This window comes from Cavia porcellus, unplaced genomic scaffold (assembly GCF_034190915.1).
Source record: "Cavia porcellus strain 051 isolate PalLab524CR breed Dunkin Hartley unplaced genomic scaffold, mCavPor4.1 scaffold_16, whole genome shotgun sequence".
Lineage (NCBI taxonomy): Eukaryota > Metazoa > Chordata > Mammalia > Rodentia > Caviidae > Cavia > Cavia porcellus.
In genome coordinates this window covers 15,512,022-15,584,110 of record NW_026947499.1, presented here as the reverse complement: position 1 = coordinate 15,584,110, position 72,089 = coordinate 15,512,022, and the positions used below count along the sequence as shown (strand labels likewise).

The 72,089-nt window shown below is 40.8% G+C and overlaps 1 long non-coding RNA gene across 1 annotated transcript; it reads right to left on the bottom strand.

The window, feature by feature from the left end:
* Window positions 1-33,952: 33,952 nt before the first annotated feature.
* LOC134470791 (uncharacterized) lies at window positions 33,953-61,190 on the bottom strand. The gene is made up of 3 exons (XR_010039955.1): window positions 61,031-61,190; window positions 39,537-39,670; window positions 33,953-39,060 (listed from the first exon to the last, which is right to left on the bottom strand). It is a non-coding gene; the product is annotated as an uncharacterized LOC134470791 (long non-coding RNA).
* Between the last annotated feature and the right edge of the window lie 10,899 nt (window positions 61,191-72,089).

Below are 72,089 nucleotides of genomic sequence, written 5' to 3'. Positions count from 1 at the left end.
AATGCAGAAGACTGGACTAAATTCTCAAGCAGTTATGACCTCAGGTTCCTTAGTGTTTAATTTTGTACATTTTATCAAAGCTGCCCGAGAGACTATGCAGTTCAGAATATGCTATAGGAGGAATGTGTAGGATCCCACATCCAAATACTTGAATTTAGTCCATTTGGAAATAATGCAACAGAATCTGCCTTGTATAACTACACAGATGTTTTATTCATACAACTAATTTATTCAAGGCATATTAATGCTGGGAATGCTCAGTTAACTGGTAAGAATGGCCCCCCACACCTTTTACCTCCAGAGGAGCATAAAGGATTATTGAAACTGTGAATGGTCAGGAAAATCTCAAGCAGCAGAGCCTTCTTGTTTGAGACAGACAAGGAGAGGAAAAAAGAACACAAGTCAGCACATTTGCTCTATTTTGTCATGTGACACCTCCACTGTGTCATGGCCCAGCAGGAAGGCTCCACCAGATGCCAAGCAGGGTCAGCACTATGCTCTTGAGCTTTCAAGCCTCCAAAAACACTTGCCAATAAAATTCCTTTTGTTTATAATTGCTCAAACTTTAGTATTCAGCTATATCTGCAAAAAGCAAAATAAGATACCTTTGCAAATTCATGTGTTGAAGCCCTTATTTCTTACCTAGAATATGTCGCTTTGGAGATAGGGCTTTCAAAAAGGCAGTTGAGTTTAAAATAGTCATCGGGGTGTGTCCTAACCTAATACGATTGGTGCACTTAGAAGAAGGAAATATTAGGACACAGAAAGAGAATAGAGACACAAGCATGTGCAGAGAGGTGATCAGGTGAGCATATACCATGAGACAGTGTCATCTGCCAGCCACAAAGAAAGACTTCAGAAAAAACCAAACCAGTCATTACCTTGATGTTGGACTTCAGCCTTTAGAACCATAAGAAAATAAATTTCTGCTATTTAAACCACTGTGTCTCTGGTATTTTCTGTGGTAGCCTATGTTTATATCAGTTTATTAAAGGCACCATCAGAGAAACAGGTGTTCAAAATTCAGAGGCAAAGAAAAACAATTAAATAAGCAATCATAATACAAATATAGTTTGTTGCTTTGCCTGAAAGTCCACCTAGAGAGATATATCTATTTAAATTAGTTGTTACCCTTTTGTTCATCCAATAATATTTATTGAACACCTGCTATATTTCTGGTGCTACTCTGAGCTCCAGGACTAAAATGGTAGGTAATATAGATATATTGCTTTTATAAGTTCATGGGCTTCTAGAGTCCTAACTAATGGTTTAACATTTCTTTGTATACAGGCTTAAATAAAGAAGGTACAGTGTGGTATGGTAGATATAATCATAGATTTTATTATTTTTATTAACATATAATTTTATATAGTAATGAAGTACAGTATGATATTTCAATATATTCATATAGCAATCTCTGATCAAATCAGGTATTTAGCATTTTCCTCCCCTTACATTTTCTTTGTGTCGGGAAGCAGACAGATCTCTGTGGGTTCGAATTCTACACTAATGTGCTGTTTGACTGGGGCCAAGCTATTTAACCAGTCTGAACTTCTCTTTGTCTCTAAAATGACAATAACGATCTCTAAGCAACATGTTTATAAGAACTAAAGCTGATCATGGACATAAATCAATACAAATCCTCAGTAGATGTTCACAATGGTTATCCTCACACCCTCTAAAGCAGAGTCAATCCCATAAACTTAATAAATATTATCACTACTATGGAGCACTTTTTCATTACTATAGATCTCCAAGCAATTTGCATATATAATCCTTTTGATGCCTAGGAAGCTTCTTTCCTATCTCTCTAGCTTTTCCTAGTTTAATTTGCTGATTACTCTTTTGCTTAGCTTTTTTTTAAATATCATTCCCAGGAAAGTACTTAAGACCCCGACAGCCTGAGGAAGGGCTGTAATCCTGCCAGGAAACATCCTATGTCTCTCTCTCACCTCTACTTTCACATCTACTGTCTCTCTTTTGACCTCTCTGTGTCCTGCATAAGTCTGGCAGAGGTGTCAGAAGCAAAGCGAGCCATAAAGCTCTCCACTATCACTGCCGCCACCAACACCATGTTTGATTACAGGTCCCCATCAAGGTGGTGTGGTTGTCTACAGGTATGCCATTCCTGTCCAGCTTTTGTAGTTAAATTTCCTCCACACCATTGGGCGGCAAGATCTACTTCGATGCGGAGAGGCTGGAGACAGGAGACAGCGAGGAGCTGTTATCATGGAAACCACGTCTCCCTAGGCCCCAAGGGGCACTTCTGGAAATGGTTCGGAATCTGATCACAGTCTTCAAGCATAAGAGCCGTGGTTAAAAGCTGTTATTTCCTTGCGTCTGATAAACGGTTGTTGAGAAGCTGCCAGCTCTGATTTGGCTGGGGGAGATTGGATTGGGAACAGTAAATAGGGTGGATGTCCCAGAGCTTCAGAACTGCACAGCACCCCAAAGTGTATTAACGGTTAGATGGTCCTGTCCAGATCCTTGTCAAGAGAAAGTCAAAGGGACCTTGAGGTAGGTGTGGGTGTTGTAAGTGATCCACTCTCCCAGGATGAAAAAGAGACTCAGCTTTCAAGAATTGAAAAACCTGGATGAGAATAGTCAATTCAAAGGATCTTGTAAAAGAATTCCAGACACAGAACTTGAAAACTCGAACACTTACCTGCAAAAGAAGGAAACAGTTATTAAGTAATGTTGAAATAAGCTTGGTGAGGTTTTGGGGGTGGGGTGGAGGGAGGGACAGGAGAGCACATGTTTTATCTAATGGGGTGACAGCCACCAGCTTCAGCTGACAGCTTGCTGCCAGGTGGGTCTGTCACTCCAGGACTGACCAATTACCCAGATTTCCAGGAAAGCCCAAACATGGAATTGTAATCAAAACCTCCCGACGTTTAAATGTAAGCTTTGAATTCAAACATATTTAATCACATTATAAGCCAAACACAACATGCGTGAAGGTCAAATCCAGTCTATAATTTTCTAGTTTCAATCTATACTATGAGCATTGAAAACAAAAGCTCAGTAACCACAACCACAGCACAAAATACAATAAAAACTGTTTATGATTTATTCAGTATTTACTATATGCTTAGCAATTCACTTGTACTCCTTAATTCATCAAGTACTCCTTAAATCCTTAGAGGCACAGAAAATTGCACCCCGACATACAGATGAGGAAACCGATGTTCACAGAAGTGAAGTGCCTTGTCCAAGGTCACCCTGCGCTGCACTGGAATAGTCATTTTCCCTGTATCTGAAGCACAGATGGCATTGGACATCTCCAAAAGGTTCTTCTCTCCCCTCCAAAAAAAATTCACCTCTCTGTATGTTAGGCTTGTTCTGATATAACGGCTCCTAACCAAGGAGGGGGAAGTTTCAACCCCTCAACAGGACATTTGGCAATGTTTGAAGATATTTTGGGGTGTCACACGGGGCAGAGGTAGGGGTTCTGCTCAGCCTCCTATAATACAAGGCCAGTCCCTCACAGCAGAGAACTGTGGCCCAAAACGTCAGTAGTGTCTCATTGGAAAGAACATGGGGGGCAGCTAAGAGCTGGAGGACGCTAAGACTATGAAAGGCAGAGAGAATACTGGAGATGGTTCTTGGAAATGGACCTGTAAGAAAAGTTGTGGTCCCATGACTTTTCATATTACCATTGTACAGATAAGGAAATTGAGGCCCACAGAAACAGAGATTTTCCTTTCTGATTCATTAATAACTTTCCATAAATATTTATTGAGCACCTGAACTATCAGGTTTCTAAGTAAAGGGTTACTTATGCTAATGCTTATGCAGTGTTTGCTACTCACCAGATCTTAAATGTTTTACAGTCATTATCTAAGTCAATTCTTCTAACAATCCAATGAAATGGATATTCTTATAATCCATTGCATAGCTGGGATATTAGGATAGAGAGAAGGGAAATCACTTAGCGTGAATGACTGGAATTTACCTGGACATTTGTGACTTTGAATCCTATACTCTGAACCAATTCACTGCCCTGAAACCTTCCATGATGCTTATCCAGTCAGGAGGTATTCACTGAGTTCCCCATTTAGAGGAAATTGTGGATATACCTGGGCAACTCTGAAATGCATCCCGATTTCAAGAAGTTTATGTTCACACCGAAAGATCAGGTCTGTTCACCACTAGTTATTACACCAGACAAAAAGTGACAAGGAATTAAAAAAGAATCAGATAAATTGCTCCAAGGCAGGAGTCAGCTAATAATGGCCCAATGGACAAATCCAACATACTGCCAGTTCTCCTAAAAAAAGTTTTATTGACACATGGTCATGCCCATTTGTTTACATGTTATCTGTGGTTGGTTTTGAGTTGGGTAGTTGCTACAGAGACCACCTGTAATCCTATGTAGTTCTCCCAAAAAACCCATCAAGTGGGTTATTAACTCCAGTTATTTATTTTGCAGTATTAGGAACTGAACCTGGGCCTTCATACTGAGCTACATCTCCAGCTCTATTTTAATCTTATTTTTTATTTTAAAACAGAGTTCTTGCTAAGTCACAGAGTTTTCCAGGCTGGATTTGAACTTGCACTCCTGTCTCAGCCTCCTAGAGTACTGAGATGGCAGGTATACACCCCCACACCTGCATTAAGTCCTTTCATACCAAAACAAACATGAGGCTCTAGGAGGTCAAGTGGCAAACCCAAGTTCAATTAGCTAATAAAGGACAGAAGCTGGATTTAAAGATTGATAGCTGTGACCCCCCAAAATTTGGCACAAATCATGGCTCCTGACAAGGCTTTCCTTGGAAAAAATTTTTGCCTTCTGTTCTTTTTTGACTGGGATCCTACTCCTCTACATCAGTAAGAAGCATTTCTTAGTCCCAGAAAGGATTGGAACCTGCTGCTGGAAAAGCCTGTCTCTCTCAGACAGCACCCAGGAAGTCACCAGTTTCAGCAGGTTGCAAATCTGCTAACTCAGCGTCACCTCGGGAAGCTGGTGCCATTTGCAGACTGGCTCCAAAGCCTCCCCACCCCGAGAGGTCCTGCAGTTGATATTTACACAGCACTTTACAATCTCCTTTGGTTAATCTGGCGTGTTCCCTGGTCACTTCTCATTAAGTCGAATGTAGCCTCCTTTTCACTTGCTCTGAATTAAAGTGTCACTTTTCCCAGCAAGAAGATGCAGGTGAAAAGTACAAGCACAAAGCTTAGAAAGAAGGTAGGGGTGACATGGGGACATCCCGAGTCAGCTCCCAGCCTTTACCTGGACCCAAAACCACACTGCCTCTTGTCCTTCCTCCCTTCCTACAAGTTAAACAAAAAAATTATTCCCTGTATCTGGGGGGATTTTTAAAAGCTGAGGCTATCTGGCTCAGCTGGTGCAGGAAAATATTTGACAACCGCAGTTGGACCTATAAATGTCTTTCTTGGTGTTCCCAGGCTAGGCAATTAGCCCAGCTGTGCAGCCAAAGCCCACCTGGAATGTGGTTGAGAGTACTAGCTAGGGAGCGCGCCTCTCTGATTTCAGCTGTCCCCTGTCAAAGAGCCGGGAGCGCCAGCTCTTCCTTCTTCCAGCTTGATCTCAGACCATAAAAGCCAACTGCCTCCCCGAGGCATTTAGTGACTGCCCTAAAAATGGTGGAATGGTATTGGGCCTCCCTTTGGCTGAAAATCCAGGGGCAAGCAGAAAGGAAGCTGCATATTTTCATAGCAAGGATGTGGGTTTAAATGCCCCAGCTCTGTCTCTTCCCAGCTATGTGATACTGCCCCAGTAACTGAGCTGTTCCAATCCTCTGTTTCTTTTCCTGCAAGATGGGTTGTCATCTTTGGCTGTCCTCAAGGTGTAATCCGATAACCCAACAGTGTATTTTTTAAAAATTATGGTACAGATGGCATTAAATTATGGTAAATACAGATAGCATGAAATTCACTGTCTTAACCGTTTTTCAGATGTACAGATCGATCAGCTGTGCAGTCATCAGTGCCATCCATCTCCTGAGCATGTTTTTAAGAGTGAAACCTGATATTTATGAAACACTAATTCTCTATTTTCCTCTCCCAAGACTCTAGCAATTCCTGTTCTACTTCCTGTTTCTCTGAATTTATGGCTCTGGACAACTCATGTTTTGTTTGTTTTTTGCTTTGTGTTTTGTCTATGCTGTGTGACTGGCTTATTCCACTTATAATGTTGTCAAGGTTTGTCCATATGATAGCATGGCAGAATTTCCTTTCTTTTTAAGTCTGAATATATTCTGTTGTACATTGGCACCACATTTTTGTTTACCCACATTTTGTTTTCACTCTTCAGTGAGTGCTTGGGTTACTCTTTCATTGTAGCTATTAGGCATAGTGCTGCTGGGATCATAAAGGTGGGAATACGAAAATATCCCTGAGACCCTTTAGTTATTTTGAACATATACTCATAAGTGCAATTGTAGGATCCTATATAAGGAAATTGTTTTTGATTTTTTTAGAAACCACCATACAGTGTTCCACAGGAGCTATGCCATTCCATCCTTCCACAAACAGAGCAAAGGGCTCCAACTTCTGCAGAATGTTGCCAACGCTTGTCTTCTGTTTGTCTTTATATAGATAGTAGTCATCCTAATGGATGTAAGGTGATACTCCAATGTCGTTTTGATTTGCATATCCTTATTGATTTGTGATTTGAACATTTTTTCATGGACTCATTGACCAAACATGATGCATTTGTTTTTTTAAATGCTTGGAGCAGGTCAGTGTTCAGACCAGACAGTATCACTGATACTGTAAGATCGGAATCACAGCCCCAGCTGGGTTTTTCTTACAGGTCTGAATGCTTGTCTGCTCCAGGGCTCGGAGCTATTTTGAAAGAAGGAGCTGGCACTTACTACAGCTTGTTCTCTTAGACTATGGGAAGTCACTTTCCTTCTCTGGATTTTATCACGACGCTTTGAGGACATATAAAATCAATTCAAAACTACTTTATAGGTGGTGGAAAGAACATTTATTAGGGGTTACCCAGCCCTGGTTTGTGTCCTACTCTGCCATTTATTAGTTGTGTGGTTTTAACCAAGTCATTTACCTCAGATCCTAGTATAAATGAAGCATTCAATGAGGATTATTTAAATGGATAAATAAATGAATAAGTAGGCAGATAAATAAATGAATGCTGTCTTGCTTATCAGTAAAATTATACCTATTTGTGCAGTGGTCTAACAAGTAACAGAAATGTTTGCACAGTGCTTTACAATTTCAAAAATACTTGGATGCAGTAGCGCTGAACGGATCAGAACTGACATTTGCATATTGAGCAAATCTAGGTTTGAATCCCAGCTCTATTAATTCTACCCACTTGATTTTGGAGAAGTTATGTAACCCTTCCTTCTGTAAGCCTCAGTTACTCCACTTTAATATGGGAATAACAGACTGTGCTATCTCACCTGAAAGATGGTCTGACTGATCCTGGTTTTTGATGTTGATGTTACGTTCTTACGAGGTACCCTTTGGCAATGAATGGAACCAACATATACAACCAAGGGGATGTTGCTAAAATGATAAACTTGACACAAGGACACCAAAGCCTTCATTTTGCTGTCTCTTAGGTCACTCAGTCTTGTGGAAAGAGGTCTATACAGCCAGGAACTGAGCGTGCTCACCATGTGCCCAAAACACTCTGGAAATGGAACTTGCTGCCCGGGTCAGAACTCAGATGATTGCAATCTAATGATACAGATTGAACTAGAACCACTCAGCTAAGTCATGCCCAAATTCCTGACCAGCAGAAACTACATATGAGGTAGTAAATATTCGTTGCAATTTTTGAAACACTAAATGTTTTCAACGATTTGTTACTCAGCAATAAATACCTCATAGACTCAGTTCAGATGGCCACTGAAGTTCAAATGCATCTGAATGTTCTGCTTTGCAGAGTGCCCGGCCTATAGTAGCAACTCAGGATCTATCACCTGTCATCACCACACTGCGCCATAAAGAGAGCTTTGGTTGTTTATTTGTTATTTGTTTTTGCTCTGTACTGTGACTCAAAAGTCCCAGGAAAATGTATAGGCAAAAAGTATGCACTGGCAGCGGCATCCCTGAATGAATTATAGTATATTTGATGCAGGCTCCAGGACACAATTTTTCTATTAGCCAAGCTAAATAGAGAGGATATGAGACAAATAAAAGTCTGAACAGCTAAAGATTCCTTCTAGAATTGCAAAGATTTAAGTAAAGCTGACAGCAGGATCTGTGAAGCCACAAGTAAAAATCAAATATGAAACCAGAACATTCAGAGCGCTGTATAAACAGACATACTGTTATGGTTCCCTATATTTCATAGCATATAAATGTGCTAAGAAGTTATTATTTCAACCCTGATAACCCCTGTAGGATGATTAAGTTTGTGCCCATTTTGTAGATGGGCCAACAGAGGCTCAGAGGGTTCTGATAACCTTCCAAGAGCATAGTAATTCAGTGCTGCCTCCAGGTTTCAGAGCCAGGCCTCCAGTCCTCTTAACTGGACTGAGCTTGGAGATTATTTCATGATGCTAGGCTAGCTGGGCGTGATGGTGCACACCTGTAATCCCAGCACTCAGGATGCTAAGACAGGAGGAGCCTCATGAGTTTGAAAGCAACCTGGGCTACATAAGAGAGTTTAAGGCCAGCCTGGGCTACAAAATGAGAGTCTGTCTCAAACAAACAAACAAATAAACAAAAAATCATGATGCCAGGCTTTACTCTCTTCCTTTCTCTGAGTTTCCATTTTATGAAATACAGGGTTTGGAAGATTCTATGGAACATGTTCTCAGCAACTTAATGCACAAGGCAGTTTATTTAAGAGAGGCCAGCCAAATTCAGCTATCTTGGTAAACTTAGGTTTTCCTTTTTGGATTAAGACATGGGTACCGAAATGATTTTTTTCCACCACAAGGAAAATAGTATACCATTTAAGGTGATATATAGCAAATGAGTGTGGGCATCAGAGTCAGAGACGCAATGGGGACTAGTGATGACTGTGACATATTACAGGGTGAACGTCCTTTCCTGCGCTAGAAGCTTCCACTTAGCTCAAGTCAGCTGTTACCATAGAATACAAATCTGCAGGGCTGTCAGATCACCTGTTTTGTCAAAGAGGAGCTCCAACCTGTGTTGTATATCAATTCTTCCCTAGTTGAAAAGCTGGCTTACAGAAAATAATGATAACAACCACAACGAAAACAGTAATGTTTGAATCAAATCACATATCTGCAGGTCAGACTCAGCCATGAGCCGGCATCCAGTGATCCCTGGACTAGCTAATGTACAGAGCTCCTTCCTGCTCGAAGGCTGCTTGTGGCTATCAGTACTCAGCATGCACTGTGTTTGTTTACACGGGATACTGGGCAGCCTTATAAATATTTCACAGTGGCTTTCATGTGTGGATATGTGCTGTGTCCTCAAACAGATTCCAGACTCACTGAGGGCAGGGACCACGTCCCTGGTTTGCAGAGGTCTCTGATTCTGACTCTCCTGGTACGAGGAGTAGTTTCTCAGGGTGGTGGTTCACCATGGCTGGGGCAGACAGCCAGATGGAGGAGTTCTCCCCAGGCAGAGACCAAGGAGAGCTGAGAGTCTCACATTATTTGGAGGCCTGAGCTCTGGGATCTTGGGAGGGCAGCTTCCATCGCTCCTGGTGTTCTGGGGAAGTGAGGCGAGGGAATCAAGGTTAATGACTTCCACTTACATCTTGTCTGCCAGATTTATAAATGAGGTCTCTGTTTCCTTTGGGAATGCTGCCTGATGCTGGGAAGAGATGGCTACCTTTGTAGAGGAAAGGGACTGACTTCCTCCAAATCATCCCAAGTGAACAGGCAGATTTCTCTGGTGTTCTTTTCCTGGAGTCCTCAGCTGATCACAGCTGTGACTTTTTACTGCACAACAGCATGTGTCCGGAGCTGATCTTCTCGGATTCAAATATTAGGTAAACCTGGTATTGCAAGTCCTTCTGTGTTATTATTTAACATGTTTTTCGATCCTCCCTATGCCCAAAATGGTGAACAGAAAATAATATGACAACAACAACAAAACAACATCTGAATCCATGGTAGAAGAGAAGCCTCCTCCTCTGCAGCTCCCGCCCACTTCTCTTAGAGCCCATTCCTTTCTTAGGATGTTCCTGTCTCCATAAATCAGAGAAAAGGTGACCGAAGATAGACCTTCAAGTGGAGGAAAAGAAGGAGCAAAAGTCTGGAGGCAGGAACAGACACGGAGCATGAAAAGAATGAAGTCTCAGTGGTCTGAGATGTGGGAGAAGGATTAATGGGAGACTGAAACTTAATGAGGCCGGGGTTTAATTGTGCAATGATTTAATGCCATGTTCCTGCACAAGGAATACGTCGAGGAGAAGGGATTTGCCACCTTCTGGGCCACGTTTATGTCTGTGTAAACCCAATGAAATGTCTTTGCAAACAGAGAAGCTCTTCACTTGCTGTGCCAATGTATGTTCAATGGACTGCCAAATAAAAATATGAATCAATTTTTGTTTTTGACCATTCTAAGTAACAATCAAATTCTAACATTAGAAATTCGAAAATGTCCTGAAAAATGATACTGTAGAGCCAGTCCAAAAAATGTTTTCTTTATAAGACTTACCCAATATGTATCTCCCCCAAAAGAGTGCAACCTTGGGGAGAAAAATAAGCTAGGAAATTTTGCCACCTTTCGTTCCTTTCATAGAAAATCTCAAGAATGATTAGCATAGTAAAGGCTCTGAGAAGTCCCTTAGGAAAAGCACACATTGAACTTTGTTAAATTCAGTGTTCTCGAACTTTGATCAAAGAAATCCTTTTTTGATTAATTGTATTAATACCCTGCAGTGACTGAGTCAGATATCCCGTCCCTACCTGGGGGGAGTGGAAGCTTTTCATGTCCTACTTTATTTCTGTCACTTAAGCCAGACAAGAAACAAAGACCATTCGTACAGTACCAGAACTGCCTCTTCTGTTGTCATTGTTCATTTGTTTTTAGAGACTGTGTCTTTCCCTGTGGTTCAGGGTGGCCTTGAACTCACTATGTAGCCTAGGCTGGCCTGGCATCTTCCTGCCTCAGTCTTGCTTCTTTAAAAAGAATTTTAAAGTCTTTCTGACATTCTTAAGGTATGCACATGCAAGGCTTCACGTAGAGATTTATATTTGATAATTTGGAGTCAAATATCAAAATAAAGTAGATCACTATCCAGAGAATGAAGGAGAATATTTTCTGATTAATTTTCCAGAAATAGATTCACTTCCTCATTTCTCTGGCATCCAGGATGTGACTGCTAATATTTAGAAAATAGGCCACACAGACTAGGTTCTCTGGGAAACCAGTTTTGAAATGGAATTTAATGTGCAGGTGATTCATCAGAGATCCTCTCCAGGAGGGAGAGAAGAAGGAGATCAAAGTAGAATTGGATAAGGCAACCTCAAAGGCAGACACAGTCAGTCCCATGGGTGATCTAGAGCTAGAATGACCTTCAAAGTTGAATCAACTTGGGTCAAAATGGTCAGACCTTAATACTCCTACGTGGGTAGTGGGCTACTCGTGGAAAATTGTATGTTGGGTCAGGCAGCTCTCTGGAGCTGGGGTAGCCCCAAAAGGGCTAGTCTACAACCAATAACACCCTCATAGTAGCTTAAGGAACCGGTATCATATTAAACAGGGAATTTAGGCATCACAGCAGCAAGCCCACCTCATGGAAATGTGCATTACTCATTATAATCAATATTTATAACTCACTTTTATAAATATCAGTTACTAGGTATGCTTATACATGGTAATAATTATAACAATAACATAAATTTAAAAATGCTTAAAATGTATCATACACTAAGCACATTGTCTTTGCTGTGGTTGTCCCAATAACTCTAAGAGGCAGCTATTGTTACCCGCATTTAATGAATGAAGATGAGGCTCAGAGTTTTAGTAAGGTTGCACAACTGGTACCTAGTGGATTAAGATTCAAATCCTGTTCTGTCTCATGTCACGGTGCAGGCTCCTAGCCAGGAATTACACCTGCTGCATAAGTTATTCAGCTAAAGAGGGAGAGAGAGGTCAGAAGGATCAGCAAAAGGGAAACCACTGCATTTGGGGGATTCTAGATAAAGAATGGTGCATATAATAAACTATAAGACTGCTCAACAATTACCCACAGACATACCTGAGCAATTTACCCTACTGTTTCCTGTAGTTTTCGTTACCTTAATGAACCCGAGCACGTGGAATTTGGGAGATACAAGGTTTGGCTGAAAGGGTAATACACACAGAGGAAAGAAAAATCCTGAGTATAGAACAATTTAGAAAGGGAGCTTTGGAAGACCTCACAAGGTGCCCAAAGTCTAAAAATTCAGTGTGAGCACAGAAGGAAGTTAGAAAAGCTTAAGTCATTTTTTTTTTTAACAAATTGACTGAAGCTGGGCCTCTTGGTATTATAACTTATATAATTCCTAAAAATAAGAGGAGTTATGGAGACTATAGAGCTGACCTTCCCACATTTTATCTAGGGCATTTGGGACCCAGATGTGTCCTGGCTATGGCTTAACAAAGAGTATTTAAAAAAAGAAAGTAGAGACCACACTAAAACCCAGCTGTCCTAATGCAGACTGGCACTGTTTATTAACACACCTGCATTTTGAATGTCAGTGTCCATCTATTTTCTAGAGAGCCAATATTAAGACAAAGCAAATACAAAAGATTCACTGGGGAGTCTACCTATGAAGGAAAATAGAAGTAACCAGTCAGGCAAAGGAGCTGGTAGACGGTAGTCCTGGCCTGGAGAGCTCTCTGCAACCCATGGGGGGCTCTGGAGCAAAGGAGAATTTCCATTAGAAGATTTCACCCTGTTGTAGTCTCTGCTTCTATGAACTTGACTATTTAAAGACCTCATGGTATAGAATCATGTGGTATCTCCTAGGTTGAATTGGAGGGTTGGGGAACAGGAAGATGCTGATCAAAGATGTTGGGAAAGTTTTGTTTAGATTGGATAAAGAAGTATTAATATGCCATTGTACTATGTGGAAACCAAAGTTAATGATAATGTATTCCAAATTTTAAATTACCAATTTTTCATGTTCTTAAAATAACTGATTTCTAATGTTCTTACCACTAAAAATGTTGATGAGGTTATGGATATGTTTATTAGCTTGATTGGATCTTTCTACAGCATATACACAGATCAAGCATCGTACCCTTTAACTATGCAATTATTGTTTGTAAATTAAAGGTAAATAAATCTTTTTTATTTACATACCTATTTTTTAAAGAACAGAATATATTTATTGAGAAAAAGAAATCTTCTGTCTGAGAGAGAGGCAGGAGTCCCAGGTGGGTTGCCCAATAAATCTTTTTAAAAAGCTGAAGGACTTGATACTGGAAACTTACAAGTTGAATGGTGAATTATTTCTTGAAGAGAGAATTCAGCCACAGATTTCAGATTATATCTACAATTCCCAAATGAAAAAAGGTATTTTCTTGTTTCTAACTGTATAAATAATCCATATCCATTATAAAAATTTGAACAACATAAAAAATAAATGGGAAAAGGTAAAAGTCACCTAAAACTGCTAGCATTTTAGAAAACATCTTCTTGTTTATTTTCTATGCATATAGATATATAGAGACACTTTATGTAAATGGTATTTGATATGCAGTTTTTAGAGCTGATTTTAAAAATCTTATCAGTTTTATTTTTTGTAATAATTATTAACATCTCTCCATTTTGACATGGCCTTACCCCAAGTAACCATATCAATAATCTAGTTCAAGACTATCTTATATTTTATAGGCCCATGAGAGTTTAAAAAGTGCTTTTATGTAACAGAATATTTTATTGTTCTCACAACAAACACTTTGTCAAGTACTAAAGGCAAGCTTTACTTTCTCATTTCCACAGGATAAAACTAAAACCTAAGGAGATTAGGTGATTAATCAAGAAAGTGTCTCAACTCATGGGTGACAGAAGCCAGAATGCAAAGTTCTGTATTTCTCACCCTGTACCTTCCCTTTAAATGTTACAGTCCTAAAGCTTACCAGATCTCCTCGCTGTGGCTAGCAGTGATTGGTGATGTCATATAATGACCTTCCCATCCCAAGAGGTAATAAAACTGGCCTCTGATGGCTTTTCATCAGAGTCAAAGCTAAGCAGATTCTGGTATTACAAGAGGAGACTCCTGCTCTAATGCCATACAAGGTAACTCAGTGTTGTTTGCAAACCAGCATCTCTTAACAGACAATAAATCCAGCTGAATCTATTGCTACGTTTGTGCTACCACTCTACCCTCCATGTAGTAGCATTCAGATGATATGAATAAATCAAAATTTCTGTTTTGTAACAGGCCTCCATGGAACTGCAAACATTGCATCTACTAAAAGAAAAAGGAGGCTTATGATAATACAATGGTAGTAACCCATATTTATGAACTATGCAAGCTGCTTTGATCAGAGAAGAGTAGACAAGGTACTTGGTAAATCATGAAGAGTTCCTTTAGGTGGTTTCTTTGGTGGAAACAAAGATGTACTGATTAAGTAACAGCTATTAGATAGTATATTTAGGTGGTATATTTAGTTAGATGATTTATTTTCAGGGTCTCAAATATGAACTCATAATAACAAAGTGCATGGATTGCAATATCATCCATGTGTGAGCTCAAATATTGATCTTGTCACATTTTGGCATCATGATCTTTGCAAATTGTTCAGCTTTGATATTCTGCTTGTTCTACATGTAGAACACAAGCATACCAGCCTTGTAAGTGAGGATGAAATGAGATAATGTATATAAAGTGATTACCGTGGGAGACCCCAGAATCTCAACAAAAGGATTTCTAGATTTCATAACTAAATTCAATTATGTAGCTGGATACAAGGTTAACACTCAAAAATTGGTAGTATTCCTGTACATGAACAACAAACTCCCTGAGAGAAAAGTTAGGGAAACTGTGCCTTTAATAATGCCATCAAAAAACAAAATACTTAAGAATCAATCTAATAAAGAAGCAAAAGAAATTTACACTGAAAACTAAGATACTCTTGATAAATGAAATCAAAGAAGATGCCAGGAAATGGAAAGATATCCCCTGTTCTTGCATAGGAACAACAGTGAGAATGACCATATACCTAAAATCGTTGTAAAGGTCTAACATGATTTCAATCAAATTATCAGTAGCATACTTCACAGAATTAAAGAAAACAATCTTAAATTTATTTGGAACCAGAAGAGACCTAGAATAACAAAACAGTTCTGGAAAACAAAGGTAAGTCAAGCGACATCACAATTCCTAACTTTAAATCATACTACAGAACGACTATGACAAAAACAGCATGGTAGCTGGATGTGGTGGCTCATGCCTGTAATCCCAGCACTCAGAAGGCTGAGGCAAGAGGATCATTGTGAGTTCAAGACCACCCTGAGCTACAAATTGAGCACCAGGCCAGCCTGAACTGCACAGAAAGACCCTGTCTCAAAAACAAAAGAAAACAGTATGTATTGACAAGCGAAAAATAAAACGTGAACGAACAAAAAAGATCAACGGAACAAACCTAAACACCCTCAGCCACCTTATGTTTAACAAAGAGACCAAATAGTCTCACTGGAAGAGAGACACCCTCTTTAATAAATGTTGCTGGGAAAACTGGCTTTCCATATGCTGAAGACAAAAATTAAGTCCATGTCTCTCATTATGCAATAAACTAAAATCAAAATGGAGCAAACATCTGAATATTAAAACAGAAATATTAAGCCTGCTGAAAGATAGAATAGGTAGAACTCTTGAAGATGTGGTGTAGGAGAACACTTAAGAACAAAATCCAATTGATAAGGGAAATACTACAAAGAGTCAACAAACAGAATCTCATCTTATTAAAATGCTTTTACACATCAAAAGAAATCATCATCAGAGTGAAGAAATAGCTCCATGGATGGGAAAAAATTTTGCCAACTGTTTGTTAGACAAGGTACTAATATCTAGAATATATAAAGAACTCAAAAAAAATCAGACCCCCCAAAATTTAAAGACCCAGTTCAAAAATGGGCATCTGACATGCCTACACACTTCCCAAACAAAGAAGTAGAAATGCAAATAAATATAAGAAAAAGTGTTCAACATCACTGGTCATTTGAAAGATGCAAATTAAAACAGTACTGAGATTCCATCTCACTCTAGAAAGAATGGTTTTTATCAAGAAAGCAACATTAACAAATGGGGAAGATGAGGCAAAAAAGAACCCCTCTTGCCTGCTGGTGGGAGTGTAGACTGGTGCAACCACTGTGGAAATCAGTATGAAGATTCCTCATGAAACTACGATTAAAGGTCCCAATTGACCCAGCTATTCCCCTTCTCGGTATCTTCCCAAGACAAGTGAAAACATCATATCACAGCAATGTAAGCACATGCATGTTTATAGCAGTATAATCTGTAGAGCTAAAACAACTCAAATGCTCATCCACCGATGAATGGATAAAGAAGATGTGTTTGATAAACAAGGATAAACTTGAGACATTTCTAGGTAGTTGAATGCCCCTTGAGCATTCATACTTTTAAGGGAAATAAATCAGACACACATGTACAAATGCCACATTGTTTCTCTAGTGTAAGAAATTGAAAGTGTAAATAAGGACCAAAAAGTATAAAAGATTTTGTGAAATAGGAAGAAAATGTTCAAATGGGAAGCGAGAGCGAGGGGAGAAAGGTAAAGGAAGGAAGGGGAAAGTAAAAAAAAAAAAAAAAAAGAGAAATGAGGAAAAATTGGAAACAAAACTTCTATAAATAAGGAGGGGGAAAAGGGGCTGACAGGAGGGCAGGGGAAATGGGAAGAAAGAATCAAGTTATATCATGTACAGATACACATTTTCTGGGATGAATGTGATCACAATTTAGGTATATATAATGTATCCCTAAAGATACGCCAATACAAATCAGCTTCTTTGAAAAATAAAAGTAGGGAGAAAGATCCTTCTCAAATGGAAGGGGACCAAGAGATGGAGGGAGGGAGAGAGAGGGGAGGAAAAGCTGTGTTAAAAAGAAATTAAAACATGCTGTGCACATGTATCAACCCCATACAAGAAATGTAAACATTATGTATGGCAAACATGTACTAATAAAGATAAAATTAAAGTGCTCACCAGTATATATGGCACATAGTGTTGGACAAATATTAGCTGTTTTGTCCTCTACTAGCTGTAATTCCTTATTATGAGCAGTAATTTATAATTCTAGTATTACTGTGTTACTCGTATTATAAATTTAAAGGCTCCAAAAGCTTGTGGCACCGTAGCATTTCCCTAACCTGGGACGTTAACACCACACCTATGAGTACCGTTTAACTGCATTTTTGCATCTGTATTGTACCCTTTTAGTCTAAGATAGCAAATGTTTTACCTGATATTTCACAAAGTACAAAAATAATCGTCTCCCATATATTAATAATTGTTACTATCACAGAGAATTGGTGGTTGGATAGACTTAAGAAACACTTGTTTAAACAAAAACAGTGAAATCAATTCTCTTCCTCCAGGACTTGTCAGAATCTTTTACATTGCAATAGGGTTTGTGTCTCTCTAAGAGGAAGACACAATGTTGCGTTACTGGTGACACTGCAAACGGCAGAAACTTAGCTGAATTCAGCTTACTTGTGAAACTCTAAGTTATACGATCTTATGCATTTTAGGTAAACCAGACCCAGTTATTTGAATTACACCTCTGACCTCTCCACCCCTTCTCATGTCCTCCTCTCAGCTCCTCTCCTCTCTCCTCTCTGTTTCTTCTTCCTTCCTTAATCTCTCCTCAGAGAGGTATTTCTTCTGTTTGACTTCATTATTAGACTTTTGTATTTAACAGCAACATCACTCCACCGGAGTTTCAAGCTTACAATCTATGTTACAGAGAAAGATCTTTCCCCTCAGTTTACCTATCCTGTGTCATGGATCCATGCTCTGTGCAACCTCCTGGAACATGGAGTGGTCTGATGAGCCAGGCAAAAATAAATTGAGGAGGGAGGAGCTGGGATGATGACACTGGCCATGTGTCTACTCCAAATACTTAACGTTCCATCTTACTGGGCAAGTGCTATTTACAAATGCAATGCTAGGATTGAACTCAGGGTCTTCACACTGACTCACATCTACTTGCTTATATTTTATTTTGGTACAAGATCTCACCAAATTACTAAGTTACCTGGGCTGAGCTCAAACCCCAAGTCCTCTCGCCTCAGCCTCCCGGAGTGCTGGGATAGAGTCATGGGCTTCCATGTCCGGCTTGCTCCCTTGAGGCAAGTCTTACCCTTCTCTCCAGACCTACATGACCTGCATCTTCACCCCCAGTTTATGCTTCTGTCTCCAATCTGTTCCGCACAGGGCAGAAGATCTGTCTTCTGTCTTTCTCTGCAAGGCAAAGTACATATTACCTGCAAAAAAGACTCGGAGCTCTTCAAGTTAATTCATAAGACCCTCCAAATTTTAGATACTGATCATCACTCCTATCTCATTTCTTGTAATTTACCTTACCAAATTTCCCTCCACCACCATTGAATAGTTTCTGCTTCTCTATCATTTCTCGAGTGTGTGTGTGTGTGTGTGTGTGTGTGTGTGTGTGTGTTCCTATGTGCTGTAGTGGGTTTGGAACCCATAGTCTTCCATGTATGTTAGGCATCTGCTCCACCACTGAACTACACCCCAACCCATCAAGCCCCCATAAAAAGCACCAATTCCCATACATAAAGAGCCTTCATGACTTTATCACTTCTTACAGTATCCCCTAAACCCCTACTGGTATCATATTGGCCATTAAATGAAGCTTAAGTCTCATGGTCAGCCAAGAAATGGAAATGAAGACCCCTTCTGGGATACGTATTTATTGTTTTGAAGCTTATATTGAATTTCTGACCCTTCCCTCTGCAATGTTCATTTTCCCTAATGTTAAAAATATGACATCATTTTTAGAGCCTCTTGGGAAAATCCTACTCAGCTGAAGCATCTTTGTTACTTCTGTGTTAGTCACCTGGAAAGACTGATGCGTTCCTCTATCACACTGCTACCAGCTTTACACTTGGGTGTTAATTACCTCAGGAGTGCAGGAGCTGTGACTTCTTTTTCTTGGATCTCAAATCCAGCGCATGTGCAGATCCTTGCAGCTTCACTTTTAAAATGTGCTCCAAATCCAGCCACCCATTGTCACCACCGCATATTACCTTGGTACTCCTTCCATTGCAGTAATCTTCTAAAGGGTCTGTCTTGCTTCTGTCCTGATGGCCATTCAATCAGTTGCCATGATTGCAGCCAGAACGAGTCTTCAAAAAAATGCAATTCAGTTCTTGGTCTTCTGTTCGAAGCCTAAAATTTGGTTCCCATTTACTTGAAAAGATTTAAGTCCCTACAAAGGCCTCCTTTGTGGTCAGGTCCTCTACTCCTGTCTGACATCATCTTCTACTGTTTTCCTCTCAGCTCAAGCAATGCCAGGTCCAGTGGCCTCTTTGTAGCTCTTCAGATGTGGAGCATCTGCTCTATCACTGAACCGTACTCCAACCCATGGAGGCATCCTCCATGCCTTCAGAGCACACGTTCACATTCGTTCTTTCCTCTACCAGGGACCTTCTTCATGTACTCCTCTAGATCTTTTCTTGAATGTCACTCTCAGCCAGGCTTCATAGAGAACCTATTTAAGATGTCAGTCTCTTCTTTAACATTACCTATCTTTTCTTATTCTTTTACTTTTAGACCTTTATTTATTGTATGTCTGCTGAGGTCTATCTTTTTATTTCTCTACTCCATAATCATTAGCTCCCCCTAAAGGCAAGAATTTTGAGTTTTGTTTAATGATATGTTTCCAGGGCCTTCCTGATACATAGTAGATGTCCAATTAATATTTACATTAAAGGAGCAAATGGATAAGTAAAGTGTTTGAATATCAACTGCCTAGCATATTGTGGATACTCAGAGTAACTTATGGAATAAATTAGTCAAATAAAATCTTCAGATATGTCTAAATGATATTTTTCCTGATGTTATTTCTAGATTCCCTTCTTCAGCTTTCAGGGCTCCAGTTTTTTATAACCAATTTTCCATGGAGGTTTTGTCTTTTTGCAAATCTACTGTGTTTTCTCCAGTAGAAAGAATAAAGAGTCAATCAGTATTTGGCAGTGAGGAACCATATTCCAGCTGACAAAACCCAGTTCTTTTAAGGACATTCTGTCTATCTTACTGACATATAGCCAGGCAATGACACAATTCTTTCTCATGATTTCCCAAAAATATTCTTTTCATTTATCTGTGTGCAAAACTAGCTATGCTTTTTGGGTTCTTGGGTCTTATAGTAAGGGCTGTATGGAGTAAAACTGATGAAATCAGTCCTTCAACGTATATGTTGGGTGTATTTGAAAATAAATAGATTTCTATACAAATAGATCCACAAAATACATCTACATGCAAGTTTTATGGGACTCATGGAGAACACAGCATTAAAGAGAGAAAGTACCATGAACAAAAAACTTTACAGTTTGTAACAAACATTTGTGTGCATTATTTCATTTGGGCTTTGTGACTGTCCTGTGAAGAGGCTATTATCATCTCCATTATGGTTGTCGATAGCAGTGTTCCAAATTCTAGGTTGCTTTTTCTGTAAGAGAGTTAGAACCCTGCTTACTTCCCCACAATCTGCATTGTGGGGAAAAGTAAAGCATCACAGCTTCCAGGAGCTTGAGCAGAAATAAACATAGAGGGCGCTGGAGCAAAAGCTTAAGAGACAAAGCATGACTGCTTTTATCTTTTTCTCCTTGGCATAAAACTGGGATAGCAAATGGATGATCTTTCATCCTGAGCCCAAGAACGGAGAATCCACATGGAGAAGGGACACAGAACAATAACTGCGAGCTCATCCACACCCAAAATTAATATAAGCAAAAAATAAATGTTGCTGTAAGCCACTATGGAAGAAGGGGCTCTTTGGGGGAAGGGGTTGCTGATTACTGCAGCATAACTAGCTTATACTGACTGACACACTCATTTTATAGAGGAAAAATCTAAGGCTTAATGAGATGAATGAGTTTCTCAAAGATATTTGTCTCATAAGAGAAAGAATCGGGATTTAAACCCAGAATATCTCAGTCCTTAACTCATATTCATTCTACTAGATCACTCTGGTGTAAGAAAATGGTTTTTTCTGCACTTATCTTGGAGTAATCTGAAGAACTGAGTGCTAGCAGACTGCAGGCTGGAGTGTTTTCAGCAGCAAAAGCCCTTTCCTTTCTGAGTCTCTGCCAAGTCAGAAAAGGGGTCTGAATTTCAGTTATTTAGGAAAACAGAGTTGGCTCAGTATAGCTGTTTTCACAAACTGGTCTCTGGAAACCATCCTAGCCTAGGGCAAAATATGAAATTTAATCACAGTGGGAATTTAGCCAACCCCACAGAGCCCCCATTGACTGTTCTTCTTGTTCCCTTTTAGGACTCAATTGCTTTTCAGAAGCCCTTGGAGGGGTCCAGAAATGATCTAAAGAGAAAGAATCCAAATATGAGCGTGTGCAATCCTTTTGTTCTCTTAGACCTTCCCTGATGTCCTTCTAAGGACGCAGAGCACTGGGAACACTCATATATATTACTTCTTCATTTGGGGCCCAGTTCAAAGCACAATATTTAATTCTCAGGAGCTAAAACCTTGGCCATGGATATCAGGAATACAAGGAAATAAATAGTCCATGTCTCCCAGGCAACCTGCCTGTCTCCCCATGTTTCCAAGAATTTTACAGAACAAATGCCTTTGGGTGCTTCTGTTACAGAGTGAGGTTGGCTGATGAGCATGCATATCGCTCGTGCCTAGCAGCCCACTGCCTTTAAACACCCCAGCACCACAAGCGAGAAGCACAAGAAGAATTCAGCTCCGTCTGAGGATGGCTATTAATCCAGACACTATGGAGGGAAATACAAAGGCAATCTTATCTATCTAACAAGTATTTGTCTAGCATTTCCGGTATACCAGATACTATCCTAAGCAAGTGGAAAATATTAACTTATTTAATTTGGACAACAGCAATCTTAGATAGAAACACTTATGAACCTTATATTACAGAGGAAGAAACTGAAACACAGGGGCTAAGTGTATTAGGCAGCTTTCATTGCCGGGACAGAACGTCTCCTATATACAACTTAAATGAGGAAATGGTTTATTTTTGGCTCAAGGTTTCAGAGGTTTCAGTCTGTAGTCAGCTGGGTCTAAGGCAGAAACAACTTAATGGCAGAACGTGTGGAGTAAAGTAGTTCAATTCATGACATTTGGGAGGCTGAGAGGGGGGAAAGATAGACAGGAAAGAGTCAGGGAGCAACTATAGACCCCAGAATATTTTTTAGGATGAAAGAAATATGGAAAATGGAAGAACGAAGTGGAGGAGAAGGGAGGGACAAAAGAAGAAAGAAAGAAAGGGAGAAAAAAGGGAATGAGGGAAGGAAGAAAAGGGCCAGCTAGTTTTTAGTCCTCCATCATCCATTCCGGGGTTAACTATTAAAAGATCTGAAGTGTTGCTCCTCCTAGGGATGTTTAGAGATACTGCACTCTCAAAAAGTTACCTAGAGACACTCTAAACAAAGAATTTTAGAGGCTGATGGGGACTTCACCTCCTCTGACCTTTGCTTTTGAAATACTTTGCTCCTGGTTTTCCAGATCCCTTATGTACTGCTCAACAATATTAACAAACACACATACCCCTTATGGAACACCGTTTGCATAACTATCTAAGCTACTGGGCTTTATCTTCTGCAATTATCTCTTACCTTATGAAGAATCATGGATAATTTACCAGAAGGGCATCACTCTAACGTTGCTTTGTTACTGGCCGCAGCGATGCTCACAGTTTCCATCTCTTCCCTGGCAGTGAGAATTTCACTCACTATCAGCACTTAGCTACGTGTGAAATGTCACAGGATCTAAGAACACAACAAAGAGACCTGTTCCATCATCCTGCCTAAGAATGTATAATCTGGAGCTCCACGCATTGGTGAGTCGGTCAGTGGCCCTCTAAGGCTGGACCTTCTTCATTTCCCATATTGTACCTTCTCACCTTCATGCGTCTGTCTCGTTCTTTCTTCAGTGAAACACTTACAATGGTGTACATTCTAGTTCAGAGTCTTAGAACTGGAGAGAACCCCTTGGGGAGCCAGTTCCTTGCTCTGTCTGAAGCTTGCCTTATCCACACTGAACTTCAGTTTTCCCACATATAAAGCAATAACAGGAGAAGAAATTACATTGCAGAATTTTTGAAGAATCAATGAGATAATATACCTAAAGCACTTGACACAGAATAATACACAGTGAATACTCAATATAGTGTTTATTTTTCTAGTTCCTCACCCATGGTCCGTGCTTCATTCTTCCCCAACAGACAGCAGTGTTATATTTGTGGTTTCACTCATTTCCTGAGTCAGGCATAGCCCTCCCTTATTAACCTTCATTTGGAAGGCAATTTAAAACCCTGACATTAAAAATTAAAATATAAACAGTCCAGTGCCTGATTTAATGGACAATTAAAATTAAATTAACAGCTAGTAAGTGATGAACTAATTTTGTTATTGTAACCACATTAGCTTCATGCTTGAAGGAGTATGAAAAGGGGGAAATAGGTCCCTTAAAATAAAAAAAAATATAGGCAAGAAAAGATCTAAACTCATAGATCATGGCCTTTACAGACTCTCTCCTTGAAGCCACTCTCTCTGATATTCACGCAAAAATGTTTACACGTCAAAATAATGAGGATTAATGATCTGGTAGAGAATAAAAGGATACTAAAATAATATTTGATTGCAAAATATAGGGCAAACAGCTCGGTAAACAGTTTGGGTCATATTACTACCCATTGGTTTGCAGCCTGTGGAATACCCAAGGCTTTCCATACTTGTCTTCAAACACACAGATCCGCCAGAGTGCTAATTGCACATCTCAGGTCAGAAATTCTTTGTTGGGATCCTTAGAAAAGTGGCCCAGTTGTGATGTGCAGCACCACGGACAATGCTCCACAGAAGGTCGATCGTGGAAGAAGCACACATCCAGCGCTACAGATCTCAGCAAAGCTCAGTGGTACTCTGATAATTCTGGAACCCGGGTAGCTGAGCAGTAGGATTAGCAAGCGCAAGTTGCCCTACAAAGTGAGACCCTGTCTCAAGAAACAAAGTCACAAAGAGAATCGTTTTTATAGGTACCCTCTATTCTGTGGCTTTCCACTCCACACCCACTCTCCCATGCCCCTGAATCTATTGTTCTTGTAAACTTATTATTGTTGTACTGTGATGTATTGGTCCTTTCTGCTGGCCTACAAGGCCTGTGAGTTTAGAGACTGCTTCTATCTTGCTTAGCATTAGCATGCAGCATAGAATACTCTCTGGAGTACAGTAGGTGATCCATATTTTTCCTCTTGAATTGATTCAATGCAAGTGAGTTGAAATTTTAATCAATCTCAGATGTGAAGGATGCAAGATGCTGCTCTTTCCAAGGCATCTGCCATTTGAATATGACGATTGGAGACAGCAACACCAAATCCAAAGATACGTCTCAGGCATGGTGTGATTCCAGGCATCAAAAAGTGGCCACAGGCTAAAGGATAGTGTTGAGAGGGTGACTTCCAAGAACTCATCAAATCACAGCTTGTCGATGTCTGTCTGCTCTGATTACATGCTGGTCTGGCTTCAGTGAACAGAAACTGTCTTGGGAGCAAAGAACACCATTCAATTTTCACAATGTGTGAAGCATCTGACAAAATGCTATCTGATTCTGACAAGATGGGGTTTGAGCGGGCAGCCTCTGCCCATAAGATCCTCATCTCTGTTGTTCGTGATCTTCACTGTTAAGGTCTGTGTTTTGGAGAATGGGACATCTCTTGGCCTTTAGTAGCTCAGGATCCATTCTCTCTAGTTTTAATGATAGCTAATTAATTTTGTTTCAGATTCTGCCTCCTCAAATGTATGCAATCATATTAAAATCAAAAGTCAAGGCAATTTACCTCCCGCATTCAAGGGTATATGACCACAGCATGGTCCCTTTCCTTCTGTGGCTTTTGTGGATATTCAGTGGAGTGGTACAGAGAGGAAAGTAGTTGACACTATTTTTTTTTAGAATAACACTTTGTCAAGAGTGTTGTTCCATCCATACTACCATAGCATTTCTTTCTTCCTCTGATTTGAGTTTGCCAGCCTTCTCATTGATTCTGGGATTTAATATGGTTCTAACAAATTCATTTTCTGTTTAAATTAGCCTGAATGTGTTTCTATAGTTTACAATCCAAGATCTCTAACTGATATATTTTAATTGGAGAGCGAGAGGTGAGACATCACCTGAGCTTCCAAACACTCTCAATGACACAGGTAATTTATCACATTTACTAGATAGCCCTTCCAAGGGAAAGAACATAAGTGGATTTATATCAAGTAGGAAAGGAGGCTAGCGGAGAAAAATTAGTGCACAATTATGAGAATGACAAGTTTCAGTAATGTTGAGAGGCCAACAGGAAAGAGCAGCCAAAGGAAACCAATTTGTTGGCAATTTTGCTTGGCTCCATCTCATGGCAACTAAAAGATCCTAAACAGCTTAGCCTCAGTTAGAGAAGCAGACACTGTGCATAACGGGCAGGATTTAAAAGACCTTAGGTTCATACAAGTGTTTTTTGAGACCCACTTCTCTATCTCATTTTCAGATGGCTCAGGGACTCAGCCACAGGATTCTGGTCATAACCTCTGTACACTGGCCCGCCATCACAGATTGTACAGAAAGGAAGGCTTAAGGACATTGGAAGGACACTGTGTCTGACAATCTCATAGTTGTCCAGTGGCCCACATGTGTTAGTTGCAGAGACATGATTTCCAATACTGCAATTTTAGCAAGGAGAGTTTTAATTCGGCTCATGATTTCGGAAGTTTCAGTCCATGGTTGCTGGTTCCGAGGCGGGAACATCACGGTAGAAGGTCATGCTTGGGCAAAGCTGCTCACTTTATGGCAGCTGAGAAGCAAATCATAGTGATGGTACAGGCAAGAGATAACCCCTCAAAGGCACACCCCTGACCCACTTTCGTCTGCACCCCAACTCCCTAATGGCACATTCAGTTGTGAACATCAGTGGACTGTTGAGTATGGCCCTTCCCCAATCCACTTACCTCTCCAGGAATCCCTTAATCAGTCTGGTGTTCAATTAAGTTCTATGATTATATCTTAAATTGAGAATCAAATTGAAAGTTTGCAATATTTAATTTACAACACTTATGTGCTACAAACAGGATACCAAATTCTTTTCATGAATCAAATATTACACAGAGCCTATCAGAAGAAGAAGCAAAGAGGAAAAGAGCAACGTGGTCTCATGTTGGGGAAGACATTCAGTGCTTGTCCCGAGACCCCCATTTAAGAAAATGGTCTTTCTGGGTGTGCTGGCACTCACGAGGCTGAAACAGGAGGATTGAGGCCAGCCTAAGCTGCATCGTGAGTTCAAGGCTAGCCTGTAGTACAAAGCAAGATGCTGTCTTGAAAGAAAGAAGGAAGGAAGGAAGGAAGGAAGGAAGGAAGGAAGGAAGGAAAGAAAGAAAAGAAAGAAAGAAATAGAAATCAGTTTGCCCCGTATATCCCATTACTTCCGCAGCCTCCTAATACCCTTTCAGGTAGCTCAGCATCATGTGTGGTCCAAGGATGATAAATACAAAATATGGCCAATGAGCTATGATCTGTGCACTCTGCACAGTCATCCTATTTGTTGACATGTTAATTAAGAGGCTATTTGGCCAATCAGATTTCTCCACGTTACTCAGAATTACAGAGCTGGGAAACTGAGCTAACTAGCACAGGATCTGAAGGTGGAAAGACCTTGTGATGCAAAAGACAAAATCATGAGAGCAGAGGAGATGAACATGGAGGACACAGACAATAGGGAACAAAGAAAATGAGACAAATAATTAGAAAGAACAGAGAGAGCATGAGAAAGAATAAAGGAGAGACTGGCTCCTGAAAGAGCCTTCAGTGCTGACAACTTTCCTGTTCTAATTACAGTTCACAGTTGTCCTAATAATAAACCTCTGTTGTTGAGGGAACTTGAAGGAGTCTGTTTCTTACAACTGAAAGAGCTGAGAGGAAACAAAGGGAATCTGGCAAAGATCAAGGTGAAAAACACGTGAACCAATCTCTGTTTTCTCCTGTCTTAGTTGTCAAGGACTTGTCTAAAAACCTCTTGTTCCTGAAACATGTCATATTTTTCAAACTGTGTTTGCTAGTATACCTACAGAGCCTGATGAAACAGTAAAGCAGTAACGCCGGGCACTCATTCACTGAAAAACATTTTTTACCTCTTGTTGTATGTCAGCAATACCTCCTGGGACTGAATGGAGGAAAGGAAAGAAAGGTTAACGAATTGTTGTCGCTCCTAAAGGAGGATGTCATTGTATGGACAGAAGCATCTGCATTTTACAAATGAGGAGACAGACCAAGATATGGCCCAGGTGCATTTAGGTCAGCTCAGCGACTTAGTCAAGGTGATGAGGTATTAGCTGAGGTTTCCACAACTCATCTTCCTAAACGCCTATTGCAATGTAACACGGCTTCTTCCATAGTCATGAACCCATGAGGGGCTGGCAAAGTTACTTACAGAGTAGGATAACAAATCTTTGGACATTACAGGCTGTAAAATCCCTTGCGATGACTACTCATCTCTGCTATGATAGTATGAAAGCAATCTTAGATAACGTGTAAACAAATAGGTTTGACTGTGCGCTAATAAAATATTTGCAAAATAGTGGCTGGCTGAATTTGGACTCTGAGTCACAGTTTGGCAAAATCTACTAAATCCCTGTGTACTTAGAAGACCTGACAAGCGTGCCTAAGTTAGGTAACACTTAGATGTTCTATTAAACTTCTCATGCTTGATAGACTAGACAGACCATAGGAGCAGCCTATTCGCCATCCCCAGCCTGACTGATAGATGAAATCCTCCACATAGATAATATAGTTTATTCAAGAGTCTCACTATTCCAGCTGCCCATCACCATAACAACCTGCACTGTATAATGAAAACCTAGATGCAATAACACATGGGAAAGAATTCAGGAATTGAGTTCCTTGGATATAAGTTTTGACATTTCATAATATGCTACTAACCAACCAGCCATCGGTGTCTTCAAATATTCCGAATCCTTGGATTCTCATAATACTGTAAATGTATTGTGTTTTCTGCAAGGCTTGTAGTCGTATATCAAGAATCTTACATTATTTAGAACACATATACATACCAAGGTCGCTATCTAGAGAGACAAAGAAATAAAATCAGAGAAGTTAGATATAGCAAAACATTAACTGAGAAAAGATAATAAAGACCATTATGTAAACACGGACCATTCAGCTGCATGTAAAGTTTTGGGGAGGCAGATAAAGAGGGAGCCAGAATATATTTCATCTTTTATGCCTTGAAAAGTATACATCCCCGTTCTGTTTGAATATTAGATCTTCCTGGTGATAGTGTATAGCTTTTCTGTTATCAGAATCTACTGTGATTAGGCAGGCAAGCAGAAAAACTCAGGATGGATGCATGTCCTCTCTTTTGAGGTCCTCCACTTGGGGTCTAACAGTACACAGTATCCCCCACCACTCTCTCGGCCCATGGAATTCCCTAGTCCTGAGTTCTGGGAATGCCGGGCAGTCACAGAGGGATGATAGGTGCTTTCCAATGGGTACACCCTCCTGTGACATCCTCTGTCCTGTGGTTCCCAAGAGGGATAAGGAAGGAGGCAGCCTATAAAAAGCTTAGTACAGTTGTGCTCCTAATGCTCTGCCCCTGAGGAAGGCACGGCCCTGGGAGTGTTGCCGGGAATTCTCAAACCTGTGCTTTGCCGGCTATAACGTCGTCTTAGCTTCAGACAATTCCTTCTCTCCTTGCTCTCAGAGGGGCTTCCTGGGACAAATGGAGGGAGGAAGAGAAGCTAAAAAAGTGCACCTGCTTATACTTGTGGGTCACCCAGAGGGTGCCATTTCAGTCTCCCAGGTGACAGTGGTGCACGAATGTTTTATTAAATACCCTCTTTGAAGTGGCTCTTAATGAGGGAAAACAACCACTTTCTTTCTTTTTTCTTTTCTTTTCTTTTCTTTTTTTTTTTTTTTTTTTTTTTTTTTTTTGTCTTTTTGAGACAGGGTCTCACTATGCAGTTCAGGCTGGCCTTGAGCTCACTTTGTAGCCTAAGCTGGTCTCAGACTGCAGTGATCCTCCTCCTGCCTCAGCCTCCGGAGAGCTGTGATGACCGGAGTGCACCACCACACCCAGCAACAGCCACCTTCCTAAGGCTACTATGAGCTTCTTTTTAGCCTTCACACTTAAAGGCTGTCTCTTTTCCTTGGCCATGTCTTGAAGGTACCAAATAACCACTATGATAATTGCAGCTTAAATTTATTAATCATAAAGTGTCATGCTCTCTGCGGTGCATTTTATAGCTATGGTGTCTTTAGAAAACTTTGGATTTTCAAAAAATTTTATATTACAGAGAAAAAAACAATAAAATCAATGATACAAAATTTCAAAACAAGAGAGTAACAATGGTTAATACATTGTGTATTGTTCAAGACTACGAGATAGAGGCCTGAAAATTGGTCAAACAATATAAGCACAAACTTTTCCATGAACTAAGAGAAATTGGTAGAATAGCTATTATAACTGTTATATATGTATTGTTTTGTCTTGTCTTCCTTTCCCCTTCCTTGTTTTCTCCTTTTCCCCATCCCAGTTACTCTTCCCTTTTGAACCATTTCTTCCCATTTCACAATATCTATTGTATATTCTGGATCTTATTTACTCTTTCAGTTTCTCACACTAGGTAGACAATATAATGTTTACACATGCAAGTCTGATTTATTTCACTTAAGAGTATGGTCTCAAGTTGCTTCCATTTACATATAAAAGTTTCAAGTTTTTTCTTCTTTATGGTTGAGTAGTATTCCATTGTAAAAAAGATCACATATTTTTAACACATTTCTTGGTTGATGGGCATTTGGGTTGTTTCCAAGATTTATCTATTATTGTGCCATTATAAACATGAATACACATATATTACTGCAGTATGATATTTTTAATTCTTCTGGGTAGATACCTAGGAGGGGAATACCTGGGTCAAGAAGGACCTCTAATTGTAATTTTTTGAGGAGATCTCCACACTGATTTCCACAGTGGTTGATCTACACTTCCACCAATAATGGAAGAAGATTCCTTTTCCCCGCAGCCCCAGAAGCATTTGTTATTGGTTGATTTCTTTTTTTAAATTTTCTTTCTGGTACCGGGGATCAAACTCATGACTACATGCTTGCAAGGCAGGTGCTTATGCCACTGAGCTAAATCCCCAGCCCCTATTGGTTGATTTCTTAATGATAGCCACTCTTAGGTGGAATCTTGGTGCTGTTTTAATTTACATCTCTCAAATGGTCAGTGACGCTGAATGTTTTTCACATATTTATTTGCTATTTGTATTTCTTTCTCTGAAAAGTGCATATTTGTCTCAGATGCTCATTTTTTTAACTGGGTCTTTGAATTTGGAGGTTCTGATTATTTAGTTCTTTAATGTTTTAGATATAAAACATTATATCTAATATAAAACATTATATCTTATATCATTGTCTGAGGGACAGCAAGCTAAATTTTTTTCCCAGTCTATGAGTTGTCTTTTTACGCTGGCACTGATTTCTTTTGCTGTGAAACAGCTTTTTAATAAAATTAAATGCCATTTGTTTATTCTGTGTGGTACTTCTCATATGGTCTGCGTTTTGTTCATGAAGTGCCTGCTTATATTTATGTCTTCAAGATTTTTACCTATTTTCTCTTCCTATAGATTTAGTGTCTGTTTTTTTTAGATGTTTGATCCATTTTAACTTTAGTTTAGAGCATAGTGATAGACATGGGTTTAATTTTAGTCTTCAGCATGTGGAAAACCAGTTTTAGAAAAGCTCTTGAAATACATACTATTAGCATCTGTTTCTATATTACAGGAAGGTCGCAGAATGTTGTGCTTAAGAACTTGAACTTTTCCTAAGTCTAACTCTCTGGTTTCAGATTCAGATTCTCTACTTACTAACTGTGACTTTGAGCCAGTGACTTGTTCTTTGTGATTGTATTAGTCTTCCATTGCTGTGTAACAAACAGCCCCAGAATTTAGTGGCTTCAAACAACAAATATTTATGACCCATAGTCTCTCTGGGTAAAGGAAGAGCATAGCCTTTCTGTGTCCTCTCATTCAGACATAAATCAAGATGTCAGTGATGATGCCAGAAATCTCCATGACTGACTGGAGGAAAACCTGACTCAGATCATTCAAACTCAGTAGCATTTATTTTTTCAGGAATTATTGGACAGTAGAGTTTAGTGCTTATATGACTGTTGGTTAGCTGATCCCCTGATTTCTTGTCACAGAGCGCTTTTCAGATGGCAACTTGTTTCCTCTAAGTCTACTAGCTGAAAAAACAATTTAAACAGTCTGAAAGTGAGACTCAAGACTCAATCTTTGTAATGTAATCATGGAGGAAATATGCCATCATCTTTACAATATTTTATTGGTTAAAAGCAATTTACTAGCTTAGGATACACTTAGAGAGTAAGATAAAAAAAGACATGAGCTACAAGAGATAGAAATAACTGAATATTGTATTACAAGTCTGTCTTTCCTTTAAGGCCTCAATATTACAATCGGTAAAGTGGGGATGTGGGTACCAATGTCAAAGAGTTGTTGTGTATATTAAGTGAGCTGTGATAAGCAAAAGTATTTGGATTGGTACCTGATACATAAAAAGTGTTATAAAATGTTTTGAATTCTTATAAAAACATAACAATGTGAGATGCCGAGATTTTATTTTCTTCATCCAAGATCAACTAGTGAGTGCCATGGTGAGGACTAAACCTAGGCCACTGATTCTCAGCTATGTGCTTGGAGATGTAACTGAGCAAGCCAGGCACAGTGCCAGCTTGACAAGGGCCTTCCAGTTTAGAAGAGAGGGGCTGACAGTCAGATGAACCCCCAGATAAATGAAAGTGTGGCAAGTGTTACAGGTGAAATGCACCCCATACCAAAGGGGAAAAATATCAAAGTTTAGATGAGAGGAATATCTCAGAGGGTATGGATGATCACAAAGGTGTCCTTAAGGATGGTCATTCAGCTTTCTCTCTCTCCCTCTCTCTCTCTTTTTCCCTCTTTCTCTCCCTCTTTCTTTAATACTTGGAGATATCGTGGCTGCTCTTCCAAAGCATTTGTATCCAGCTAAAAAACATCCATCACACTTCCCTGCTTATTCCAAGAAGTTTGACTCTGGCGTGCTTTTCCTGGATCCTCTTCTGACCTAGAAACACGTGGAGGGAGGAAAAGCTCCTCAGACCTGTCCTTGGGAGGTTCACAGTCAGATGTTTGGCTTCTCTGGGAGGGGTGGTCATCACAGTAAGATTTTTACCACGGGCCGAGGACCTCTCTACACCCGGCTACACCTCTGAACTTCACACAATTTGCATAGATTGCCTCCGTGAAAAGGTAAAAGAAATTAAAACTCATAATAAAAAAGAGAAACATCATTGCAGGGTTAAAAGGCCCTGTGCTTTTGACTCAGACATCCGTGCATTGAGATCCTAGCTCTCTGATCTTGGACAAGTGTCTTAGTCACTCTCTTCTTCTATAAAACGGGGATTATTCTACCTCTCTTGGGGAGTATTTGTGAGATGTAAGCAAGACACTCTCTCCAGCGTTCCCACTGAAATACTCAGCGCGTGGGCCGGACCGTGATCTTACAATGGGGGCCAACAGAGCTATTTGTCTTTTGATCTCCTGCAAGGATTTTGGGTGTTTTAGCTGAGGTCATCTTTCCTCACATCCCTCCCCTACCTGCTAGTGGCATAAAGATTTTCGGTGCTGAGTTGTTAAGTATTTTTCTAAGGTGCAAGAAGAGAACCTAGGTCTTTAAAGATTTATGAGATGGAACTCAAGCAGGTTTTCCACAGAGTTTTGGATGGAAATGCACAAAAACAAGCCCCAGTAAGGGAAAATAGCTTGCTCTCACACTGGAACAAGGGTATGAACAATCGGGTTGCAGTGAGGTAGACTGAGGTATTGGGAAAAGCTCTGCGGAATAAAGCATGATGCTTCTTGCAGACTTAGTCTTCTGAGGACTGGGCTGCATCTTTTCATCCTTGAATTGCCGAAAATCTACCTGCAAGGGGTCAGACAGCTATGCATACAGTCGTCTAATGTATTTTGAGACATGAATTCCTCAACTGGCTATCAACTCCACTTTGTTTCTCCCAACACAAGTAGATTTTCTCACTGGCCTCTTGCTCAGAGCAGTTTCTTGTTTAATTTTTTGTTTAAAATATTTTTGAGCAATGCATAACATTTGTACATAGTTGTGAGGCATTCTGTGACATTTTGAGTCACAGATCTATTGGATACATGATGAGCTCAAAGTAATTAACACATCTATCACCTAATCTTTGACAAAGGGACCAAAAGCATACACTGGAGATAGAATAGGCTATTAGCAAACGATGCTGGTAAAACGGGTCGTCCACATATTAAAGAATGAAGATAGACCCATATCTCTCACTCTGTACTAAATTCAAATTGAAAGACATAGATATAAAAACAAGAAACACTGAGTCTCCTGGAAAATACAATTAATAAAACTCTTGAAGACATAGGCATAGGCAAGGAATTCCTGAACAGAATCACAATTGCACAGGAAATAATATTAAGAATCAGCAGAAAGGATTATATCAAATTTTAAAACTTCTGCACACCAAAGGAAACAACCAACAGTAGGCAGAAACAACATACAGAAGGGGAGAAGATTTTTCCCAGGCATTCCTCTGACAGATGAATATCTAGAATATATAAAGAATACAGAAAAAGAGGACCCAAAATAAAAGACCCAATTAAAAAAAATGGATAAATGAAATGAACAGACACTTCATAAAAGGATTTCTTTATGGTGTTACATTTAAAATAGAACAGTGGTTAACAGAGACTGGAGAGGGTAGGGAAGGAGGAGAGGACAAGCCTTTCGATGGGTACAATGTTATACTTTAATGGGAGGAATAAGTTCTATGACACAGCGGCATGAGTGTAATTAACAGCAATGCATCATCTATCTCGGAGGAGGGTTTCTAGAGGAGGAGACAGCAGGGTATGGGGGCTAAGTGAGGGCAGACACCTTACTGTCAATCACAGCCATGCTTCTTCCCGCTGTGTGACCTTGGCTAATTTGTCTCACCCTCTTGTCTTTATTCTTACCAACAGTACAATGGAACAGTAGCGATAAACAAGATCTAGCATGTATTGGGTGCTTGCCGTACACTGAGTGGCAAATGAATACTGTACACTTATTGATTCTTAGTAATACTTCATATAGCTCTTACGCAAACTAGAGAAGTGCTTGGCGCATAGTAACTACTCAGTAAATGCTACTTAAGTGATATAATTCTCCCCTATGAACACAAAAGCTTGCTTAACTTCTACTTCTTGATCTACTACCTCCTGTATACCCATGATAACTTCATAGATATCTCCCCAAAGAGATAAGTGACGCTTCCAGTAGGAGACAAAACAAGAAGAGGAGGAGGAGGAAGACAAAGAGAAGGAGGAAGAGGAGCAGAGGAGGAGGAGCGGGGAACTGATGCTCTGCGTTGTGAGGATATAAACAGTCATATTTTTAACAACACGTGCTATTACAATACTAGATACACACTAAAAACAAGCCTTCTGGTTTGACCTCAATTGAAATCCTTGTCTGCCCTGCCTGCTATTTTCAGGAATTCATATTTTAAAACACTCACATGCAAAAGCCGTATTTTTCTTGGTTAGGACTCCGGCGATGGCATCTTGTTTGGAAAGCATGGTTTGAACTGTGTTTTCTTTTGCTTTTAGAAGTGCTGCCTGCTGGCACGCACTGGGGAGATGACTGAGCGTCTCCCCTCCCTCCTCACGGCAGCCCTGTCGCCCCGTACACTTTCCTGACCTGATGATGAGGCCCCTCACTCACTAAATTGCCCCTAACACTCCTCATCTTTTATCATGCCTTGCTTCCTCTCCTGTATCACAGCATTACTCTGATTTATGGTCCAGTTGTCCCACCTGCGGCCCAGGAAGATGGCTCCCCTCTGATCGGTTCCATCAGCAGTGTAAGTGGACGGTAATAAAAGCCCGTGCGTGGCTCAGACTTTCAATTTCAATTGGAAATTGAAACTGTGCAATATGATTAAAGTTTAATCTGCATCATCAATAAACATGTGCGCTAAAGCAACGAGGGAGGCTTTACCTCCTGTTTGCATGCCTGGGTTTGATGAAAGCGTGCCTTCTCTCTCCTGTCGAAGTGACGTGTTTATTGTAGTTGTGGTTGTGCACACCCACAGATGTCCATGGGCGTGTAAAGAGTTGATATATCTACACAAAAAGATGAAAACCTTCATATACATATGCTTGGGAGAGAAAATCTGCCCTTTCTTAGATGAAACTGTATTAAATTAGTCTTATGGGTTTGCTAAGGATACAATAGTTTTTCAAGGATTGCTAATATCCGTGTATCTATCTACTCCTTGATAAAGTATTTGTTGAGTGCCTAATGTGTGTCAGATGTGTCTTGGGGTCACACTGATAAAGAGGGAAACAGATGCTGTTCCTGCTCTCACAGATCTTACAGGAGTCGTTAAGAGGGGTGTCAGCATAATAATTAGACACTGAGATGTAAAACTGTCCCTTTATTAAGTGCCCACAATAAATGAAATGGTGTAGTACTGTGAGTGCTGTGAGGAGGGTCATGTGGCCATTCTGCAGTTTAAAGAGGGTTTTGTGTAGGGTCAGCTAGGCTGGAGAGGGGTCAGAGTGGTCCACTCACAGCAGATCGCATCTGCAAAGGGATGAAGGGAAGGGAAGGGGCAGTGGAGCAGCAGAAGGGAGCAGCATGGCTAGAGCAGGAGGAACAAGAGTCTCTGGATGAGGCTGTGGTCGGGGCAAAGAAATCACACAGGACTTTGTAGGATGTGGCAAAAGACAGAGATTTTCTTCTAAGGGCAGCTGTACAAGTCTGGGCATGCAATCTGTGATATTTAAAAGACTGTTGCATAGAGAAGGAAATAGAAGGGTTAAGAATGGATGGGCAGAGATCAAAGGGGAGGCTCTTATGGTGGACCTGGAGAGACGAGAATCACTTGGATTAACTGATAACAGTGGAGATGAGAAGTAGACAAACTTTTATAGCATAGAAATCACGGCTTGTCCTTCAGGCCCGTAGCTGACCCATCTCATCGCCATTCCTGTGTCCTTTCCTCAGTGTATCTCTATCACCTCCATGTGCTCTCCCAGCACCAGACTCTCCAATAAAACATACATTGTTCCATTCATCATACCTGGCACTCTGGCAACTGTCCCTTTCACCTGCAAACTCAGCTGCATCCTTACCCATCCCTTGCTATATCAGCTCTTTCTGGAGGTGGAAGGTAGATCACACTTGCTCTGGCCTCCAGGCCTTTGCAAACATCATTCCTTCTTCTAAGAACACTTTTCTTCTTCCTCTCATGCTGCCACTTGTATGTAAGCCCCAGTTTTTCTTCTGGGCATTCCTCTTTGATCTTTTCTGCAGAACTGGTGCAGTTCCCACGCATCATATCACCATAACTGTGGATTTCTTTGGTTCTTAGCATGCAACAAGCTATGGGAAACTAGAGTTTAAGGCCAGGACTTCTTTTCCATCATATCTCCCATTGTCCTGAACAGCACACCTAAGATGAGCTCAACATACATGGGCTAGGTTGTAGAACTCTGCCCCCTTTCTAATTCCAACTCATTGCCACACACTGTTATACCAAGTCTTCTCTTTGGCAAGATCTTATTCCGCCAATTGTCCCTTATCTCCTGTATACTTTCAATCTCACCATTTTAAATGTGTCTCCCCTTACAACTATAAAGTCATGCTTCCCCCTCGTTAAGAGCAACCATTCATTCTTGGCATCTTCCAAGAGTAGAAACTTCCCGAACTTTCTACTACTCAGTTGAACTTTTATAAAATATACTCTATCCTATTTATTTTTACTTTACCCTTTACTTCCTCTATCATCTGGCTTTCAACAACACAGTAGCATCAGAATAGCTCTGATGACACCTAGGGACCCACCCTCCCCCATAGGAAATTCAATTGTCACTTTTAGCCTTTTATCTTACTTTCATTTTTGATAATATTTGATGCTGCTGATCACCTGCCTTTGGTTGAAATTGTCCTACCCCCAGATTTATGCAGCAATATTTCCTGACACTTCACCTACATCTTTGACTGCAGTTCCTCATTTATGACTCTTTAATGAGCTTTCTCAGCGTTTCATGTACTGTACAAATGAATAAACTGAGGACACAATAAGCTCTATGATTCTGAATATGTTGAATTCAAAATGAGTCATCTGTTGGAGATGTTCACGAAAGCGTCTTTGAGTAAAATGTTATGAGGTCTTGGAATTGCATTGAAATTTTCCAGATGTAGTCAAGTGGTATTTGTAGAACTGAAAAGGTAGGTATAATTGAAGAATAAAATAAGTAGAAGTTATATGACTCATCATCATCTGAGAAACATGGATTTCCTTTGGAGTACTAGAAACAGTTGTCTTTTTACTGTAGAGATCTATACACCTCAAGTGAGCCAGGCAAGGGGTTATTCAGGGTCAGGGATCATAGGGATCTGCCCTTTTTATTAAAGGCAAAGGTCCATGTTTTCTGTTTTTTAATAGAGGGAGCCTGGATAGGCTGTCAAGAGACCTGGTGTCTTGTCTTGGCCCCTCCAGAGCTCAGACACAATGCGTTGAGTGACTTATTTATTCACAGTGAAGGAGTCTTTCTGTGTATGTAAACATGTAGGAAAACAGACTTCTCCAAGGGAAATTATAATATAAAGAGATTTGAAATGTCTTATGATTTGTAAAGAGGAGCAGCCTGGTGCCATGGTTACAGACACAAGCTCTAAAGTTAAACAGACCTGGGTTTAACCTCCTGCTCCGTGGTTTACTTGCTGGGTGAACTTGGACAGGTCACTAGATATCTCAGAGTAACAGTTTCTATAATGTTAAGATAGAAAAACAATCATCTTTTCTGAAAGATTATAGAGAGGGTTAAAATAAGACAATGGCTGCCACATAGTAGCTGTCCCCAAATTCTTACTTGGAGGTGGTAGACACATGGGAAGTGGGGGGCAACATGGGTGCCTTAGATTGAGCCCTCTTCCCAATACTCATGCATCTCATTCAATCAGAATGATTTGCAGTTGGTGGCAAATCCAGCCCTGGGACCAAAGATCTGAGCCTGGTGATAAAAATGCCAGGCAAGATTTGCTACTTCTTTTTTTTTTTTTTTTTTGCCATCCCCTCGTCTCCCATTAAAAATGATTTGTTGTTAGGACGAAACATGCGAAGACAAACGTGATTAAAATTTTCCCGTATTAAATACTTGCGTGGCAATAGTAAACTCGAGCTGAGTGCCCTGGAAAGTTCAGATCATCCATCCAGAGGGGGCACAAACAGCTGGCAAAGTCAGGAAGCTGAGCGAGACTCTGGGTGTGCTCCTATGCCACCACATTTGTACCCTGACATTTTCTTTCTATCTGGTTAATTTCATCCCATTGACTCCATCCAACACAAATTAAAGGTATTAGGGACAGTGTGTGGCCATCGTCACAGCACTGGAAAGGGGGTGGGAGGATGTGCTATACCATCCCATCCTATTCTTCTTTCCCAGAGGAGGAAAGTTGCTTCTGACTTTCATAAACGTGATGGTTCTGTCAAAAATTTATGAAGTCAGTCACATAGGTTATGCAACTCACCTCACAGATTTTATGTCTCTGAGTAACCTTTTGCTTTCTTAAGCTCTGTGGCAGATCAATTGTGAAACTATCCACAATCCCACAGTCCTCCCTGTATGCACATGTTTTGTAATGTGATTATAGCTCCTCTGCATCAAGAAGAAAGATTCTTTTTCAGTCCTTGATATGGGCTGGTCTTGTTTACGCTGAAACAATGCAGCAGAAACAAAGGTATTTCATCTCTAGGGTTAAGGCACAAGAAGTCAAGGCATGGCATTGTCTGTCTTGTAAATAAGTTTCGACTGCTCTGTGGGAAGATGAGAGATATACAGCGTAGTTACCACCTGTCATCCTAACAAGTAACGCGGTAATTTCTAGACAAGTGAACAAGACCATCCCACAGCAGCAAGCCTCTGGTCAAACTCAAAGGACCACAGATTCATGAGCAAATGCAGCTGAGCGCAACCCATCTTGTGAAGACAGAACTGCTCAGATCCCTATAGATACTAAGCAATAATAAGTGCCTGTTGTTTGAAGTCGCTTACCCTTGAGGTGGTTTGTTAAACTAACTGATACGAAGTCCATGTGTAATATTACCTACCATGGCCACCACTTCTTAACATATGCCCCACCCCTATGATAACTTTGCCAACATTGAAAGAGTGGGGTTCCCCCCACCCCAGCTTTGTAGAATCTGGTAAGATCCTCGGTTAATGTAGTAATCCCTCCCTTAGAACACAGACTATAGCAAAGTCCTCTCAGAAAGTCCAAAGTATTTAGTACCTCAAGGGCCAATGTAGACACAATTCCTTGCCCTAGAAAGCCAGAAGAACATGATACACAGGGCTTCTATTGTCCTCCTCCAGGCACAAATGACTGACCTCAGAATTTCTCCTTCAAGGTAACCAGCAGATACCCTGTTGATAAGAAATGTTGGTTAATGAGAGAAAAATTCAGCAATAGAAGTAAATCTGTTTCATCATACTCAGAATTCGCCCTGTCCTATTCGTTTACAGGATAGGGAGAACTTCGCATGGAGTGAACAGGACAAGGACTTGTTGGGCAGCGGTCATCTAGCCCAAGATCCCAAGTCATCCGGCCCTCCGTTCTCCTCTTCTTTGGTCTCCTCACCACCGACTCCTTCTCCTCACCTCCTCCTCTTCCCTTTCTCCTCCACACTCCTCCTCTGCATCCTCCTCTCCTCTCCCTTCTTTTTCGTGCTCCCCCTTTCTCTTTCACCTCCTTTCAGCATCGTTTGCATCCCCCCATCTTTTCCTTCTCCTCTGCCTTTCCACCTCAGATGCTCTTGCTCTTCCTCTGTGCCTCCTGTTCTCCCCCAACTCCTGTTCCTCCTCCTCCACTTTTTCTCCCTCTTCCTCTTCTTCTTCTCCCCTCCCGCTATCTTCTCTCTTTTCTTTTCATGAGGCCATAAGAAAGATTTTACTTCTTCTTTCTTGGGAAGGGCTATTTCCCCAATACCCTTGAAATTTGATGGAAGACTAAATTAAAGCTCAGAAGCAAACCTTCTCTGCTAATTTAGACCAGGGTAGGCAAAGGACACCGTCTACATGGTCTGCAGTAGGAAGGGTAAATAGTGGTTCCAATCTAGGGTGCTTGTGTTCTCCTAATAACACGCATGCACTTTAAGATTCCCTTTACTCACCTACTCCGAACCAAAGATATTTTCAAGGATTCTATGAAAGAGTGAGTGTGTAGCAAGGTCTTGAATGCACAAGAAAGCTGGTTTACTTTAAAAGTTGATCCTGAGGATCTGGGAGAAAATGGCACCAGTGATGTAGAAGATACAGAAGTATAGACAACATTTCACCTATTAATGCTCCTGTAAGAAATATTAGCAGGTTACTAGAGTGTCTGAGGTAGGACTCTGTTTGGGCTAAAAGTTTCAGTCATGTACTGGTTATGATTTGGGAATTTTAACATGTAAGAGAAAATACTTGCAATCTTTTCCTAAATAGAAATCCTTCTTTAAGATAAGAAATCTTCCTTCTCAAATCTGTGTCCGTTCTGCCATCCTTAACATAAGCAGAATTTCCTATTGGAAGGCCATCTCCTGGCCCCTGTGTCCTCTTCCAACCTTGCTTCCTTGTTCTTTCCTGCTTCCATTTGACTTTCCAAGCCGTGTTACACCACTAGATAATTTGTTCCTCAGAGACTTTCAGCACACCCTCTCTATCTGAGACATTCTAGTCCCTTTTCCTAATCAATCCTGTAGGTGTTAACCTTGGCATCCTCTCCTGCAAAAATTAGGATCAGGGGACCCAGGATAGTCCCCTTCTAGGCATTTCCTATGTCACTACCTCCTTTCACATAGACCGAGACCTGGAAATATTGTTTCTTGTATTCACAGAGAGAAAAGATAGATGTGATCACTTGAGATCACAGCACTATAAGATTTGTGCCATTCCATGTCTATAAGATAGTTTTTATGAGCTACAACAAGGGAAAAGCAAAGTATGCATCCGTTCTTCAAATTCAACTTGCTTTAGGTTCTAAAATCTTCCGCATGCCAGCTAGTTATTTATATCATGGTATAGGGGAAGCCTGCCCCTTGGTGCCCAAACAGAAGGAAAAGTTGTAATTGGAAGTCATCACTGCCCTGGGCAAAAGTACAAGGTGGGCCAGCCTTCCCAGGGAAAAAGCAATGAAGTGGTGACCAGGCTGTGATCAAGAAGCTTATCTTGAATGAGACTTGCTCTGTCCCAATTTCCTAAGACTCGAGCAAGAGAAAGGAGAGGGGTTGCTTTCATTTCAGTTAGACCTTTGACTCTGAGAGTTGGGAAACCAATGGGATAATACTGATTGCCTCTTAATAGGACCTTGAATAGAAAACAAAAGAGCGTGGGGGAGGGGTGTATTGATTGACTCCTCTCTGTGGGTGTTCGGATATTTTCTTCACTGCTCTATAAAAAGAAACAGTTAATGAAAGCACATCTAGCAAGAGGATAGCTGTCCGATCTGCTCTTTGCATAAATATCATTATAGAATTTTTTGCAAACACTCTCAAGAATAGATTTGGGCTGCTCCCTCTGTGACCCACAGAATTGGAGCTCCCCAACCCAGAAGACTTTCCCTTTCTTCAACCCACGAATACAAGCTTCTTGAGAACATAGTCTGTGTCTAGGGTATTGGCTATTTCTCAGAACCCATGGGAATGTTACTTGATAATGTAGGCCCTTACTCATGAGAACCTCTAACCACGGGTTTAGTTTAAATCAAGACCCCAAGATCAACCAAACACCAGATTTTGGCAACTCAGTTGGCTAAAGCAAACTTTCCTTAAAGCAATAATATTGAGATTTTGGGATGAGCAGTTAGCTGTCAACCTGTATTAGACAGAACTGAAGTCAAACTTCAGATCTGACACCTGTTTGATAATGTCCTTTATTGTCTTTGTACATCAGTTCCTTCATTTGCACCCTGAGATAATAACAGATCCTGACCTTAACATAACTGCAAAAAATTTAAAGATGACATATATAGTTCTTGGTACACAGGGCAGATGTACATGTGTTCTATGATGACAATGATAATGACTAAATATGACACCATCAATTCTACTGCACCTGTCTCATCCTTGGGCTGTGTTGATTGGCTGGGAGACAGTTTAAGTAAAGAAAGGAATAAATAAGTGCTCAATATGTATCTGGTACCCAATACAGGTTTAAACATAATTAGCATGCTTTGGGCAGGTTGACAGGATGTTTCTGTTTTCTTGCTTATGTTTCTTTCTTCCTTGTCTATTGAAAGGTTTGTATTAGCTGGTGATTTGGTATGCACAAACATTTCCCATTGACAGGAAAGTCAAGGAAAATGCAATCTTACAGCTCAGATATTAGTTCAGTTGCTCCGAGTCTTCTTCGGGTGATTGATAGGAGTTTTATTGCAGTGTACAAATTTGCATTCCTTTCTGTTAGCACATGCAGGGTTTTGGTCTCACACAACATGCCCCGGTGCACTAAAGATAATAGAGCTCTAATGTCCTTGATGGCACTGCATCAAAGCTGGTCAGGGTGCCATCAGCTCAGATGACAGAAAAGACTGGGCCAATGACATTCACACACCCACCTCCCAGTAAAGGCAGCAAAAACTCTAAGGCTAGAGACTGGCAGTATTTGCCAATACAACTTCAAAATTCCATCAACATGCACTGAGCTTGTCTAGAAATGAAGCTTATGACAGCACATTGCGTGGCACAGGTATGGGTAGGGGACAGAATTTTCTTGAATTAATGAACGGATGAATGGTTAATTACTATTAATAGTGATTATTCATAATGCATAAATGACTGAATCAATAAAAGTCTTTATATTGAAAAACAATTGAGGAATCCATATTGGTTGCTTTTTTTGGAAAGCAACCAAATCTGAAGAAAATTGGCTAGAAGAGATGAATATATGACCAAACCCCAAAGACATTGGTTGTCCAGCTGCTGCAAATGTGACAGATAAAAAAGTGACACACTCAAGTGAGTGGATAATGGCTTGGTTACTGAAAACTAAAAATTACTAGAGACTTGATTGAATTTCAGCTAGCATTTGACTGTCAGCCCCAAGCACAAGTTATTATTTTCGTGATCTTTACTAACAATATTTAGGTAATAATATTTAGTCTATAAGCCATAATGAAAGGTTCTATAATACAGGAGATACAAGCTTATGGGGGTAGTCACAGTAAAGAACACAACTACTTTCAAACCTAGGGAAAGTTTTGTTACAGAGGAAGGGGAGTTAAACACTGCACAATCTGAGATGAGAAAGTTGTGGGAGAAAATACTCAGCAACACGGGAAGTATACAACAGTGCTTTCACCAAGTGTATCCTAAGGAACCCTTTGCACAAAACCATCCAGGAATAAACACGCTTCTACTACTGAGTCAGACTCTCAGTGGATATGATCCATATATCTGAATCCTAAAAGACCCTAAAGTCGCTCCTATGTGCTACAGTTTTTAGAAGTCATTTCCAAAAATTGTCAAGCTTACTGTTTAATTTCTTCCTCTCAACTATCAAGGGAGGTAGGAATACTTGCCCCCATTTTATGGCTAGGTATGTTGAGGTTTAAGAAGGTAAAGCAATTTGTCCAAGGTTACCTAGCCTAGGAGCCAAAATGCTGCAAATCAAACACCAAACTTTTATTTACACCCTCTACCTTTTCTATAAGGGTATAGGACAGTGTACATGAGGGGAGCCACAGGTAGTGACTTTGAAAGAGTATATTTTGATAGCAATAAGAGTAGAGATCGATAAAGACAATGATACTGCTTTGTATCTGTAAAAAGAAAGAAAGAACACACCACTCTGGCTGCAGTGGACTTTATCAGAAGACTCTGATTAATGAGCGAAGGCCTAACTCAGCTTCCCTAATAGATGCCTGTTATATTGCCAAGAGATTTCCATCTCCACAATACACCGTGCCTGGGCAGCAGTGCTGCCTCTGCTCGGCATTTGATCAGGCTCATCTCTGTTTTTAAATTAGGAGGTCAGTAAGTACAGCAACCAGTGATCAGGAGACGGAGTTAAAGCAGCTATTAAACAATCATAAGGGGCACCTGAGAATTGAATGCGAACTCTGTGGATGAGCGTTCCATTTGTAGCCAGCTAAACCTGGATGAATAAAACATCCAAGGTCAAACGTCCAAGGTCATGGTTCTGAATGGCCAAGGGAGCCAGACTGACTGTTCTGAAGCTCCACCCTCCTCCCACACAACCTGAAAGCTCACGGAAGGCAGATACACGGTAAGGTCTGGCCACGCAGAGGTCAGGTTTATCCCCTAGCATCCTTAAATTCCCTGCCCATATGGCAACTTTAAAGGACATCCTGACCAGAAAACAGGAATAAGACAACTCACTCAGCCACCCTGGGTTTCTATGTCCCCTGATCCACTTTACTTTGTTTTTTTCAGCACTGGGGATGGAACCCAGGGCCTTCACACTGAGCTACATTCCCAGGGCTTTTTTTGTTTTGTTTTGTTTTAAAAAAGAGAATTTCATTAAGTTACTAAATTGTCCAGGCAGGACTTGAACTTTTGATCTTTCTGCTTCTGCTTCCCAGAGTACTGGGATTACAGGTGCGCACTGTCACGCCTGGCTCCTTAATCTTTATGACTCCTGATGCTAGTCAATATTATTCTATCTCTTTTTCTTGTTTTACTCTTTATTGTTTGTTCCTTTTTGTTAGACTATAAGTCCATGCAGTTAAGGATCTTTGTCCTCAGTTCTCCAAATTCCAGGACTGCCATAGACTTTGCATAAATATCTGTTGAATGAAAGAAAAATACACAGGCACAAAAGCATTCCTCTCTTCCGGAGAAGCAACTTCATTTTCCATTCTGCCTTGGCTTGGTGATGTCATTTAAAGTGGAAAGTTTCCTGCACGTATTTATGGGATATGATGTGATATTTCTGCACATGTGTTATAGCACACACTGAACAAATCAGGATAATTATAATTTTGAGTCCTTATTTCTTTATGTTTGGAGAAATAATAACAATAATGATAAGTATATTATACAAGAGAAGTGAAATTTTTTTCTAATTTAATCTTCCTCATCCCTAAATACCGTGCAAATGTAGCAATGTGGTTTGCTAGATTTGCACCTGCACCAGCCGCCCTTTCCCCTGCCATCCTCCCGTATGTACCCCCTCAGCCTGAGATGCTTTCTTTCCCTGCTCTTCACCTGCTATATTCCTAGGCATCTTTTCTCTCTCGGTTCAAACAGGATTTCCTGAGACTGCTTTTCTTGAATCCACAGTCTGAGCGCCCCCTCTCACGTGCTTCCGCAGCATCCCACATTTCCACCTCCTGTTACATCTGAACACTGGAACATTTGTTCAGTGTTTGTCTTCCCCACAGATTCCACTTTGCAAACTCCACAAAGGCGAGGCTGGATCTTTCCTCCCGTTGCTGAATTCCCTGCACTTTGCATAGCCCTGGAGAGATTTGTGCTCAATAAATATTGCCTTTCTGAATAAATGCACGCACGCATGGCAGAGTCCAGAGGTTACCTCTTGCTGAAATTATCTTCAAACATAGGATGAACAGAGACCCCCATTTACCCCAGATGAGAAGGAAAATTTCAGGTCGTAAGCCTGGCAACAGAGTCTATCTCAATTCCCTTTATTCTCTAAGCCCAGTCTCTCACTGAGCAGATCAAGTCCTTTTCCTGTCACCAAAAACCCTGTCCTGACCCCAGGAGTCGAGGCTATTACCAAGACCTCCCTCTAAATGATAAACACATTAGGGACTCGGCTCATTTGCAAATATATTATTCAAGCTCCTAGCTAAGAAGGAATATATCTGTTCCTGGAGGTGAAAAATTTGCAACTACCTAAGCATCTAGAATGCTTGCAAAATTTGAAGCAATCTAGAGAATTGTGCTGAAATTGCAAAGCCAGGAGGCCAAAGGGAAGAGGTCATGCTAGCTTTACATTCATAAAGAAACCCACAGCTTGTCTAGAGGCCACAAGGGAGGAACACAGAGGCTGAGTGGGGAAGAACAGCACATAGAGACCTTTTATTGCTTTTCTCCAACTAATTACAAAAATCATAAACACACACAAAAGTATTCCATAATTAACCACCCAGAGATAATAACTTTTAACATTTAGCTGTATGCCCTTTTCATACCAAAGAAGATGGCACTGAGGTTGCCTTTATTACTTAACAGCCAGCTTGTTTTCTCTAACAGTGCAGCCCGGTTATATGCCAGTAGCATGTGGGGGGCATGAACTGAGAACATGGGCTTTGTAATCAGACAGATTCGTCTTTTCCTCTAATGGAACTATACGCTAATTTAGTGACTTACGGCAAGATACTGAAACCGTGAGCTCCTCATCTATACACTGGGAATAAAAGTGGAATTGATCTCTCCATGTGAAGAGAATTAAATGGAGTAAAATATATTGGTTATAAACACTGAGCCTGGTGCATGATAGATGTTCAGCTAACTGTCATTGTTACTGCCCCAATAGTATACCGTTAGCAACTACGTATCACCAACATCATTTTCAAAGGCAAAAATTGTTATAGTGAATGGATTTTGCCTAAAGAATTCCCTATTATTGGATATATGGATATATAGGTTTTGTCTTTTGGGGGGGGTAGGACTGTTGGTTGGGGTTATGAAATAGGTGGCCAAGTGTCCCCGGGAGAGAAAAGAAAACAAAGAGAAAGTTTGGCTCCCCGCTAATGCACTGGTACCCCAGGAAGTAATACCAATCAGTAACAGAGGGGTTCCCAGTGAGAAAAGGAGAGGAGGGGAGAGGACAGTGGGAATCTTCCAAAAGGCCAAACAAATGCTCTTCATTCTTATATTAACTGACCAAGTTGTTTTGTTGGACTGAAGACAAGCATAATATAACAGCTTACAACAAACAGAGGGATGTTTTCAAATGTAATTCAGATGCTCTAGCTCCTTTAAAACAAAATTGATTCCTTGTATCCACCTGCAAAGCCTTGGATAAAGATCTGTGCTGTCTCCTTTGTGGGTGTACCTCCTCTCTCTCTGCTATTTCTTTATCCCTATCCAACCAGGCCAGCCTCTTTCCTGGTCTTTAAACCTAGAAAGCTCATGCCTGTCTCAGAGCCTCTGCACTTTCTCTCTCTTTGCCTGGAATGTTTATCCTGGATCCTTGAGCAATGCCATGTTAATGATTTGGGTATTTTTTACCTCCTCTGTAAAGTCTTCTGAGAGCCGTCAATCTAAAATAGCTCCTCTGCATCCTACCAGTACCCATCACCCTATAACTCCTTACATGCTTAGCTACTCTTCGAAGTATTTACTTATATCCATAATTATACATATGTTTGCTTATTGTCTTTCATCTCCGCTAAAGCATAAGCATTGCCCATGCTTGCTTGTTTGCTGATGTAACCCTTGTGCTTGGAGCAGTACTTGGAATATACTAGGTGCACATTTATATGCCTGTGGAATCTATGAAAGAATTTCTTATCTGGCTTGAGATGCTGAGACCAACTGCTATCTATGGCGTAAAATGAATCCACACATTTCTGGTCCCTGGTTCCTAAAGCCTGAATGTTTTCACTTCCTCAAAATTCATATGCTGAAACATAGGCTTTAATAGGCTGATATTAAGAGGAAAGGTCTTTAGGAGGTGATTGGGTGTTAAAGAACAACCCTTATAGATAGGACCAATGCCCTCATAAGAGAGGCCCGGGGGAGATTGTTTGCACCTTCCACCATGAGAAGATACAGTGAGAAATCAACCATCTGCAATCCTGAAAGAACCCCTTACCAGAAACCAACCATGTTGGCATTCCAATCTTGAACTTTCCGGTCTTCGTTATTAAAGGAAATAAATTTTGGTTGTTGATAGGCTACTCAGTGTATGGTATTTTGTTATAGTACTACAAACAGTCTAAGACAACAGTGCACCATAATAGGGAAGGGTAAAGACTGTAAGAATTCATTGGGATGGTGCCTCTATTGCTTCCTACTTGTGTGGTCTTGGGCAAGTTATTTGATCTCTCTATGCCTCTGTTTCTCATCTATAAGACTGAAATGATACCAGTTCCTCCTATATAGGATTGTTGTAAGATTAAATGAGATGATTAATTCAATTACTTAGCAGAATATCTGGTACTTAGGAAGTCCTTGATAAAATATTTTCCTTATTATTCATTAACTAATTCATTAAATAATTCTATTCCCATTAACCACATTAGTTATTTATTCATGCAAATATTCATCCCATTTTTTGTTCCTTTTTCAAAGAGGTTCTCTTTCCCCCACAGTTCATGCTTCTGTTTATCTTTTGGATCTATCCACCCTCGTGCATCCATCTAGTCATCCACTTATGTCTAAACAAACATTTAGCAAGCTTAGTTTTGAAGGATTCTGAGGCACCAGCATAAAGGAATAGAGGCATGAGGTTTAAACACTCCCAGCGTTTACACACTCTTCTGTATTTTGTGCAATTATGTCTGCCATATTTTGTCCAATTAGTTCTGCTACGAATCCCTGATCCCCTTCATTCCCCAAGCCTCCTCTTCCTTACCCGAAGACACAGGCCCAGTGCCTCAACATCCATCCTTCTATCTCCCTGAAGACCTGGGCTTCTTTTCCTATCTCACTGTGTATCAGTATTCAGTTTGTAAACACAGCTTAACCCTTCTGGGCCAGGATTAGCTTTGCCTTAACCTGGGATGTTGTTGAAATCTCTTTATCTAACTTATGCTGGGTCAGAACTATTTCCCTCGGAGCATGGACTACCTGGTACTGAGGCCATTTCCTACATCCCTATCTAGCAGCTATTCTTATAGCTTCATTTTTTTTCAAGTTCCTAAGGTGGGAAGCTAAACAGGGCTCAGGAATGATACTAAAGACAATCACGATAATGACGATGGTAATAAAATGTGTCACAAATTTGGCTTTTACAACATGCAAGGTATGAAGAATGATACTCAAACATATTTAACAATTGGAATGACCCACTTGGTCAGAATCAATGCTAGCTGCCAGTAATCAGCACAACCACGCCAATGCCTCACAACTTCCTATCAGTCCCTCTGAGCCATCAATGTATCCATTGATGAAACCTCTCAATAAATTAGGAGGTAGTAACCCAAACCCATTTAACAGATACACAAATTGAAGTTCAGACAGCAAAGGAAAATCATGTACATGACAGATAAAGCAAGCTAGAATTTGCTGAGTTATCAGTTGGCTTGTTAAGTACTCATTTTGTGTACTTACATATCTATTATGAACACATTTTTGTCTGAGACAGGGTCTTGCTCTGTAGTTCAAGCTCGCAATCACTATGTGGTTCATGCTAGCCTTCAATTTGGAACAATCCTCCTATCTCAGCATTCCAAGTATTGGAATTCCAGATATGCACCACCACATTTGGCTTTGGAAATATTTGCTTTATTTAGCAAACATCTTAGTTGCAATTTTTCCCATTTTAAAAAATTTTGTAAACTTTAGAAATCTTACAATCAAATTCAAAGAATATTATTTTGGACATACCTATGCTTTTCAGCTTGGTTCATCAACTTCTCTCTTGCCCTCCCTTGTTCAGAAACAGCACACATACACACACACACACACACACACACACACACACACACACACACACCTTTTTTTTTTCCTGTCCCATTTGAAAGTTACAACCACCATGATGGTTAGTTCCTGTCTACTTCATCAAGCTTACTATCAACCTCTGTCTCACACACAACACTATTTGCACAGCTCCTTGAATGGCTTCCCATGCAACCCAACCAGGAGAGATCTAACCTGAGCTTCTTCATATGATTCAGATGCCTGATGCTCGCCCAGTCTCCAAACAGAAGACTCCTCACCTTCAGTCCAGCTAAATGGATTCACACTGAGAAAAGGGAGAGGCTCTTGTGAGAGGGATTCTAGCCTTGGGATTGGACTAGGACTAGCAGGGACTTATTTGGATGGGATAAATCCCACTAGATACTCTCTCTTAGCAACTTGAACTAAGAGAAGATCATTTCTAGAGAGTTACAGGCACTGACACTACTTAAAATGAGTAGACTCAGGAGCCACCATGAGGCTAATGCCAGGAGGAAGCAAAAGAAAAATGGAACACTTGCCCAGAGGTAATTTATAAGAAATACATGTCTTAGTCACTTTCCTCTCCTTGGGACAAAATATCCAACGTGGCAACTTCAAAGAAGAGAAGCTTATTTTGGCTCATGGTTCAGAAGATTCAGTCCATGTTTGGTTGGCTTAAACACAAAAACAACATGGTAGAAGGACCTGGATGGAGGAAAGCTTCTCATATCATGATAATCAGAAAGCAGAGAGCAGAGGAGGACCCAGGGAGGACTCTATACCCTTCCACGACACACCCCCAGTGACCTGCCTCTAATTAGGCCCTACCTCCTAAGAACAAGTCAGCTGTAGGGCCACCATGATCCAATTATCTTCCATGAACTCAATCTCCGAGCCCATGAGACTTTCAGGTGACATCCCAGATTTAAAAACAACAAATATACATACATACATATATATAAGTAAAATCACAATCATGAACCCACTTCATGTTGATAACAGCAGCATATATACTGCTGTCTCTCCTATTGCAGTAGAGACACAGACTAACAATATAATCCATATGGGGTCACACAGCAAGCAACTGGAGGAAACAACGCTTATAACTACTGGCTTGGCTCTTTGCCTGCACTTCATGGGGCCTAATGTTTTGTTTTATCTGGGTTCGCATGAAATCTTTTGGAGTAGCATAGCAAAGCCTCAGCTGCACCTGAGTTCTCCAGAGTGGGTTTCTGTGTGGTTGGCCTCTCCTGACACTTCAGCACACCTCTGTTTGTGTTCTGGATTTTCCGGAGAATGATACTCGTGTCAGTCACTCTGACTGCTTAGAAGTTTGCAAAAGTGCACTCACACATTTTCCGGGGAGCTGAAGATGATGCCAGAAGATTAATTGTAAATGACCCATTGTGAAAAATTTGATACACACAAACTGTCTTCTATGGTTTTCTTATTTAGACACCAACTTTGCTTTATTATAACTATAAAATATTATCAGGGCTTTCACATTTGCACCTATTATGTTATACAACATAACCTAATTGCCCAGAAAAGATCCTAAGATTCAAAGGTTTGATTTTTCCCACCGTTGAGCTTTTCAGGGAATGATTCCTTATTTGACTAGGGGGAGACGTTTGTCATATTGAAGTAACTAATTTTTAGAAAATTAGCATCCTTCAAAGTACAGACAACATAAATGACAGCAAACGTAATTGAATCTATCTCTCTCTGTTGATTTAGGAGGTACTTTGGAACATGATTCCCTTTTATTCCAGACTATTACAAAATCTGAATAATAAAATTAACATGCATTTGTGAGAGCATTCTAGGTGTTACATGGTTGCAGGATAAGTTCAGACGTGAATGTCACATCTAATTTTGGAGGCTGTTTATCAGAATCATCCAACTCGTATTGCACGGTGCACAAAGACAGCCCCACTGTTTGGGGGTCAGTATCCTTCCTCTGAGCCAGTTGTATGCTTAGAATTTCTTCCTTGAGCAGCTGGACATTAGCTCTGAATTTCCAAAGCAGTTAAAGGAAACCATGGGGTTTTCTTATTTGGAAGATAATAATTCCCACATAGGAGCAGAATTTGAAATTTTGCGATTTTTATATCATGTTTATTATAGAGCCTTGTGCTTCATAAATGGTACTTGTTATTAAGGAAATGCCTGAGGGCATGAGAGGCCAAAATTCTATTTTTCAGGTACCTCCTAAATATTCTGTCTTGTATTTGCTTCCCTAGCAGATGGAAAATCAATTCTACAGCAGGATTCCCTTCCCCCACCCCCATTAGAGAAAAAACTCAAGTCCCTCTTAGTGGAGGAAGATGCAGATAGAAACACAAGGAATGCAGGAGGACAGATGTCACCAGTTTAAGGAAGCTTTGGTGTCACGGAAATCCATAGGACCTGACCTGGGGGTGGGGGGAAGGTTACCCTTTTTTTTTTCTTAACTCTTTTGAACCAGGACTTTGCAGCAGCCTACTTCATAGCTGGACACAGTTCAGTGGTAACAGTGTTACGAAGCATTCTAATGGAATCCACATCTCTTCCTTTTTTAACTTCTGCCTACTAAGTTCATTTGTTCTTGCACTCAGCAAAGGTTTAGGGGGGCACCTCCTGTGAACCTGGGATTTTTCTGAGTGTTGAAGGAACACACCAGGAAATGAGCCAGACCTAGGCGATTCAGGGAAGGCTTCTCTGAAGAAGTGACATTAAGGTACATCCTGACTAAACAAAGTTAGCATCCAAGGTTTTCCTTGGATCTGGAAAGCAACAAAGAAAAATTCTTTAACTTTTAAACACTTGAAGTCAGCTGTCTGATCACATTACCTGTTTCTGTCCTGTTCTCTCACTCAGCACTGACCATAACGGTGCACATGGAGGACTTTTCTCACAAAACAGCATTTTCTTCCCTTGAATGATATAAACCGAGGCACTTTATCATTCAAACTGGATCCATTACCAACAGGCTCCATCTAAATTTTCAAAAAGGGCAATGCATCTTCATTTCTATCATGGATAACCCTGCTAATGGACTGATGACAAAAAATTATTCCTTAATAGCAACAAAATGATTAATTGTGCCCAAGATTCTACATCAAGGGAGTCTTTCCAAGCTGGGACTATAGCTCAGTGGTAGATGTCTGGAGCCTTGAATTTCATCCCCAGCACTAGAAAAAAAAAAAGAGAGAACACCTTTCATCTTTCTGTTGGAAGTGTTTTTAGAATTTCAATGATGTATCAACCAGGGAGCCAGACTAGAGAATAAGGTAGTTTTATGCAAGTGGGGTTCCCTAGAAGGCAGATGTCAGGACAGACTTAGGAATTCAGAAGGCGGGAAAGCAATGCATGGGAAAAGGAAAGGAAGGAAGCCAGCTTAGGCAAGAGCGGATACTGAATCTCAGTGCAGACTTGACAAGCTTTCTACCTGTTGGAAACGAAGCTGTCTCTACCTTGGGTATCTAGGACAAGGTCACTGCTTCTCATGAGTTTGGCAGGGCCACAGGAGAAGTGTACACAGCTCAGGGAGCTGACGTACGAAGTGACTTGACTTCCACTGAGATAATATAGACACTTCCCTCTTGTTCCCTGTCTGTGTAATCACCACGGCATGATGTTTTACTGAAGACTGACTGTTCTTTCTGCCTGGATCTTGGCCTCCTCTTGGATTCTCTGTGAACATGCTCTTGCTGGCTGTACAAATCAGCAAGCTGCAGCTGTTGGGAAGTCCTTCCTCCCGGTAGGAGAGGGTTTCCACCGGACCTCAGCTTTCTTTACCTTGACTTTCTTCTTCTTTTCTCCATCCTCCATCATCCTCCTTCTGGAATTTCAAGAACTGTGCTGAGCATGGAACCTACAAGACCAACAGGGACTCTAGGACAGTGTGTCTTTTAGAGGAGCCACTCAGTGGGCGCATTGAGGTCTTTTAGCAACCACTGCCTTTCAAGTCGTAGGCCAGAGATTGTCCTGGGATATCTTACAGCTTTCACTACTTATCTACTGGCCAAGGGTTCTCCTGAGAACAGAGGAATTTTGGCTTAAAAATTTAGGTAACTCTGATAACAGCTAATGTAATTTGTGTGTGTGTGTGTGATACCAGGAATTGAACTCACAACCTCACACTTGCCAGGCAGGCCCTTATGCCATTGAGCTAAATCTCCAGCCCCAATCTAACTCCTTGAAACTACACAGTGAGTCCTTTCTTTAAGACAGATATGAGCAGCCTATCTCCATATATGCCACTATGGCATGAAATGCAGTGCACAGTAGAATGTTCTAGTCTGGGATTCGATTCTGATCATATAACTATTCAAAAATAGAACTATATTGCATGGAAAAACTACAAAACTTGTTAACAGAAAACAAGGGAGATTTTAGTGAATAAGAATATGTCTCATTGTCTTGTATTATAATATTTAATATTATGATGACAATACTCCTCAAACTAATTTATAGATTCAATATAATCACTAGCAAAATGTAGTCCCCTTCAGAATTCCAACTGTTTTTGTTATAGAAATAGACAAGTTAATCCTAAAATTCATGTGGAATTTCAAGAGACCTCGAATAGCTAAACCAACCAAAAAAAAAAGAGTAGCAAAGTTAAAAGATCCTCACTTTCATACTTCAGAAGGTATCACAAAATTGTGGTGATCAAAACAATGTGGTACCAAATAGACACACATAGGTACATAGATTCAGGAGTCCAGAAGTAAACCCAAACGTTTATGCTCAGTTGACTATCAATGAGGGTACAAAAACTGTTTAATAGAAAGAAATAATCTTTTCAATAAATGATGCCAGAAGAGCTGAATATAAAATCCTATCCAACAAAAATTAACCCTAAAATGGGCAAAAAAAAAAAAAAACTGTAACTATGTAACTCTTGAAGAAACAGATAGGTATAAATCTTTGTGACTTGTATTAGGCAATATTACCTTAAATATGAAAACAAAATTGGAAAGAGTAAAATAAAAATAGATGAACTAGATTTCATCAAAATAAAATTTTGTAATTCAAATAACACAATTAACATGAACAGATGACACAGGTAATTGAACAAAATATTTCCAAATCAACTATCTGATAAAGCTCTAGTGTCTACAATATATAAAGAACCCTTACAATTGAACAACACCCTGACACATAACCCAGTTTTTAAAATGGGGATGTGTCATGTGCTAAAAAGTAACAACAGATGCCAGTGAGGCTGTGAGGGCAAAGGAATACTTCTACATTGCTAGCAGGGATATAAACCTGTGTGACCACGGTGAAGATCAGTATGGAGATTGCTTAAAACACTAAAAGTAGAAATCCCGTTAGACCTGGCTGTGCCTCTTCTGGGTGTCATCCTGAAAGTCATCGTATTACAGTGACACATGCACACTCATGTTCATAGCAGCACGATCTACAATAGCTAAATCATGGAAGTGGCTTATGTGCCCTCACCTGATGAATGGGTAAAGTACACACAGTACATATACACACTGGTGCAATACTCAGCCATAAAGAAGGTTAAATTTAAATCATTTGAAGGAAAATGAATGAATCTTTTTTAAAAAGTGTTTTTCTTGATACATATAGCGATATGTAAGGCTAACATTCATCATAGGGAATTTGTATCTGTACATAATATAAGCTGACTCTTCTGTTTTATCCATTGCCCTGCCCTCCCTTCAACCCCTCTTACCCTCCTTACTTTCAAAACTTTGTTTCCATTGTCTTTTTTCTTTTCTCCCCACCAACCATCTTGTTCCCCTTCCATCTTGAAAATTTTCTTCCCATTTCCTAGAATCTGTTGAACATCTTGGGCCTTATTTACACTTTTGATTTCTCACGCCAGAGAAAAAATGTGATATTTAAATATGTGTGCCTGATTTATTGCACTTACGTGGTCTAAAGGTGCATCTATTTACCTAGAAATGTCTCAAGCTTATCCCTCTTTGTGGCAGAGAAGTACTCCATTGTATAAAAAACCCACATCTTCTTTATCCACTCATCCATTAATGCGTGTTTGGGCTGTTTTCAAGATTTACCTATCAGGGCTGGAGATTTAGCTCAGCGGCATAAGCACCTGCCTTGCAAGCAGGCAGTTGTGAGTTCAATCCCCGGTTCCGATAAAAAGGAAAAAGACAAAAAAAAAAAAAAAAAAAGTTACCTATCACAAATTGTGCTGCTATAAACATGGGTGTGCATACACTGCTGTGGTATGCTTTTAACTGTATGAGGAAGATACCAGGAAGGGGAATTAACTGGGTCAAGTGGGACCTTTAGTTTTAGTTTTTTGAGAAATCTCCATTTCTTTAGAAACAGGCAAGAGAATCTGTGGGGATGGGAAGGGCATGTGGGGGAGGAGAAAGGGAATGGTGGGGTGAAGCGGGGAGTATAAAATGATCCAGATGCAATATGAATATGTACTAATTCTCTAAAATGAAGGTAATTATCATGTGTCCAAAATGTATCAATAAAAACCTTTTAAACAGAGAAAGTAATCAAATAAACATGCAAAGTTGCTTAACACTTGTCCAATAGAGATAGGTATCAAAACCATAAGAGATAAAATTTCATATCTACTAGGGTGGCTATAATTTTTTTTTTTTATCAGTACCAGGGATCGAACTCACAACTGCCTGCTTGCAAGGCAGGCGCTTATGCTGTTGAGCTAAATCCCCTATAATTTTTTAAAATGGAAATTGTTGAATGTTGATGAGGATGTTGACTACCTGGATCCTCAATCCATGGCTGTGGAGAATACAAAATCACACGAGACACTTCAAGAATGTCTGGCAGTTTGTTTAGAATTAAAGAATCAAACATAGAACCCAATAATTTATGTATCAATTTCATCCAAGCAATGTGTCTGAGACAATTGGAAACACATGCTCAAATAAAACTTTGTACACAGATGTTAAGAACAGCATCATTTAAAAAAAGTCCAAAAGTAGCAACCATCCAATATTCATCAATGGATAAATGCATGCCACAAAATGTGGTACTCCAGACAATGGAATATTAATCAGTTATTAAAAAGAATGGAGCGCTGATACATGCAATAATAGGGGTGAAACATGAAAACATTTTGTTATGTGAAAAAAAATCCAAACACAAAATGCAACCTCATGTGTGATTTCTTTTACATGAAACGCAAAGAGGAAGTAGATTCCTTTTAGGGTGATAAAAATATTCTGGGTAGTAGCAATGTTTGTACATGTACCCAAATGTATTAAAAATCAATTTAAAGGGGTTACAAAGATACATTTTGTTGTATGTGGATTTTTATCTCAGTTAAAACATACATAAAAAAGAAAGCCGTAGCTACAAGATTCTGTATGAACAACGTAATAAGACAGACTTACTTAATCTGGGGCAATCACAGAAGGCCTGAGGAAGAATGTCTTTATTGTTCCTTTCATGGTCCATCTGGTGACTGTCAGGTATCACCTTGCCTCACATCCGGGGCCTTGAAGACCCCGGAGACCAGGAGAAGATGAGCTGGGTGATGACTCCTGACCAGGACACATTATCTCCCCAGCTGACCAGCAGGCCAGGACGGTGAGGGAGGCGGGAGAAGAGGGACAGGAGACAAGGAAACATCCTTTTCTTCCCTTTGTCTCCAGAGCCAGGTGACAGAGAACAGAAATGGGAAATGTAGATCAAAATGTAATTTTCTCTTACAAGCTGTGGGGAGGCCCAGGGGCTGGGTAGGTAGCCTGCCCTGGGGAGCTGCTCGGTTGGCAATAACTCACCAGCAGCTCTGCACAAAAGTGAGCTTATTAAAGGTCAAAAGGAGCCAGCGGGGGAAGGGCTGATGGAAGCAATAAAGGGCCACCAGAGAGAGGGGGCCACTGGGAAAGACGGGTTCTGATTAAGAACTTGTCCCAAGCGAGGCAAGGCGGGTCATTCATGACAGCAGGTGATGCTCCCAACATCCGCCGGGAGGACAGGGCTGGAAAATGCTGCCTTTGTCTTCCTGGCCCAAGATTTTCCCTGACTCCATTCAAAGATCAATTGTTAATCAATGAAACGCTGGCTTATATAAGAAACCATTATCACTGAGTCAGAAAAACAGCACTGAGAGCTCTCTGACTCTACTCACCAGCCAGTGAGGAGAGCCCTGCTAAACTCTCTAAACTCTCGGTCGGTGGCTGAGAAATGACTGAAGCTTTAGTGCTCAGATGTCATAACTGCAGGTGCCCAGGTCTGACCAATTCATCACATCACCATGATCACCATCACCATCATCATGGTTGTCATCATCATCATCATCATCAGTTTCTTCTGCTAGCTATCAAACACTGGGCACAGCTCACAATCTTATTGAATTCTTTCAACAACCTACACACAGTAGTATTATTCTTCCCACTTTATAGCCAGGAATACTGAGGCTCAGAGAAGCAAAGTCACCTATTCAATAGTCCTCAGCTACGGAAAGGCAGAGGTAGGACACAACACAAATGTATCTAATCCCAAACCCTGGGGCCTCAGCCAGCAGAATGGACTGCTTCTCTCCATAGCCCCACGATTACTGAGCACTTACTATGTTCCTGGTCATAAACATTTTGTTGTGATTAAGGCTAATTTTTTTTTCTTTCAGATCCCCAGTTTTCTTGCCTATCACATGGAGAATTATCACTGATGTTTTACTCTAAAAGCAGGTGTTACCCATCGACCTCCCTTTGGCTATATAATGAATATAGTCTTGGAAAATGTGCACCTCACACACTGTCTTCCCTTTTCCATGCACGCCAGGGCTAGTATGCAGCACAGTTCAGCAAAGACAGGCTCAGAGTTCTGAGCGGAGACCACGACAGATCCTTTGATTCATCACGGATCCTGGAATCAAAACGTGAGGCCTAGGGGCTGGGGAAAGTGGATATAGGAAAACGCAGATGTTAAATAGGCAGAGTTGGACTATGAAGACTCAGACCTGTGCACAGAGGTACAATAATTCCTTGCTAATTGCTGTTTTGTCCCTGAGATGCTGACACTGCATTTTTTACACGTGTGCACCATTTAAAAATATTTTTTCAGACATAAAGTTTTTTTTTTTTTTAATATTAACACACTGATGGCTTCTTTCATAGCCCTCACTTGGGTTGCCAGTAAGGGCTGCCTGCAAAGCCCAACAAGCACCCAGTTCTACAGAGCATGGAGCTGCAGAAGCATTGTTACCTAACAGGAGAAGTAAAGGAGGTGAAGGGGTGGTAGAGAGTTGGGAAACGACTCTGTGTGCACGTATGTGTGTTATCATAGCAGGTTTTTGACATTAGAAAGTTCTAGAACTTTTATTTATTTAGGCTCTATGTAAAGTATATAACTTTGTTGCCATTTTAATGAATCCTTTGTAGCCCAGTAATGTCTATGAGACTTGATCATGCAAATAGTTGCTTTTCAGGGACCACTGATGTTTCTGGTACCAAAATCACATCCCCTCTACTCTCCTCCAACTGTGACCTCATAGACTAGGCATAAGGATGCTATTCTATGTGAAGCATCTTCCTGGAACTTAGACATCTCTGCTTCTCTACCTCTATTCTTTCTTTAAATCTGCAAGAACAATCATCCTCAGGCAGGGAAATCCCACAAAGGTGGGGGTGTTAAAAGCCGCAGGGTAACTGGGGAGCCTAAGCTGTGTACAAATAAATGCCTGAGCATTCCTGCATTGGAGACTTCAGACAGACTTCTGGGAGGCAGGCTGCACACTTCCCAGATGCCCCCGTGGAGTTGATCCCATTGCCTACAACAGAAGCCTGAAAACAATGAATTCCTAATTGGTTTTGCCTCATTTCTTGATTTTATTCTCTCTCTGCTCCTTTGCTTCTGCTTTCCAGGATTGGCTACCAGAACAACCACTGCCCTGCAAGTACTATATCAGTCTGTGCTTTGGGGAAATCTAAATAGACCCCCCCCAACCATGGTAGTTTTAAGGAACATAACTTCCATGGTTGGTGGGTCACTCAGGAGTCAATCAAAGAAGTAGACTCATTAGGTGGAGTAAAATGTACTGGAGGATTTGTCCAAGACATGTGACTTTACACTCAGTTGTGAAGCAGAGCAAGTGGTCTCTGCGAGGCTGCTGTCTTGGTGCCTGATGTTGGAGTTTGAAATCTGCAGGTGGGCAGTCAAGGAGGGAGGGAGACATGAAGTGGGGAGAGCAAGGACAAGGACCCCTAAGAAACCATGCCAGTTCTTGCTGCCTCTGACCTTGATGATGTCAGTCTCCACAAGGAGGAGTTGGTGCCCATTATGATTTAAATCTAAAATATCATCCAAGAGTCTCATGTGTTCAGAGGATGGGCTTTTGGAAGAAGATTGGGCCGTGAAGGTTCTCACTTCTTCCGTGGATTAACTGACTGATGTAATCATAACATGAAGGCATTACCTGGAGGTGATGGAGACAGGAACTCGGGTCTAGCTGAGAGGAGGGGGTTATGGGGTCCTCGCCCCTTTCTCTCTTGCTCTCCCTCTCTGTTTCCCGGCAGCTTTGCTCCATCACACCCTTCTGCTATGATTTTCTGTCTCACCACAGGCCTAAAAGCAATGGATCTGAGTGACCATGCACTGACCCCGTAGAAACCAAGAGCCAAAATAAACTGTTCTCCTTTAAGTTGTTTTTTTTTTTTCAGGTATTTTGTCATAGTAATGAAAAGCTGACTAACATAGCATTTCTCATTATGAGGCCAAACATGTACCTGGTTCAGGAGTTAGAGAAGTTGAAGGAGAATCCATGAGAAATCAGTCCATACCAACATGTATGAACCACAAGCTGTCTTGCCTGGTCTATAGACTGAAAAGTAAGATGTCTGTTACTGCATTTCCATACTCCAAACCTGTCACAGAAGTCCTTCTGATGGCTTTGGGAACATACCGGGAGAAGGATACTGAGGAATGTGATGCAGCCCAGCTGAGTTGAGTATTTTACAAAGCCACCACAGTAAGTGAAGAATTCTGTGCATTATAAAACATCAGACTTACGTAACACATCCCCCCAGGACAAGTTGTACTTGGGAATGTCTTGATTAACATCATTAAAAAGAAAAATTATTTCATTCTCCTCAACCACTGAAGACAGAGCTGTACAGTCAATAAATTTGTGCACTGCAAAATTCCAGGGTGCTCTGTACACATGGCTTTTGATGTGAATGGTGCTGTCCCTTTGAGTTGAGTGATGAGGAAGCCCCATGTATAAAAATGAGCCACAATTACTTACAGGAGTTTTGGTTGGTGATGAGAGGAAAAAGTCTTAGAATAGGTCCTCATCCCATTTGGTGTTGCTTTGGAGGTCAGCCATATCTTGGCCAAAAATCAATGCATCATTGTTAATGGGACTGAACTAAGCAGAGGAGAGAAGCTGGGATTAGAAGGGGACAATAAGGTGAATTTGTCAGAAGTGGGTAGCATGGGAAGGTGAGAGATAAAGACCAAAGAGGCCACCTGAGACAAGTACAAGAAGCACCTGAATTTGAAAGACTAGGTAAGAAGCAGAGCCCAGGGAGCGGTGAGGCAGGTGAGATCTCCCTGAGCTTTTCGCTGGACCCAAGTGAATCAGCTGATTAGAAACAACCTGTCATCAAAACCTTGCAAAATGGTGCTCCAACTACTTCTATTAATTTTAACCGCAACGACTTCTGTTGGGACATTTTAAAGGATTCTAGAAACACTAGCATCAAGAGAGAAAAATAAAACCACATTTGTAACTGGTATACATTGGGTTTTTTTTTTCTTACCCAATACCTGATTCTTTCTTTTCTAGCAACATAATGGATTTTGCTGTTGAATGATGCCCCCAGCCTCAACCTGTGGGCAACCCAACTCCAGATAAGAAAATGAAGGCTCATAGCCAGATGAAATCACTTGAGCACTATCACACGGTATAGTGAAGCTTGAGTTAACCATTCTGTTAATTCACCTCCACGCAGTGATGAGCTGCCAGAGATTGTTGGGTAGGTAGGGTAAGCTTTGGGTGAAATTCCAGCCGAAACAAGAAATCTGCTTTCACCTTTCACCTCCTTTTCTTCTTCAACCAGAATAAACACTTGCATAGCCCAAGCAAGGATAGAGCTGAGCTCATTAAATCACTAATTCTCCGCCTCCTATGCTGGCACTAACATGGCCCCAAAGTCAGCAAATCCTGTTATCTACTTGCTCTGATTTATGCCATGCTGCTATTTATATTTGAAATTTTTCCTTGTAGGATAATAGCATCCCTGAAAAGGCTCTATTGATTTCTCAACTGCAGGTTTATCGGGGCTGAGTCAGCCCAACCTTTACCAACTGGAGCCTCCATTCAGATCTTTATCTCGCTTCTTCTTAGCATGAAAGACCAAGTTTAGTTAAGGCCGCAGGGATGGGTCCTGAGGGTTGCATTCATACTCATAATGACACAAAATTAGAAAGCACTTTAGATTTTAACATTCCCTGTATTCACTGTGCTGCATTATACACAAAGGACTGGATGCAAAACGGAGGTGGATTTGGTACTTTGCATATTCTTGCGGTCTAGCAGCAGCCATATAACTTACAAGAGGGTAAAGCAGACAGGAAATCTAAACTTCGCCCTGATGCTGACATTATGCTGTTATCCTGAAGTGCTTGGCACTGTCAAGTCCATTTTCTAGCCTCAAATAAGGAAAATATCATCTACCTTCCCTACTACATCACATTTATCAATAAACCCCCTAGTTTTACTGGTAGTTGAGAATGGATTTTATTACCCACACATCCTCAAGATTCAGTCTTCACACTGAAGGGAGTCTTACAAATCTTACTTCTTCCTAGAAACTTTCCATCATTTTATATTCATTTATTCACTTAGAAAACATTCATTGAACAGATACTGGAGCCATGAATTATTTCCATCCTCCCTTCTGCTCTCTTCTTAGACAGCCTGTCTGTGCCTTCTGTGCTAGACAATTTGTATGTTCTGTTACGAGCCTACCTAGCCCACCTTTCTGGTTCCACCATCGCTACAGCAAGGCACTCGCTTGCAGTTGTATACCTTGCATCACCTACACCACACCTCTTGCCTTCTGCTCTAGGGTTTGATCCAAGAGCTATTCTGCTGCATTTACAAAAGTAGAAATGTGTGGGAACTAACACTCTTTGGGGCATGACTCTGACCCATAGAGGCTAAGAGTTGAGGGATAAAATCTTCCACTTCCCACTTTCAGAGAGCCATTTCTAAACTATACACAGTTCTCAGAGAGTCTCTTTTGAGCATCAGTCCCAGTTCTGCACATTAATATTAGCTCAATAATACTCCTTTGGCTTGGTTTCCCTGCCTCTATGCCACTTCTCCAATTTCCTCCCTCCTTTTCCTTAGTATCTCTCCCTAACAAAATAACCACATACATATGCGCCTCTCAAGTTTTGCTTAAAAGGGATAATCTGAGCTAAGATGGCCATTGTGTTTGATGGAGACACAGTACTCTCAGTCAATAAAGCGGAAGGTGACTTGATCTCATCTTCCCAACCCCTGGCTCCAGTCGATTGGCCCAGAAGTGAATGATTGACAGGAGCTAAAGCCAATCTGACTTTTCCCCTTCTTAGAAATTCAGAGTTCAGGCACTATTCAATGTCAGAGGTACATTTAGAGCAGAAAGCATTGTAAAATCTGCCCTGGAAAAATTCCTATCTCCAAGGGGCAGAGGAAACCGGTTTGCAAAGAGAAAGAGACAGAAACTGCTGGCCTCCCTGTTGGTGGATTCCAGGTCACTTTCTAACTTTTGGTGGAAACTCCTTATAAATCAAACTCTTCTTGCTCCTCTTGGATTCTCTAAACTGCTTTATCCATCCAGTAAGTTTATTTTGACTGTTTATCCAACACTGAGACAATCTTGTTACACGCAATCCAGTAGTCTTTTTTTATAAAGAGAATAAAACAAAACAAAATAGAACAAAGCAGAGCAGAACAGAGTAAAACAATGCAAATTACACAAGATTTCAGAAAAAGACAGCAGGAAATCAACAGTGGCTACTATAATGTCTCTTGTTTTCTTCAAAATAGCTGTCCATAGCTTCAAACATATTGAAATCAAATAATAGAAGATAGACCAAAACCAAGAATATAAGCACTATTGGATTTCAAGACAAAATGATAGGAAATCATCAGTGGCTACCATGATGTCTTGTTTTCTTCAGTGTAGTTGTTCATACTACTAATAGAAGTAGTAGCAACCCAGTAGTCTTGAAATCAGGGCACTGAGTAAGCTCTGCTTATACAACAATAAATAAGACAGATCCTCTACCTTCAAATAGCTTAGTATCTAAGCTTTGATCAATACAAAAACAGTGCTTCAGTGTCTCACATTTCCTATGTTATCAGAAACCTAATCCTTTTCATCATAAGCTCTGTATGTTTCCCCATTCATAATTACTGATTACTGCATTCATAACAATGCAACCATTTCCTGGGCACAGAACCTTGCACTAATTGCTTTATGTGTGTCAGATCTTTCCACTGAAACAATTCATTTCTTTAATGTTAAGGGTAGAGCAGTAATAAGAGCATTTCAAATTATGATAAATGCTATGAAGGAAATAAATCAGTTAATGGGATAGAAAAAAGCCCAAGTAGACAGAGTATATAGAAACTATTTTATATGAGGAAATAATATAGTTAAGGAGGGCCTCTGTATTTAAACTGAGATCTCAAGAGTGAGAAGAAAATAGACGTATGGAAATACAAAGGAATATTTGAGCTTGTATATCTGACTTATTCCACTTAACATTATGTTTTCAAATTGTAACCATTCATTCATAAATTCTTCAAGTTTATCTTTATGGCACAGTACTGCTCCACTGTGCATAAATATCACATTTTCCTTACCCATTAATCTGTTGAAGAATGTATATGCTATTTTTAAGATCTAGATATTATAAATTGTGCTTCTATAAACATGAGTGTGGATCTAGATATGCCCCTGTAACATGATGATTTTAATCTTTGGGGGAAGATACCTAGAAGGCAGGGCGGGGGGGGGGGACTGGTCAAAGAGAATTTGTATTTTTAGTTTTTTGAGAAATTACCATGCTGATTTCCAGTGGTTATACTAGTTTACATTCCCGCCAGTGACAAAGAGTTCCCTTTTCCCCACATCTTCACCAGCATTTGTTATTATTAGTTTTTTTATGATAGTCTTTGTTTCTCAGGTAAGATGGTATCTCAAAGTAGTTTTAATTTGCATCTCTCTAGTGGCCAATGATGTTGAACATTTTTGTGATCCTCATACTCAGAGAGGTTGGAGTCACTAGACTAGGTGGATGTTGGCACAGTAGAATTTACAGAAGAAGGGGTAAAGGGAGAGAAAGGGAATGAGAGAAAAAAGACAAAGCAAAGTATATTGCACAGGTACAAAATCCCTATGATGTGTGTGATTGCTGCATGTACCTAAGTTGTTTCAATAAACTTAATTAGAAAAAGAACAGGGGGTAGGAAGCAGGAGCAGGTGCTAGAGGGCGTGGTGAGGGGGTTATTTCAGTTAATCAGGTTAGAGCGATGTAACAGTAGGGACAGCGAGAAGATTGGCAGGTCCTGGATGTGCTTTTGAAACAGTTGTCCCAAGGTAGGACTGATGCATAACAAACTGTAAAAAAACTAAAAATGGAATTTGACAAGGTTTAATATATGTGTTCAGTTATGACAATACAACCCAGCTGCATTCTAGGAAAAAAAAGAAAGGTTTTCAATAGGGTTTCCTCCCTTCCTAGTTTCTTTCCTCTTTTTTTTTTTTTTTTCTGTTTTGTTTTGTTTTGTTATACACAAGATACGTTGTGTCAACTTGAGAAGGTTAGAAGTTTAAGAGACTCAGCAGGCAGCCAGGGTCCTTGCTTTGTAGACCTTCTCTGCCTGTGGAAGAGGAGGGTGCTGAGGTGGTGAGTGCTGCACCCGCCCTGGGGTGGCGCAGTCAGGGCGGCCTGCTTACAATACAAGAGAGGAGAAGTCATTGCAGAAGAAGCTGCATCATAGGTCGCCCTGTGTTTCTTGGCTTGAACAACGGCGAAGACAGAGATGCCAATTGCTGAAATAAGGGACACTGAAGGTCAGGACACGAGACCTCACACTCCCAGCACACTGTCTGGAACAGGGTGGGAGCTCAAGGGATGTTTGATGACAAAAAAAAAAAAAAAAAAAAAAAAAGAAAGAAAAGAAAAGAAAAGAAAAATGAGGGCAGGGGAAACAAAATTCAGTTCCGAATGCTGGTAAGCCAATCCTGGGCTTAAATCTCAGCTACATAGATTCTCCCTTTTCCACACACAATTCCCTCTTCCACTCCTGAAGCCAAAGTAGTCATGATCATAAAGTGACTCCTTGTGTACATTTAGAGCAGGATCCTTTGTGCTCAGACAGCCCCTGGTCCTGAGACCAATCATTGTGTCTCCCCAGCATGGGGTAGAATGCACAACTGTCCTCTTTGGTTTCTGAACAATAAGCTCCCAAATTACACTCTGCCTGACAGATCCGCTTGAGATCTATGAGCCTCTGCACATCTTCCCCCCACTCCAACCCCTGTGCTTCTTAAAGACTCCAACTTGAAGTGAAGTGTGTCTAACTGATACTTCAGCAGAGCCCTAATGTGATTAAAATGCACACACACCAATTTTTGTAAAGGCAAAAAGACATAAAAAGTCAGTACTCAAAAGAATAAACACAGTCAGCAATTGCAGGAAGGATCCCCAGCCTCGCTAGTATTCAAAGAAGTGGAAACTTCCACAATCTTGGGAAAACATCTATTTTCTACAAATTGGCACAATTAAAACAAACACAAATAAGTTAACATTGGCAAGGGTGTGAGGACAGACAGGAATGTACTTTGCTGATGGGACTGAGAATTGGTACAATGCTCCTGAAGGAAGCTTAAAGCATAATCATACTCTTTGATCCAAAAATTCCACCTCTAGAAATTGGTCTTGAACAAAGTTTTATGTATATCTATGAAGATAGTCATCCTGTTATTGCCTGTAATAACAAATGTCACTAGCAGCGTTAACTTGTAACAAATTATGACAGTGTCCAACAACAGAAGAATTCATATGCATCAAGTACCTTTAATTACAATGAATTATACAACCATGAAAATAAATAGAGTAATACCACATGCCATAACATGGATTCATTTTGTCAAACATACCATGGAGGGAACAAACACAAAAAGAATGCAAAAATGTGATTCCATCACATAAATTTGAAAAATAGACAAAATTAATGATAATTTTAGAAATATGAATACAAACAGCAAGACTTTAAGGACCAGCAATGAAATGATTTCAACAAAAAGCATCGTAATAGTTTCCTTGCGGTGGAAGGAGGTACATACGGGACCGTGGTAATGTGCTGTTTCTTGACCTGAGTTGTGGCTCAGGTGCCCAAAGTGCTATCATTTCTGTATACTGCGGATTTCCACTCCTAGTCCCTTTATCGTTAACCAAGATCACCTCTGAGAATGGGATCCTTTTTTTCAAGGTTCATAAAGGAGCCAGCTCTCAATGTGCTGAAAATCAGCATTAGAGATACAGAGCCTAGAGAGGCAGAGCAAAAGAGAATAGATGACACAGCACTTTAAAGTTCTGCTCCTTAAACTAATTGGTTGAATGAACTGCATCTTGGTGGGGGTAGCCATGGCCAAAAGAAAATAAATGCCGTCAATTCAGTCACGGTGTCTGTGGCTCCTGCTAAGTGTTGAGCACTGTCCCAGACATTGGGACACAACAGGAAACGAGGCCACACACACTTAACAAGGCAGGAGGGAAAGTCGGACGATCACAGTGAAATCAAGCCATGTGTGGTGGGGGATACAAGGAAAATTAAGGCCACAGAGAAAATGAAAAGAAGGAAAGAGAAAGAACAAAGAAAGAAAGAGAGAGAGAAAAGGAAGGAAGGAAGGAAGGAAGGAAGGAAGGAAGGAAGGAAGAAAGGAAGGAAGGGAGGAAGGGTGCTTCTTCTCAGCCTCAGTTAGTAACCATCTGGTACCCAGAAAGGCAAAACTGCTTCCTTCTGGCTAGCAGGCCTGAGTCCAAGCAGGTGCCCCTGCAGCTGCCCTCTGGCCAGCCCACAGGAACCGCTGGCTTCTCTCTGGGTGAGCTCCTGGTAGTGTAGCTCAAGCACTCTTCATGTGGGGAATAACTTGGCATCCACTTCAGGAGCTGAAACATCCATTGGCTATTGTTACTAAACTATAACAGCAAACATAGGGATGATTATATAATCCCGGTCCATTCTCCATGAGGAAATCTTGGCTATCTCTTCCTCCTCTGCTTGATCCAGAAGCAGTGCGGTGGCACCTGATTGGTATTGGGGCCACCAGGGAATCAGCAAAGCACCTTTCCCGGTATGCTGGATGGGAGGCGTGCTTTGGGGTATTATGTATGGTCCTTGGAGCCTTCCTCAGGAGTGCTATGCCCCTGCTCTCTTGACTTCCACAATGTTTCTGCCTTGGTCACTGCTGATGACAATGCTGACCTTTCTTAGGACCCACCCTCGCCACTCATTTTTGCCTCTAGACCCATAACAAGGCTCAAGTCACAGAAGGCTCCTAAGGGTGAGGTACCTAGTGTGACCCATGAGGATGTCTGCCTATCCCCCCAAAAGAACTTCTTGAGTTTTCTAACTCTGAAAAGCAGAGATCTAACGAGCAAGCTTGGGAATGGATTTTATGAGTGTGGGATAATGGTGGCAAAAATATACAGCTGGGGCAGGCTGAGTTTGTTGATAGGCACCCATTAAGCACAATCCTGAATTTAATATCGCAGCTCATGGAATAAAGGAAGGTGTTAATAGTTTGTTTGGCTGGTTGGAAGAAGTATGGCTCAAAAGATGGCCCCCTGTGAATAAGTTAGGGATCCCTGATATTCCATGGTTTACTACTGATGAGGGGATTCAGAGGCTTAAGAAAATGGGAATGCTGGAGTGGATCTGTGAAGTTAAACCTAATTGCCCATATTGGAATGATTCCTTCACTAGCACGTTGAGATTTGTGTGGGGAGCACCAGCATCCCTGAAGAGCCCTGTTATTAGCCTTCTCTGTATGCCAGACCTTACAGTGGGGCCCACAGTTTAAGGGAAATGGGCTTGATTGGATCCTGGAGGGGCAGAGGTCAAATGGTAGCACCCAATCACCAAAGGCAGGGTCCCCCCTTTTTACCATAGCAGACAGCAGAACAACGATCAGAATAATCCAACACATGCAGACCTGTGGTGCAGGCTGATTAGCCGTGGTGTTCCCAAATGTAAAATATGTAGGAAACTTACAGAATTTTTACTGATTTATATAATCAAAAAATTTAAGAACAAATGAATAGAAACCTACTTCAAATTAGGGTTACAGAGAATCATGGCCCCTCAATTGGTTCTTGAATTTGAACCAGCTTACAGAGTTAGAACCCCTTGGGTGAAGGTGAGGTCAAGACCCCTTGGGGAAGGGTCTTCCTGCACCAAAAATGTATATAGTCATTCTTTCTCCCATCCTTCCCCAAAGAGACCTGAGGTCTTTTGCCTGAGTGACTGTAAACTGGGAGAAGGGCACTGATCAGGCATTTTGGGGACTACTGGACGCTGTTTCTGAGCTAACACTGATTCCTGGAAATCCAAAAGCTCACTGTGGCCCTTCAGTAAGGGTAGGGGCCTATGGAGTTTTAGCAAAGGTCCGTGTTTCCCGTGGCCAGGATTCCTGGAGCCAGGAATCGGGGATGGACATAGGAATGGTACCACTCATCGTTACCTCTTAGTGATCCACTAGCAAAATTTTTGCTTCCTGTGCCCACTACCTTATGCTCTGCTGGCTTAGGAATCTTAGTTCCAGATAGGAAAAGGCTTATACCAGGGAGTACAACAGTAATACTGTTGAACTGGAGGTTAAGATTTTCTCCTGATCGTATTGGTCTCCTCATGCCTCTGAGGAACAAGCTAAAGAGGAATGATTGACCCAGACAGTTTAGGGGAAATTGGACTGCAGCACCACAATGGGGGAAAGAAAGAGCATACGGGAGTGCAGGAGACCCCTTAGGGCTCCTCTTAGTAATACCACGCTCTGTTATTAAAGTCAGTGGGAACTACAACAGCCTAATGTAGGCAGAATGACAAATGGTCCAGAATCTTCAGGAATGAAGGTATGGGTCACTCCACCAGGGAAAGAACCAAGAGCTGCTGAGGTGCTTGCTGAAGGCCAAGGGAACACAGAATGAATAGGAAAAAAAGGCACTTCTGAAAAGAACATTGTAATTATACTATGTGTCCCCTAATATAGTTCTAACGTAAAATAATGCCGATAGACTTAAGGACCTGAATGGTGGCTCAGGTGCCTTAAGGATTGGTAAAATGTGTTATAGTGTTCAAAAGTTGTGAAATGATAAAAATAAGCATTGTCCAAGGAAAATTTACCTTTTATTCTGGTGAGGGAAGCAGTACATTTCCATTTGTATGCAGGACAGTTATAACACATTAGACATAATTATTACCATGTCTTTGTATCTGGAGACTGATTTAAAGAAATGTACCTGGTTATCAGGTTGACAAGATGTGGACTGTAATAGATGATACATTGTGTCAACTTGAGAAGTTTAGAAGCTTAACTAAGTGATTCAGCAGGGGATCAGGGTCTTTATTTTGTAAACATCTCCTGGCCTGTGCAAGAGGAGGGCCCAGAAGTGGTGTGGATATAAAGGACCTCCCCACCCAGGGCAGGTGGTCTGCACACCACAAAAGGGAAATGAGGAAGAACTGGCTACTGGTTCTTCAGAGGAGCTCCAGCCTTTGGCTTTAGCTTGGATGTCATCTCCTGGCTTCTGCTGCAGACTGTTCAGTTTCCACCTGGGACTCTTGAGCCTTCTGGCACAGATTCTTCAGTGTTCTCCCACAGGCCCATTGGCCTCCTGACATGAACTTGCACAGAACATTGCAATGAGCTCCAGATCTTGGACTGGACCCTTCAGCCTCCAGCGTGCAGATACCCCCTGAACACTTCCTCATCCGACTCTGTGCTGACCATCGTAAGCCAGTCTGATAATTTCTTATACATTTGTGTTTCATGTGTTGTATCTGTTTCTCTAGTAAACTCTGACTGATACACCCACTGAAACCATGGGCTGAATTAAACCTCTTCTTTTGGGTGTGGATGTTGTGTCCCAGAGATAGGGGAAAGCTGATCACTACAACTGTTTTGAGAGCGAGGCAATGTGCAGGCCATGGAAGCATATAGGACAGAATTGGGGTGATCCTGAATCACTCTGATGACTATTGTTCTACAGATTGTGGGGCTTAGGAGGATGATCAAGGTCATGGTGATAGGTAACTGAATTCCTGCTGTCTTTGGGATTTATATAGGTGCCTTCACCCTCTCTTTTTAAATTGAAACTGCTGGAGGATGAGGAGATTTGGGAGTTAGGGAGCGAAGTCTTTGGGCTCCACTGTGCCATTGGAGAATGGATTAGATTTGGTGTAGCAATTAAGATCCTTGACTAATACTCACCAGCCCAGGGAGGCATTAAGGAGATGGCAGATTCCACACCCTGGGGTATTTCCTTCACTTCCTGAGTCAGATGACACTTCTGCTATCATCCATCAAATCCCTTTTCAGGCTGCAACTCTGTAACTCATTCTTATGCTTCTGAGGATAGTGCTTCATTGTCCGTGAGGCAGGATTTGGAAAGGTAAATGAAATTTAGAAAAAAGATTTGGAAAGGAAAGACACTTGGGGATGTTGGAGGAAAGGGTAAAGTTATAGAATCTTTCCAAGAATGGTTCTGATAATAATCACCATTTATTAAGAAATTAATACATGCTTAACACTTTACCAATTGCAAAAGTCATCTTTCCCATTGCTTGGGTGGAGGCCCTAACACCCACAAAGGGAGCTCATGGTTAGAGGGGATTCAGTCCATAGTCAGCTGACTCCAAGGAAGCAACCCATCATGGAGGAAGAATGTGGTAGAACAAAGCTCCTTAGCTCATGGTGGTCAAGAAGCAGAGTAGTGGTCACACTCAGGCAAGTGTGCTCCACCAAGACCCCAGCAGTTGACATTCCCCCCTTACTTCCATATCTATATTACTTCACTAAAGTCTCACAAGAAACTGTAAGAAGTAGGAAAAATATTATCTGATATAGAAACTGAGGTTTATGAATTAACGTGATATTTGTAGACTATAAAATTAATAAGATGTGTGTTATGGTTTGTGTCTGGGTGTCCTCCCAAAGCCTCACGTAGTCATCAGGGGAAGGCTTTTCAGAGGCGGCTGAATCTAGAGTTTGTGATCGGTTCATTGTCTGTTGCGAGGC